This window comes from Gopherus evgoodei, unplaced genomic scaffold (assembly GCF_007399415.2).
Source record: "Gopherus evgoodei ecotype Sinaloan lineage unplaced genomic scaffold, rGopEvg1_v1.p scaffold_47_arrow_ctg1, whole genome shotgun sequence".
Taxonomy (NCBI): Eukaryota; Metazoa; Chordata; order Testudines; family Testudinidae; genus Gopherus; species Gopherus evgoodei.
This window is the reverse complement of record NW_022060068.1, coordinates 1626680-1693957: the sequence shown is the minus strand read 5'-3', so window position 1 is coordinate 1693957 and position 67278 is coordinate 1626680. Positions and strand designations below refer to the sequence as shown.

The 67278-nt window shown below is 60.1% G+C and overlaps 2 protein-coding genes and 1 pseudogene across 2 annotated transcripts; all 3 read left to right on the top strand.

Moving 5' to 3' along the window:
• Positions 1 to 9763: 9763 nt before the first annotated feature.
• LOC115642928 (transmembrane protein 176B-like) lies at positions 9764 to 31621 on the top strand. The gene is made up of 7 exons (XM_030546618.1): positions 9764 to 9781; positions 13519 to 13734; positions 15813 to 15923; positions 16472 to 16528; positions 28296 to 28493; positions 30206 to 30316; positions 31397 to 31621. Exons 2-7 carry the CDS (start codon positions 13531 to 13533, stop codon positions 31484 to 31486), a joined length of 771 nt encoding a protein of 256 aa, XP_030402478.1. The 5' UTR covers positions 9764 to 9781; positions 13519 to 13530; the 3' UTR covers positions 31487 to 31621.
• On the top strand, positions 31495 to 32672 carry LOC115642904 (annotated as a pseudogene).
• A 16174-nt stretch (positions 32673 to 48846) lies between these two features.
• LOC115642903 (zinc finger protein 773-like) lies at positions 48847 to 64843 on the top strand. Its single transcript, XM_030546554.1, has 7 exons — positions 48847 to 49209; positions 49934 to 50060; positions 51134 to 51232; positions 55250 to 55407; positions 55865 to 55985; positions 56952 to 57050; positions 62545 to 64843. Exons 1-7 carry the CDS (start codon positions 48847 to 48849, stop codon positions 63744 to 63746), a joined length of 2169 nt encoding a protein of 722 aa, XP_030402414.1. The 3' UTR covers positions 63747 to 64843.
• Positions 64844 to 67278: the final 2435 nt, after the last annotated feature.

Below are 67278 nucleotides of genomic sequence, written 5' to 3'. Positions count from 1 at the left end.
GCAATGTCCTTTCCCCCTTAGGGTCTTAAGTCCAATCACCCCAAAGTCCAACAACCCAAAGTCTCTGGTCAGTGCCACCCCAGAGTTCAAAAGTTTATCTACAGAGTTTTGCCCCCTCCCCAAGCCTGGGTGGAAATGAGGGGGGCACACGGGTGGTGGGGCCCACACAGAGTGTTCAGGGGCACCTTGCATGAGCCAAGGCCAACTGCTCCACCTCTCCGTGGAGTTCTGCTGCAGCCTTCACCACGACCAGCTCCACTTCACCAGCTGTGCTGCTCCTCCAGCCGACCCGTGAGCTGCTCCAGCCATCCCCGCAAACCGCTCCACTCCGCTCTGCTCACTGTTCCATGGGCTGCTCCAACATGCTGCAAACTGCTCCGCTCTGCCAGCCGCTTAGTGATAGGTCTTCAGGCTCCCTCACTAGCTAGCACAGCACTCAGTGCTCTCAGCTCAGTAATTCCAGCTCTTTAGTGATCTCAGCTCTTAGGGCTTGTCTACATCAGAAAGTTGCAGCGCTGGTGAGGGAGTTACAGCGCTGCAACTTTGAAGGTGTACACATCTGCAGGGCACCACCAGCGCTGCAACTCCCTGTTTGCAGCGCTGGCCGTACTCCCGTTTTGTCTCGGGTGTAGAGGATCCAGCGCTGGTGATCCAGCGCTGGTAATCCAATGTAGACAGTTACCAGCGCTTTTCTTGACCTCCGTGGAAGGAGGAAGCCTCTGGTAATCAAGCTGGTTTCCTTTCCCGGTTTGCTCTCTCGGTCCCGGAGCCAGCCAGCAAACCGCGGGGAAGGAGACCTGCTTGCTCGGGGTTCCGGGACCGAGAGAGCAAACCGGGAACGCCGCGGTTTGCTCTCTCGGTCCCGGAACCCCGAGCAAGCAGGTCTCCTTCCCCGCGGTTTGCTGGCTGGCTCCGGGACCGAGAGAGCAAACCGCGGCGTTCCCGGTTTGCTCTCTCGGTCCCGGAACCCCGAGCAAGCAGGTCTCCTTCCCCGCGGTTTGCTGGCTGGCTCCGGGACCGAGAGAGCAAACCGCGGCGTTCCCGGTTTGCTGTCTCGGTCCCGGAACCCCGAGCAAGCAGGTCTCCTTCCCCGCGGTTTGCTGGCTGGCTCCGGGACCGAGAGAGCAAACCGCGGCGTTCCCGGTTTGCTCTCTCGGTCCCGGAACCCCGAGCAAGCAGGTCTCCTTCCCTGCGGTTTGCTGGCTGGCTCCGGGACCGAGAGAGCAAACCGCGGCGAAGCTGGTTTCCTTTCCCGGTTTGCTCTCTCGGTCCCGGAACCCCCCTTGAAGCCGCCCAACAGCGCTGCAGTGTGGCCACATCTAACACCACTTGCAGCGCTGGTTGCTGTAAGTGTGGCCACTCTGCAGCGCTGGCCCTATACAGCTGTACTAATACAGCTGTAACAACCAGCGCTGCAAAATTTTAGATGTAGACATGGCCCTAGCAATTTCAGCTGAAAGTAGGGGAGCCCTGGTGCTGGTGCACCATTGGCCCAACATGAATTCAGCTCAGCAGCCTTTAGATGGACTCCTAATGGAATCAAAATTAGCTCTGCTCTTCAACAGCGGAGAGAGGAGGATGTGCAATTGGTGTTCCAGGCCCTCAAAAGGCACCCATGCCATCAGGTACACACACCAATCCCCAACCTCTCTCAATTCACTGGGTTTTGGAACCCATGTCCCTTGTCTAGCAAGTGTCACTTAATTTATATTGAGACTTCTCTGTCATAAAGCAGTCTCGTAGTTCCTCATTCACATAATCAGGTGGCAACACTTTGTTTATCCTGCCCCAATAACAAAGAAATTGGGGATCCCAGAGCTGTCAAAATAACCCTCCCAGGCTGCCTTGTGTGCCCATGTAAATATTTAAAATTCCTTTCCACACTCCTCATAATTCACCACCAGATGTCAGGGTAGGGCTCATCCTGACTCTGCTTACATTAAGAAAGGGATAAAGACAGAAAATATCATATTACCTCTATATAAATCCATGGTACGCCCACATCTTGAATACTGCGTGCAGCTGTGATCACCTCATCTCAAAAAAGACATACTGGACTTGGAAAAGGTTCAGAAAAGGGCAACAGAAATTATTAGGGGTCTGGAATGGCTTCCATATGAGGAGAGATTAGTAAAACTGGGACTTTTCAGCTTGGAAAAGAGATGACTAAGGGGGATACAATGGAGGTCTATAAAATCATGACTGGTGTAGAGAAAGTAGATAAGGACATGTTATTTACTCCTCATAACACATGAATTAGGGGCCACCAACTGAAATGAATAGGCAGCAGGTTTAAAACAAACAAAAGGAAGTATTTCTTTACCCAACGCATAGTCAACCTGTGGAACTCCTTGCCAGAAGATGTTGTGAAGGCCGAGACTATAACAGGGTTCAAGAAAGGACTAGATAAGTGTATGGAGGACACGTCCATCAATGGCTATTAGCCAGGATGGTCAGGGATGGTGTCCCTGGCCTCTGTTTGCCAGAAGCTGGGAATGGGCCACAGGGGATGGATCACTTGATGATTTCCTGTTCTGTTCATTCCCTCTGGGGCACCTGGCATTGGCCACTGTCAGAAGACAGGATACTGGGCTAGATGGACCTTTGGGCTGACCCAACCTGGCCACTCTTATGTATAGAAGTGTAAGACTGATCAGTAGTCAGAAGGGATAAGTATGTATTCCGTGTCTGTGTAAGTAGGGATGAAACACAAGGCCTGTAGTCTGAGGCCTGCAAGATTTTAGCTTAGCTATTTTAGGCCTTGGAACTAAGAAATGCCGACATAAGTAAGTGACCGAAGAAAAACCCAATGCCCTGAGGTTGTGGAAAAAGAGGAACCAAGTGGTGATATTGCGAAAAATTAGATTAATTTTAAATCACAAAAATGCTGTAGAGGCCCATCTGTCTCCACCATGTGCCTGACCCATGGGATACAGGTGGTGCGTCCATGCTAATGAGAATAAAGAGAACGTCCACAGCCTATAGAAATTGGCGTCCCTCAAGTCTCTAGGAGACACCAGACCAATAGGAAAAAAGAGAGTTGACACTGTTATGGCCATGTGCAGAATGTAGGTCTAGGCAGAATCTCATTATAGAAAGGGGGTGCCCAGAGCGGGAAAATTGGGCTTCCCATGGGAAAACCCCCACAGGAACCATCCCTCTACTGGTGATCAATCCATGAGAGACCCATCGGACCCTAAGTCTATCCAGGAGGATGCGAGTATAACTGTATTTGTAACTAGTGCATAGGTCTGTATCGAATTTCGATGTAGCCTGGGTAATCAGAACTTTCACTGCAAGTTTAATAACACTTGTCAAACAGACAGACACGTCCTCGTACTTGAGACTGTGCATGTGGTCACTGCCCAGAGACTGGAACTCAAAAGCAAGTAGCAGACATGACTTTGCCTCTGTTAAGCTTGAGATTAGCCACAATAGAGCTGGAGCCCCGGTGATGTAATACCAAAATCTGCACTTGACCCAGCCCCCTCCTGGCTGCCAAGTGCCCCCTCCCTGTTCCTGCCTTGCATGGGAGGCGATGGCTCTCACCCACAAGGAGCCGCTCTTTGCGAAGCCCCATTTCCCAGGCCCCCAAGGGATCAAGGAAGTGGCTTCCCTTCTTTGCAGGCCCCCCACTGCCAGCTGCCAGACCCAGGGGCTGATCAGACCAGGTGCCCCTCCCACCCCGCACTGTGTTCAGAGGTGGAGCAGGACCAGTGACACCACCAGCATCCCAACCTCGTCCACCTGCAGACGCCAGGGGCTGTTTGACTCAGAGCCCTGACGGCTTGGACTCCTCTTCCAGTTCTGGGGGTGATGCCCTGGGTAACATGCCGGCTGCATCTCCCCACAGCTGGCTGTGTGTGCAGCACAGACGGGCCAGGAGCTGGGGGGCGAGGGCAGGTGACAGGAGCAATGGGTTCTGGGTGCCAGGCACCAGCACAGAACGGGGCATCATCTCGCTGGCCACGGCTAGCAGCTGAGTGGGACAAGGTGGAGCCAGCTGCACCAGGAGCTGAAGTACCAAGGATGTTCCAACCCTCCTTCTTCCTTCTGCCTCTGGGGGATCCAGCATCACTCACCTGTGCTGGGGGCATCTCCCCCCACCAAGATCCCCGACATGTGGCCCTTCCCCTCGCTCCACCCTAGAGACAATCTCCACGTGGCTGCTCTGTAGCCTGGCACAGGACAGAGAATCACATGGAGCTGGCCCAAGATCTGCTCTCGGTTACAGCAGCTGGGGCCCCAGCCTTCTAGAGCAGCGGCTTTCCCCTTTCCAGACGACTGTCCCCACTTCAGGAGTCTGATTTGTCTGGCACACCCCCAAGTGTCACCTCACTTAAAATCTACCTGCTCACAAAATCAGACATAAAAGTACAAGAGTGTCACAGCCACACTGTTACGGAAACATTGCTGACTGTCTCCTTTTTATCATAGAATTATAAAATAAATCAATGGGAATATAAACATTGTACCTACATGTCAGCATATAGCACAGTATAAACAAGTCAGTGTGTGATATTTTAGTGTGTCCTGACTTTGCTGGTGGCCTGTTGTGTTGTAAAACTAGGCAAATCTCTAGCTGAGTTGATGTAGCCCCTGGAAGAGCCTTGCACACCCCCTGGTTGAAAGCCGCTGTTCTAAGCAATCCAATACAGGGGGTAAGAGAACAGAAGACCCCAGGAATACAGCCAGCACAAGGGTGTGTGAGATGCTGCTGCTAACGAAGGGTCGAAGGGCCGGGCAGAGATCCTCACCCAGCGAGGTGACCAGTGCATAATTCTCCTTCATCACGTCCCAGTGCAGCTCCCGCTGTCATTCTGCTAACGCCGCCCACTCCTCCGGGCAGAACCAGACCGCCACGTCCTCACGCCGCCCACTCCTCCGGGCAGAACCAGACCGCCACGTCCTCACGCCGCCCACTCCTCCGGGCCGAACCAGACCGCCACGTCCTCGCGCCGCCCACTCCTCCGGGCAGAAACAGACCGCCACGTCCTCGCGCCGCCCACTCCTCCGGGCCGAACCAGACCGCCACGTCCTCGCGCCGCCCACTCCTCCGGGCAGAAACAGACCGCCATGTCCTCACGCCGCCCACTCCTCCGGGCAGAACCAGACCGCCACGTCCTCGAAGGCCGCCTGCAACAACAAACGGCTCGGCTCAGCCTGCCTGACCTCTGCACCAGCCGTGGCCTGGGGTCCGCTCCGTGTTTGTGTGAACACACGGATCACATGGTAACAGTCACATTCCTGGGGGCCAGCTCTGAACCGGGGCAATCCACCTCCCCTTTCGCACGGAGCCCACAAGAGACCATCTCGAGATCTGCTTGTGGATGGAGTTGCATGTGAGCTCAGGGCGCACATGGCAATAGCTTGGCTGCTGGGTTAAAGAGCCCCTTGGTTCACAATGTTTCTTCGGGTACCTGGACGCCTAATCCAGTCACCTCTCAGTCTTCTCCTGGCACCACTAACCAGAGCAAGCTCTATGGGCCTCTCACAGCCAGGCACTGTCTCCAGCTCACCAACCCTCTTGTGGCTTTTCTCTGCCCCTCTGCAATAGAGCAGCCCCCTGTTTGCAGTGTGGTCACCAGAGCCGTGCACGTGTCGGCCTCACCAAGGCCCTGCACAGAGGGAAAATCCACTCCCTGCTCCTGGTCCCCGCTCGCCCATCCGTGGGGCAGATACTTCTCCTGCGCAAGCCCAGGGAGACTGGGGGCTGGAGACGTCTCCTCTGGTACTTGTCTGCACAGGGGCCTGCGCCTGGACTGTGCTGCCTGGCTCCCGCCCCAGAGCTGGCCAGTTGGGCTTTGGCCTGGGGGCAGGGGGCAATTCCTTGTCTGGTGCCAGCCTCCACCTCCCCTTTATTTCCTCCCATGTCCTCTGAAGTTGAGGCTTAGCCGGGGTTCCCCACCATCCCCTAGTGCTGCGGTGCGCCAGGGTCCCCTACCCCATCGGCTCTCACCTTCCCCTGGCTTTGCCCCACTCACCCCCACACTGCCAGGCCTGGGGAATCCAGACAGGCCTGCACCTTCCTGGGTTGCAAACCAGAGCAGCCTGTGCCAGGGATGGCCACGTCTGGCATGGGCCAGGGAGGCCCATGATCCCCAAGTGCACAGGGTAAGCCCCCCCCCCACCGCTGCACCCCCAGCTCCTCAACTCGCCTCTCTGCACCAGGCTCCCCACGCCCCGACCCAGGCGGCCCCCACAGCCCTGCCTGCCCTGCTGGGTACTCTCCAGGGAGGAAGCGAGCCCAGCCAGGCCTGGGCTGCGGGTTCCCTGTGGGGCTGTCTCTGGTCCGAGCCCCCCACACGGGAGGGAGAGCCTGGGCTCCCCGCTGCTCTGGCTGGATCAGGGCTGCCCGCTCGAGGGCCCCACAGCCTGGCACAGCCCTGGGACTCGCTCAGCTTCCAGCAGGGACCCCCAGGGCCACCCCAGGGCAAACCCCAGCAGAGAAGTGGAGCTTTGCACCGCCTCAAGCCCGCCCCCTGCAGTCTGGGAACGAGCCGCGGCGAGCTGGAGTGGGACAGGTGCAGTGTAGTAAACTGCTCCCCGTAGTAATGTGCAACCAGTAACAGTTATTGATATGTATAGATTGTAAGAAACTGCCATTGTGGTAAACTACTACCTGATATAGCAAATGCCTACAGGCAGCAGTTCCCTTCACCATAATCTATGTGAAATTGCTCCGCGTAGAATTGTGCCACTTGTAGCAGTGACTGACACGTATAGACTGTAAGAAACAGCTGTTGTGGAAAGATGCTACGTGATTTTTACATACTTGAAAACTGTTATGTTTAAATCTCCCCTCATAGGTCACGTTCTCTAGACCTTACATTCCCACCCCAGCCCTCGCCTTCTCTGGACTTTCTCCAGTTTGTCCACATCTTTCCTGAAACGTGACGCCCAGAACAGGACACAACACTCCCGTTGAGGCCGTAACAGCGCAGAGCAGAGCGGACATCCCAGAGTGATGTTCTTTTTTGGCAGCAGCAGCGTTACACTGTTCACTCATATTCAGCTCGTGGTCCACTAGGAGCCCCAGATCCCTTTCCGCAGTGCTCCTTCCTGGGCAGTCATTCACAAACTTTATAAGTGTACCCTCTATGCCATTAGCTCAATCATTGATTAAGATTTGGAATAGAAACTTATCCAGAACTGATCCCTAGAGAACCCCACTCGTTACGCCCTTTCAGCCTGTGAATAACCGATAACTACTGTCAGAACTGTTTTCCAACTAGTTTTGCACCCATCTTATTTTAGCTCCATCTAGATTGTATTTCCCTAGTTTGTTTATGAGAAAGTCATGCGAAACAATATCAAAAGCCTCACTAAAGGCAAGATAGACCATGTCAACCACTTCCCCCCATCCACAAGGCTCATTACACTGTTAAAGAATCATAGACTCATGGACCTTAAGGTCAGAAGAGACCATTATGATCATCTAGTCTGACCTCCTGCACAATGCAGGCCACAGAATCTCACCCACCCACTCATGTATCAAACCCCTGACCTATGTCTGAGTTATTGAAATCCTCAAATCATGGTTTAAAGACTTCAAGGTACAGAGAATCCTCCAGCAAGTGACTCATGCCCCACGCTGCAGAGGAAGGCGAAAACCCCCCAGGGCTTCTGCCAATCTGCCCTGGAGGAAAATTCCTTCCTGACCCCAAATATGGGGATCAGCTAAACCCTGAGCATGTGGGCAAGACTCACCAGCCAGCACCCAGGAAAGAATTCTCTGTAGTAACTCAGATCCCACCCCATCTAACATCCCATCACAAACCATTCGACATATTTACCTCTAGTAGTCAAAGACAAATTAATTGCCAAAATTAGGCTATCCCATCATACCATCCCCTCCATAAACTTATCAAGCTTAGTCTTAAAGCCAGATATGTCTTTTGCCTCCACTGCTCCCCTTGGAAGGCTGTTCCAGAATGTCACTCCTCTGATGATTAGAAATCTTCATCTAATTTCAAGTCTAAACTTCCTAGTGTCCGGTTTATACCCATTCGTTCTTGTGTCTACATTGGTACTACGCTTAAATAATTCCTCTCCCTCCCTGGTATTTATCCCTCTGATATATTTACAGAGAGCAATCATATCCCCCCATAACCTTCTTTTGGTTAGGCCAAGTTTTTTGAGTCTCTTTCCATTCCTCAGATCATCCTAGTAGCCCTTCTCTGTACCTATTCCAGTTTGAATTCATCCTTCTTAAACATGGGAGACCAGAACTACACACAGTATTCCAGATGAGGTGAGCCTTGTGTAACGGTACTAACACCTCCTTATCTCTCCTGGAAACACCTCGCCTGATATCCCAAGACCACATTAGCTTTTTTCATGGTCATATCTCATTGGCAGCTCATAGTCATCCTGTGATCAACCAAAGCTATCAGGTTGGTTTTACATGTGAGACTGCTTGAATTAGCTACATCAGATGGCCTTTTTTAGCAAAGAAGGACATGCCACTGATGCAGGTAGCATGATACTACAGAGAGCATTTTCACACACATGTGTGTAAGAAACCACAATCTGTAGGGATGTGATACTTGTTACACTACTATATATGGGATGAAGCAAATTCCTACAGGTACCAGTTTCTCACACCATAGGGATGTGAGATGCATCCTGTAGCAATTTGCAACTTGCAGCAGAGAGAGAGTGAATTCTTACCATTAGCAGTTCCTGAGAGCTGCGAAGGGCCGCACATGTGGACACTCAGGTTAACAGTGTCTCATGGCCATCTAGCGGCTTTCCCTTACAAGCCACAACGCAAGGTTGGAGAACCCCTGGCCTAGCACAATAAGCAAACCTACCCTGCTATTTTCATTAGGAGCAGAAGAAACTAATGCTGACTACTGCAGTGGGCACAATGTGATGTGAACAAGCACCACACGATCTCTCTCTGGTTAAAAGAGCTTTCTGTCTTTGCTGAATAATTGAGAGTCAAGCTGTACACAACAGCATGTGGAATAACACTAAGGGCTGGACTAAGAGGCGAAATAACAGTTGCAAAAATGCAATTCCCAGCGGTGGATGGCGCCAAACCAAGTTTTGACACTAGGCCAGAAAGTCAGTTGGAGTGGAAGTCAAGATGATCCAACAGAATAAACATTTGCTCTAAAAATGAGAATTAAAAATGAGAATTAGAATTTTAGGGAATCCCAGCAGCAGATAAAACAACTTGGAAACTGCTGGGAGACTCTGCGATCAGGTACAGTGAGAAGGGATTCCTTGTTTCTGAGGGGATCTGCGTCTCAGGGATTCTCTACGCAGGCAAGTTAACGTGCTCTAACCTGCTGGCTCAGGGGTGTGAAAAATCACCCCCACCGCCAGCACAGCAAGCGTGAGCGCTCCCAGGCTCGGAGCGAAGCCCCTGGTGAGGTGGGTTACTGGGCTGCTGGCACCGTGGCCGCGCTGTGAACTTTGTAGTGTGGACGGAGCCTCAGCCGGTGAGATCAGACGGGAGCGGCAGTGACCAGGCCGTGGGGTGCGGCCCTGGGAGGCCCACGCTGAGGCGCTGCCTGTGGGAGGGGAAATAAAAAAGCCCCTTTGCCCCCCACCATTTTTGCAATGGGGGGGTCTCAGTGCCCCTGCGGTAACTGCTGCCCCCTGTGCCCCGCCTGGGCCGGGCTCTGCCGCATCACCGTCTGCCAGCGCCGCCCCCCCAAGCTGAACCCCGGCTGCCCCCCTCCTGCCCCCGCCTCCCGCGGCCCCACCCGCCCCTTCGAGGGAAGGGCAGTAGCCTCAGCAGACGAGCTGCGCATGCTCAGTGCACACGGTACGTGGCACATTCCTGCAAGGCGGGGGCTGCGCAGCTCGGGGTGCGGCGGGTTCGGATTCAGCTGTTTGCTTTGGGGGATTCTGCTGGGGGGGGGCTGTGACCTGCCAGCGGCTCCCTGCCAGCGCCCCCCGGCTGCCCCTCATGTCTGACCCGCGGGGGGAGCTCCCCACAACCCCCCCGTGCCGCTCCCTGCCCCCCCGGCTGCCCCCACGTCTGATCCCGGGGGGGGACCTCCCCACAACCCCCCGTTCCGTTCCCTGCCCCCCCGGGCTGCCCCCATGTCTGACCCGCGGGGGGAGCTCCCCACAACCCCCCCGTGCCGCTCCCTGCCCCCACGTCTGATCCCCGGGGGCGGAGCTCCCCACAACCCCCCCGTGCTGCTCCCTGCCCCCCCGGCTGCCCCCACGTCTGATCCCGGGGGGGGGAGCTCCCCACACACACCCCTGTGCCGCTCCCTGCCCCCCCGGGCTGCCCCCATGTCTGTCCCACGGGGGGAGCTCCCCACAACCCCCCCATGCCGCTCCCTGCCCCCCGGGCTGCCCCCCCATGTCTGACCCCTGTGGGGGGAGCTCCCCACAACACCCCCATGTCGCTCCCTGCCCCCCAGGCTGCCCCCCATGTCTGACCCCCACGGGGGGAGCTCCCCACACACACCCCTGTGCCGCTCCCTGCCCCCCCCAGGCTGCCCCCATGTCTGTCCCACGGGGGGAGCTCCCCACAACCCCCCCATGCTGCTCCCTGCCCCCCGGGCTGCCCCCATGTCTGACGCCCACGGGTAGAGCTCCCCACAACCCTCCCCGTGCCGCTCCCTGCCCCCCCAGGCTGCCCCCATGTCTGACCCCCACGGGGGGAGCTCCCCACACACACCCCTGTGCCGCTCCCTGCCCCCCCCGGGCTGCCCCCATGTCTGACCCGCGGGGGGAGCTCCCCACAACCCCCCCGTGCCGCTCCCTGCCCCCACGTCTGATCCCCGGGGGGGGGAGCTCCCCACAACCCCCCCGTGCCGCTCCCTGCCTCCCCGGCTGCCCCCACGTCTGATCCCGGGGGGGGAGCTCCCCACACACCCCCCTGTGCCGCTCCCTGCCCCCCCCCGGGCTGCCCCCATGTCTGTCCCACGGGGGGAGCTTCCCACAACCCCCCCATGCCGCTCCCTGCCCCCCGGGCTGCCCCCCCATATCTGACTCCTGTGGGGGGAGCTCCCCACAACACCCCCATGTCACTCCCTGCCCCCCAGGCTGCCCCCCATGTCTGACCCCCACGGGGGGAGCTCCCCACACACACCCCTGTGCCGCTCCCTGCCCCCCCCGGGCTGCCCCCATGTCTGTCCCACGGGGGGAGCTCCCCACAACCCCCCCATGCTGCTCCCTGCCCCCCGGGCTGCCCCCCATGTCTGACCCCTGTGGGGGGAGCTCCCCACAACACCCCCATGTCGCTCCCTGCCCCCCAGGCTGCCCCCCATGTCTGACTCCCGTGGGGGGAGCTCCCCCCTGTGCCGCTCCGTGCCCCCCGGGCTGCCCCCATGTCTGACCCCCGCGGGGGGAGCTCCCCACAACCCCCCCGTGCCGCTCCCTGCCTCCCCGGGCTGCCCCCCATGTCTGACCCCTGTGGGGGAGCGCCCCCCTGTGCTACTCCCTGCCCCCCTGGGCTGCCCCCATGTCTGACGCCCACGGGTAGAGCTCCCCACAACCCTCCCCGTGCCGCTCCCTGCCCCCCCAGGCTGCCCCCATGTCTGACCCCCACAGGGGGAGCTCCCCACAACCCCCCCGTGCTGCTCCCTGCCCCCTAGGCTGCCCCCCATTTCTGACCCCCACGAGAGCTCCCCCCCGTGCTGCTTCCTCCCCCCAGGCTGCCCCCCATGCTGACCCGCCTGGGGGGAGTTCCCCACAACCCCACCTTGTGCGGGGTATTGCAGGAGGGAGGCACAGGACTGGGGCTGGAAGCTCGGGCGGGGATTGCAGGAGGGAGGAGTGGGACTGGAGAGAAGTGTGACAGCCGGACTGGGGGCCGGGGTTTGCAGGAGGGAGGCAAGGAACTGGGGAGAGTTGTGACAGCTGGGCTGGGGGCCGCGGTTTGCAGGAGGGAGGCACAGGACGGGGGAGAGTTGTGACAGCTGGGCTGGGGGCCGCGATTTGCAGGAGGGAGGCACAGGATGGGGGAGAGTTGTGACAGCCGGACTGGGGGCCGGGGTTTGCAGGAGGGAGGCAAGGAACTGGGGAGAGTTGTGACAGCTGGGCTGGGGGCCGCGGTTTGCAGGAGGGAGGCACAGGACGGGGGAGAGTTGTGACAGCAGGGCTGGGGGCCGGGGTTTGCAGGAGGGAGGCAAGGAACTGGGGAGAGTTGTGACAGCTGGGCTGGGGGCCGGGGTTTGCAGGAGGGAGGCAAGGGACTGGACAGGAAGCTGCAAGAGGCCTCAGGGGCTTTCCCACGCAGACCCCTGTTCCGCTCCCATCTCCTGCCCAGCACCCAAGCCCTGCTTGCCTGGAGGCTGGGCCATGCGAGCTGAGCAGTGTCCCGCTGAGGCTTTGGCTACACTGGCACTTTACAGCGCTGCAACTTTCTCGCTCAGGGGTGTGAAAAAAACACACCCCTGAGCGCTGCAAGACACAGCGCTGCAAAGCGCCAGTGTGAACAGTGCCCCAGCGCTACCAGCTAATCCCCGCTCCTGGGGAGGTGGAGTACCTGCAGCACTGGGAGAGCTCTCTCCCAGCGCTGGCGCTGCGACCACACTCACCCTGCGGCAGTGCTTTGAAGTTCCGAGTGTAGCCAAGCCCCGAGTGAGCAGACAGGTGGGTGGCTGCCGCACAGAAACAGGCACCCCAGGTTACAGGGCAGGGGACACAGCTACTCACTGGTCTGGACCTTGACCTGGCCATGGCACAGTTACATACTAGAGTTAGCAGTTCTGCAGCTTCCCTGGCTGCTCTGCTCACCGTTTCCTTGTGCTCCCCAGCTGGTTTTGTCTCTTGGCTTATACTTAGGTTATCAGCTCCTTGGGGCAGGGACCATTCCTTTGTTCAGTGTATGTACAGCATCTCACACACTGCGGTCCTGGCACATCAAGTGTCCACAGGATACATACCAAACCACTCCTAATAGCTTGGTCATTTTTAAGTGATTAGAAATTTGCTAGCACAATGGAAAGAAAATAAGGTAGAACTGGGAATGGGTGGATGAAAGGAAATTGTTTTTCACACCACGCGAGTTAACCTGTGGAACTCAATGCCACAGGATCTAACTGAGGCCGAACATAGCATGATTCAGAATAGACTGGCCGTATCTGTGGCTAATGAGAACATCAAGAGTCAGTGTGGTGAGGATTCGTGTGGGAAGGGCTATGAATCCGCCTGCTTCAGGGCATAAATTGACCCCTAACAATGGGGGAGAGGAAGGAGCTGACCCTGTAGGGAGATCCCATCTCAGGTTATCCCATCACTGCCCAGTGCAGGGGTTGCAGCCCCCTCCCTGCCACTGCTGGAGATGGGCCCTGGGCTGATCCCATCTCGCAAGCCGTATGGCATCCAGCAGCCGTTGAACCGTTCCCAGGCCTGTTTGAAAAGAGGTCTTAGAAACGGTCCCTTCCCAGGCGGCCAGGAGGTGTTGGCATCGCTGTGTTCAGTGGGCCAGAGTGGTCTGGGGCACCTCCTGTTCTAGTGGGCTTGTCTTCACGGGGCTGCGCAGGTCGGACCTGGGGGGCACACAGGTTGGGCTCTGCTCTCACTCCCTCCCCGTTTCAGAGCGAGGTCAGGATGCCGACCAGCGTGGTGAAGGTGAACAACATGGAGGTTTCCACTGAGGGCTCGGACAAGACCGTCATCAACATCAGCGTCACCCAGGAGTCATCGCTGGCCTTCCTGGTCAGGTCTGTGCAATGGGCAAGGGCCAGGCCTGGGGCACCCGCCAGCCAGGGCCTTGCCAAGGGCTGCTGCCGCGGGGAGCAGAAAATGCTGGGGGTAAGTACCGGTGTGGCAGGATGGGGCTGAGATCGTGATGCCGCAGGGACACAGAGGTGTTTAGCGGGGAGAGCCCAGTGAGCAGGAGTGTGGCTTACAATCCGTTTGTAAGCACCTAGAGGAAAATCGGATCTAAGGAATAGCCAGCATGGGTTTTCATAGACTCTAGGACTGGAAGGGAGTTCAAGAGGTCATCAAGTCCAGTCCCCTGCACTATGGCAAGACCAAATACTGTCTAGACCATCCCTGATAGACATTTATCTAACCTACTCTTAAATATCTCCAGAGATGGAGATTTCATAACCTCCCTAAGCCATTTATTCCAGTTTTTAACCAACCTGACAGTTAGGAACTTTTTCCTAATGTCCAACCTAAACCTCCCTGTGACGTTGTGGTTCTGGCGGGACCCAACTGAGAGTGCCAATTCAGGACCAATTGCTTAAACAGGGCAGTCACAGCCCTAGGCTGGGGTATTTTCACCTCTAAGGCACCAAACCAGCCAGACAAAAATGACTTCGGTTTCACTCCACTGGCTAACCACAAGTCACACAAGCAATTTCCTTAGACACTCCAGTCTCCCAGTATCACCACCAGTGCCACCCGTCCTGGGATGAATGGTTATGAAAACCAACACCCCAGTAAAAGAAAAAGGTTCTCTCGATCCCAAAGGACCAAGCCCCAGACCCAGGTCAATATACACATCAGATCTTACCCTCAAATCACGCTGTTGCCAATCCTTTAGAATCTAAAATCTAAAGGTTTATTCATAAAAGGAAAAAGATAGAGAGGAGAGCTAGAATTGGTTACATGGAATCAATTACATACAGTGATGGCAAAGTTCTTAGTTCAGGCTTGTAGCAGTGATGGAGTAAACTGCAGGTTCAAACAAGTCTCTGGAACATCCCCCGCTGGGATGGGTCATTCAGTCCTTTGTGTAGAACTTCAGTTTGTAGCAAAGTCCCTCCAGAGGTAGGAAGCAGGACTGAAGACAAAATGGAGATGAGGCCTCCGCCTTATATAGGCTTTTCCAGGTATAAGAACACTCCTTTGTTCCTGCTGTGGAAAGTTACAGCAAAATGGAGTTTGCAGTCACATGGGCCAGTTTCTGCACACCCTGCTGAGTCACAGGGCATAACTGCCTTCTCTCGATGGGACAGTTGTGTAGGTGATGGTCCTTAATGGGCTATCAAGCAGGCTAAACAGAGCTGACACCAACTTGTCTGGGATCTTTCCCAGTAACACAACACAAGTTTGAAATACAGACAGCATACAGCCAATATTCATAACTTTAACTACCAAAATGATACAGACATACAGACAGCATAATCATAACCAGTAATCCGTAACCTGGTCTTAGACACCTTATATGACCCCCTTTACATAGGATTTGGTGCCACTACAGGACCTTGGTTGCAAACCATGTTCTATATGGTCCCAGTCTATATCAATAATGTCACACTCCCTTGCTGCAGTTTAAGCCCATTGCTTCTTGTTCTATCATTGGAGGCTAAGGTGAACAAGTTTTCTCCCTCCTCCTGATGACACCCTTTTAGATACCTGAAAACTGCTATCATGTCCCCTCTCAGTCTTCTCTTTTCCAAACTAAACAAACCCAATTCCTTCAGCCTTCCTTCACAGGTCGTGTTCTCAAGACCCTGAATCATTCTTGTTGCTCTTCTCTGGACCCTCTCCAGTTTCTCCACATCTTTCTTGAAATGCGGTGCCCAGAACTGGACACAATACTCCAGTTGAGGCCTGACCAGTGCAGAGTAGAGTAGAAGAATGACTTCTCGTGTCTTGCTCACATGGATTTGTCATGGATAAATTATCCCAAATCAGTCAAATTTCCTCCTGCGACAGGGTCCCTGGGTGGGGGAAGCTGTAGACGTGATGGATCCTGATTTTGCAAGACTCTGACACTGTCTCACATGATGGTCTCATAGGCAAACTAGGGAGACTTGGTCCTGCCTCTGTGAGAACTGTTTCCAGCTGTGGGGAGGGAGAGGAGATGAGGAAGGGGGGCTGGGCAAGGCAGGCTGCATTGTCCATCTGCTGAGTCCTGTGGGCGGATCTTGCAGGCCTGCCAGGTGCTGCTCGGGATCGTGTGCGGGGCCATTGGCGTGATGCTCGGCTTCGCACCGGACACGGCGGAGTTCTGGTCGGGATCACCGTTCTGGACAGGTGCTCTAGTGAGTTGTGCACAGCCCTGTCCTGCCACTCGGAGCAGCAGCCACTGGCTCCCCTGCTCCAGACCCCACTCAGGGGCCTGTTCCTGACAAACGAAGAGCCCGTGGGGCGGGATTTCTGCAGCTGCTCCTTGGCCCAAAGCCAACCCTGTCTCCCCGGGCATGAGCTCTTGGGCTGGGATTTGGGGGTCTCTCTGTAATGCCCAAAGCAGTTTCGCAGCTACAGTTCTTGGGCTCCAGTGGCTGCTGGGGCTCGTTAGAGGAACATGGCTCATCAGTGAGTGACCGGTTTTCCAATCCCCTCTGGCATGGGCCAGTCCACGCTCTGTCCTGATCCCCACCACGATGTGCTCCCATGGGCCCCAGGGACTGTCAGCCGGCACGCACCTTCAGCCCTGGCCCAGGCGGGCCCAGAGGAAACCACAGGGCTAATGTCTGCACAGCAACCCCTGCACCTTTGCTGGGGACCTTGGGGTGGGTGCTGGGGGTGAGGACTCTCTCTTGGCAGCACCCCAGCCTGCATGGCGCTCACCCTGGTTTCCCTTCCACAGTTCATCATCTCGGGAGTCTCTTGCATTGTGAGCGAAAAGCGTGGCCCGGGCTGTGTGGTGAGTGAGTTCCTGGGGTGCCCGCCCCGGGCTGTAGGATGAGTGGGTGCCCGGGGTGCTGGGCCCCGGGGTTTGGGGTGAGTGAGTTCCCGGGGTGCTGGGCCCGGGCTGTAGGGTGAGTGGGTGCCCGGGGTGCCGGGCCCAGGCTGTAGGGTGAGTGGGTGTCCGGGGTGCTGGGCCCAGGCTGTGGGGTGAGTGGGTGCCCAGGGTGCCGGGCCCGGGCTGTGTGGTGAGTGAGTTCCCGGGGTGCCGGGCCCAGGCTGTAGGGTGAGTGGGTGCCCGGGGTGCCAGGCCCTGGGGTTTGGGGTGAGTGGGTGCCCAGGGTGCCGGGCCCAGGCTGTGTGGTGAGTGAGTTCTCGGGGTGCCGGGCCCAGGCTGTAGGGTGAGTGGGTGCCTGGGGTGCCGGGCCCTGGGGTTTGGGGTGAGTGGGTGCCCAGGGTGCGGGGCCCGGGCTGTGGGGTGAGTGGGTGCCCAGGGTGCCGGGCCCGGGCTGTGGGGTGAGTGAGTTCTCGGGGTGCTGGGCCCGGGCTGTGGGGTGAGTGGGTGCCCGGGGTGCTGGGCCCGGGCTGCTGTCTCCAGCGGTCTCTGCTTTGCACTGAAGGGAAGTGCCCTTGGGGTGGGCCCCAGTGACCGGCTACTCCCAGCCCAACCCCATTTGCCCGTGAGGGCAGCCATACTGCCTGGACCCCAGTGCCCAGGTGAGGGGAGCAGGCCTAACTAGCGCTGGCACTGCCAGAACGATGGTGACAAATGGGAAAGGGTCAGAAAGGAGCCACAGGGCTGAGCCGAGTGCTGGGAAACCTGCCTCCCGTGAGGGGCTGCCAGAGCTCGCTGGGTTAGTGTCCCCAGGGGAGGGGTCAGCGGTGCCGTGAGCGCGGCTGGGCAGGGGAGGGGTCGGCGGTGCCGTGAGCGCGGTCTGGGCAGGGGAGGAGTCAGCGGTGCCGTGAGCGCGGCTGGGCAGGGAAGGGATCGGCGGTGCCATGAGCGCGGTCTGGGCAGGGGAGGAGTCAGCGGTGCCGTGAGCATGGGCTGCAGGTGCCCAGAGCCCAGTCTGGGCAGGGGAGGGGTCAGCGGTGCCGTGAGCGTGGGCTGCAGGTGCCCGGTTTGTGCTTGGGAGGGGTCAGCGGTGCCGTGAGCATGGGCTGCAGGTGCCCAGAGCCCAGTCTGGGCAGGGGAGGGGTAAGCGGTGCTGTGAGCGCTGGCTGCACGTGCCCAGAGCCCAGTCTGGGCTGGGGAGGGGTCAGCGGTGTCGTGAGTGGGGGCTGCAGGTGCCCGGTTTGTGCTTGGGAGGAGTCAGCGGTGTCATGAGTGGGGACTGCAGGTGCCCAGAGCCCAGTCTGGGCAGGGGAGGGGTAAGCGGTGCTGTGAGCGCGGTCTGGGCAGGGGAGGAGTCAGCGGTGCCGTGAGCGTGGGCTGCAGGTGCCCGGAGCCCAGTCTGGGCAGGGGAGGGGTCAGCTGTGTCGTGAGTGGGGGCTGCAGGTGCCCGGTTTGTGCTTGGGTGGAGTCAGCGGTGCTATGAGCATGGGCTGCAGGTGCCCGGAGCCCAGTCTGGGCAGGGAAGGGGGCTCTGCAACAGATGGCCCTTGGCTCCGGCAGGCAGGGCCCGAATGAGAGCCCCTGGCTGGAGCTGAACCGGACCCATCCCAACTGGTAATGAGTCGATTTTCCCTGGGGCCGGTTGCCCCTGTAGGAACGGATGACGGGGAGGCTGGCGTGTGTGTCTCTGTCACGCAGGGTCAGTGACTCCGGGCCGGGCGTATCTCCCACAGCCGCACTGTAGCTCAGCTGGCTGGGCCGGATGCAGGAGTCCTGGGGGCAGGGCCCTGCAGGAGTCCAAGTGGGGTGGGCAGAACAGTAGCGTAGCTAGCGGGGTGCAGGGGAAGCAGCTGCTTCGCCTCAGCACATTTTCAAAAACCACACCTTAGGCGGGGTTACCATGGCGCCAGGAGCGAGGGCCATGCTCTGCTCTGAAGCTTGGCCTGCCTGGCATCCGCCAGCCTTTTGCATACCCCGCCCCTGCCCCCCCTCAGCTGTGTCTCCCAGCAGGAAGGAGACAGCTGATCGTGTGGCAGGGAGGGGAGGGGAAAAACTGAGCTCCAGCAAGCTGGGCTCCTGCAGGCAGGCTTTGCTGGCTTCCCCTAGTGTGCTGCATAAATCCTGCCCCCTCCCTGCCTCGCGGATTAGCTGTCTCCCAGCAGGGGGGAGACAGACAGCTAATCAGTGAGGGGAGGGGAGGGGGAAAGAACTGAGCTCCAGCAAGCCGGGCTCTTGGGGAGGAGGAGAGGCTGGGGCCTTGGGGAAGAAGGGGGTCGGTCTGTCTCTCTCACCAACAGAAGCTGGTCCAATAAAATATTCTACCTCACCCACCTTGATAGATCTTTACCCCCCAACCCATATTACCTCACCCAGCTTTCCAGGAGTGAGTTTTCATGATGACATGGGAAGTGCTCTGACTGGTCCTGACTTCTCTGTAGCAGCCCCTCTAGCTTGCACTGCAGCCCAGTACCTGGGGGCTGGGGGCCTGCAGTGCTGAGACTCTGGGATCAGGGACTCACTGACCCAGCTGGGAGGGGAAGGGCACCTCCCTCCTTGGCCTCTCCCTCTTGCTGCCTCCTTTTCCTGAGTGCCTCATGATGCACAGAGCCAGCGTGGCTAGGTGCTGCATTGGAGTCTCCCAGTGCAGCTCCCCACCCCCTCTCCCCCATGCGAACCCCCAACAGACCCTGCCCACCTCTGTCTGATTGTCTCTCTTATGCAGGGGACTGTGCCACCCCCCCCCCCGTTCCTGCGTGCTGCCTGCTTCCAAGGGCCACGGATTGCAGAGCAGCCCCCTCAGGAGAGATGAGAGGGGCTGTCCCACCAGGTGCGTGCGCAGCCCCCTGGAGCACTGCTTTGTCCTGTTACAGCTGAATTTGTGTTATATCGGGCTGCATTATATCGAGGTAAAGGTGTAATTTGATATGTCGGGTGACGCCTTTTTTTAATGTGTTCGCTCCCCCTGATGTTAGAACCTGGCTACACCACTGGGGCAGAACGGTCCTGGTGCCAGTGTTGGGTCTAAACTTTTGGTAAACTTTGGAGCCAAAAAAACACCCAGACTGGCCGTCTCTGCATAATCCTTTCTGAACCTTTTTTTTTGAACAAAGCACTGACCTGCAAACTACTCATGACACCCCCTTCCTCAAGTAGCCATTAGCCTTTATCTCTATGCATTTACTTGTTAAACTTGCTTTTCCTGTAAAATCTTGATTGATTATGCATGACCATTATCTTTTATTAATCACTTTGTTTACTTCTGTGTATAAATATTGATGCTCACCCCTAATAAAGGGGCCACACTTATTCTAAAGCTTTTGGGTTAGTGTGAGCCCGTTGATCAACGCATTTGTGTCTGGTCTCTGACAGAATTGTGTGCCCATAGCCTCCCGCACGAACTCGGGTGCTGGAGAGGTGAGTAAGGACTTGCTTTATTACCTAACAATTTGGGGGCTCGTCCGGGATACCTTCTGGTGCGGTACCTCTGTCCAGTGGTCAGACCACTCATATATGAATTGGCAAGGCGCCACAGGAGATTTCTCCCAGCCAATTCAATATTGAGGGGTCGTGTATTGGACAGCAGGGTAAATGCCAGTTGGAGGGCTCCTGTCAGACACCATGGGTCAAGGGACTAGCGTGCCTCTTGAGAGTCCGTTGGGGATTGTAAATAAGTTATGGAACGAAGGGAAACTCCCAGTACAGACAGGAATGTCTAGGAAGAAATTGTACACACTATGTGTAAGGAATTGGACTGGGTATACCGCGGTATTGGCCGACTCGGAGATGAGGTGGCCTTCGTATGGCTCTTTCGAACAGGCTACCTTAAGAGGAGTAAAGAGCCAGATCGAAAAAGACCATCCGGGACAGTTATGTTACTGGTTTTGTTGGGACACAGCAGCAGAGCTGTGGAAATCTTTAAAAATTATGGCAGTCAGGTACTCTCCCGAGAGTGAACCCCCTCCAGGTTATTTCGATGAAGGGTGTAGACCACGGCGTGTTTTGACTCGTCAGCTGGTCCCCTCTGCACCTGCCCCTATTCCTCCGCAGGGGGACTCTCTCCTTGTAGCAGAGGGGAATCTGCAGGATCCCAGATTGGAATTTGTGCAGAAGGATGAGGAGGAATTGGAGGGGCAAACCTCGGGAGGAGTAGTTACTAGGCTTATGTCCAAGCAGGTACGGCAGGGTGCATGCCCCCCCCCGAGGAAAGTATAGTTAGAGAGATGCCTTTACAGGTGCATGATCAACCTTATATGGGCAATGATGGACGGTTGCAACATGCTAGTATTGTGGAATATAAAGGATGGCTAGAATGGGACTTGAAAGAGTGGGGACAGTTGTCAGGGTCTTTTGGGGAAAATCCCCGAAAGATCATAGAACTTCTAGAAAGATTGTTTTTAAGTTATAATCCTACTTATACGGATGTGGATCAGTTGTTAAGTAGAGAGGAAAAGGAAGAATATAAGCTGATGGCTTTAGCTTTTCACGGCGGTGTTCGAGGCAAAGGCCGTGGCCGTGGCAGGGGATTCCAGGGTGCCCGAGGAAGAGGGTCCTGGCGACCCCAGCCATCAGGAAATTGTTTTCAGTGCGGACAGCCTGGTCACTTTAAACGAGAATGCCCCTGGGGACGCCCAGAGGGTCTGGTTGCATCCGCAGATGCTTATACAAGTGAGGAATACACCCCTGCACCACCAGCTCAGCCCATCCCCCAGGCCTGGATCAACTACGGGAAACAGCAGCAGCCGCAGCAAACTCAGCCTCCTCAATGACGGTACCCCGGGGGCGAAGGCAAACAATGTGATGGTCTTATTTCCTTAATGTCTTTAGCCGCTCCTTTCTCACTTTCTCCCCTCCCAGCAAAGAGCCTCGTTTAACCCTTTCAGTCCAGGGACTGCCTGTCTCTTTCCTCATTGATACTGGGGCTACTTTCTCTCTTTTAAATCATGCCCCCTCTCCCTGGCTATCCTCTAAGGTTAAAACTGCGACTGGGGTGGAGGGCAACCCACAGTCTCTGGAACTCACTTTGCCTTTGAATGTTATTTATGCTGATAAATGTTTTTCTCACCGTTTTCTTTTTTCCCCAGCTTGTCCGATCCCTTTGATGGGCCGGGATTTACTCTGTAAGCTTGAGGCTACTTTAACCTGCACTCCTGAAGGGGTAGGATTATTGATGACAGTGTTAGGAGATTCGGCCCCTACTCAGGGTAATTGGGAAACACCCCTCTCTCTCTCCCCTGACCTCACTGACTTGCCTTCAACCCTCTGGGGAATTTCTGACACTGATGTTGGCCTGCTCCTTTCGGCAGAACCCGTAAGGATTCAGGTGAAGCCTTCCTTAACCCCCCCGTCAGTCCCTCAATACCCCCTGTCGCTGGAAGCCCGGGAGGGCATCCGCCCCATTATCGAGGGATTCATTGCACAAAAGCTAGTCCGCCCTCAGCGCACTCCCTGTAACACCCCTATACTGCCTGTCAAAAAGCCTCCTAAAAAGGACGGAGACCCTATTCGTTGGCGCTTTGTACAGGATCTACGAGTTGTTAATCAGTATGTGGTCCCTCTTCATGCAGTAGTCCCTGACCCAGCTACTATCATCAGCCAAATCCCCTGGGATGCTGAGTGGTTCACTGTTATTGACTTAAAATCAGCTTTTTTCAGCATTCCTGTGCACCCAGACTCTCAGTATCTCTTTGGTTTCACCTGGGAGGGACAAAGTTATGTCTGGCAACGACTTCCTCAAGGCTACAGAGACAGCCCCATGATTTTCAGCCAGTGCCTCCGCCACGACTTGGAAGGTTTCACCAGTCCGCAGGGATCCACATTGGTCCTATACGTAGATGACATCCTATTAGGTAATCGCGAAGAAGCTGCCCTCCGCATCGATGGTAAGGCACTTTTATTATACCTACACACCAGAGGCCACAAGGTAGACCCTAAAAAGATTCAGTGGGTCTCACAGAAGGTCCGATATCTAGGCTTCCTGTTAACCCCAGAGGGAAAACAAATGGACCCAGCCCGCATAAAGACTATTCAAAACTGCCCTCTACCGAACACCAAGAAACAACTTCGAGGTTTCTTAGGATTAATTGGCTTCTGTCGCCCCTGGTTGCCATCCTGCGGGGAGTTAAGCAAACCGCTCCACCGACTCACTGCTAACCTTGCTCCTGACCCTTTGCAGTGATCCCCGGACACTATTAAAGCCTTTCAGTTACTCAAGGACAGTGTGGCCTCCTCCATGTCTCTCCGCCCCCCCAATTACAGCAAACCCTTTCACCTTTTTGTCCACGAGAGGGGCGGAATTGCTAGTGGTGTCCTTACCCAGCTGAGCGGGCCCCACCATTTCCCGCTTGCTTTTTACTCTCAGCAAATCGACCCTGTCGCTCAGGGAACCCCATCCTGCACCCGGACTCTGGCAGCAGCTGCCCTGCTGATCACAAAGGCAAAGAGCCTAACCCTGGGTCATTTTACCACGGTTTGGACCTCTCATGCCTTGTCAGCCCTTCTGCGTAGGGGCACAACCCAAGTCTTTTCGGCCCATCGTCAGCAACAGCTAGAGGCCAAACTCTTAGAAGACACTAACCTAATTTTTGAAAGGTGTGGACCCCTTAATCCAGCTACCTTGCTTCCTGACCTGCCAGTCCTCCAGGATCAGCACGACTGTGTGGAGGTAGTTTCCAGCATCTTACAGATAAGGGACAACCTGTTTAACGTGCCACTGGACAATCCCGATTGCATCCTCTTCTCGGACGAAAGCTCCTTCTATGTTAATGGCAAGCGTTTCACTGGTTATGCTGGACATTCAAGAGGCCGCCTCACTGCCAGGCAACTGGGAAGCCCAAGCCGCTGAACTCTATGCCCTGGCCCGAGCTTGCCAGTTGGCCGCTGGTAAGACCGTTACCATTTTTACTGATAGCAAATATGCTTTTGGAGTTGTGCATTGTCATATCCACCTCTGGAAGTTTCGAGGTTTCCAGACAGCTGCCGGTAAACCCATTCAGCACCTCCCCCTCATCCACAAGCTTTTGGACGCCCTCCAAAAACCCTCTGTCCTGGCTGTAGTTCACTGCCGGGCCCATACTAAAGATAGTAGCCCCGTTACCCGTGGGAATGCCCTGGCTGACGCCTCCGCCAAGAAGGCTGCCACCTTACCTTTAGCCATGCCCACATTGGCTATTGCAACCTCCTCCTTTACTCCACCGCACCCCGTACCAGTACCCGCTGCTGAACTACAATCGTGGGAGAGCCTCGGGGCCACTCTGGTCAAAGGGACCTGGCTTATGCCAGATGGCCGAGCCTGCCTCCCTCACTCCACATACCCCGTGGCAGTTCGCTGGCACCATGATAAAGGGGGTCACTACGGCACGCACGCCCTCGTGGACACTATCGCTCGCTTTTGGTATGCTCCAGGCATTCAACCCTATTGCCTATCAATAGTGAAAGCATGCAGCACATGTCAGCGTAATGGACCTGCTCCGCCTCTTAACAAAATTAAGGGTGGAAGACCTCCGCCTGCTGCTCCATTTCAACATCTTCAAATTGACTTTGCAGATATGCCAAAGGCTTTTGGGAAAAAGCACCTCCTTGTTTTGGTTTGCCCTCTGACTTCCTGGGTCGAAGCTTTTCCTACTGCTAATTGTACTGCTGCCACAGTGGCGAAGATTCTCCTTAGAGATATTGTACCCTGTTTTGGCATCCCTCTTGTGCTCGACTCAGATCGCGGACCTCACTTTACTGGTCATGTCCTTGGCCGTTTAGAACAAGGACTGGGCATTTCACACTCCTTCCATACACCCTACCACCCCCAGTCTAGCGGGAAAGTTGAGCGTATGAATAGGGAACTTAAGTTTACATTGGCTAAATACTGTCAGGAAACAGGATTAAAGTGGCCTCAGGTACTTCCCTTGGTCCTGTTTCACCTTCGTACTCGCCCAACCCGCGCATTGGGATTATCCCCCTTTGAACTGCTCTATGGACACCCCCCTTTCAAAGGCGGGGCGCTACCACGTGCTGATGTTTCACTATTGGGAGGGGATCATATGACCGCATGTCAGTTTCTCTCCCTACAGGCTCGCCTCCGTACCCTTTGGAAAGCCTCGCAGTTTTCCCAGACCATGCTGCTGGAGGAACAAATCCACCCGTTCCAACCAGGGGACTTCGTCTGGGCCAAAAAGTTCCTTCGTGACGACATCCTCCAGCCAAGGTTTACTGGACCCCACCAGGTTCTTTTGACAACCCAGACTGCAGTGTTCCTGAAAGGACGCAAATCTTGGATCCACCACTCCCACGTCAAGCCAGCCGTAGTGGACCACAGTGACGGACCAGCAGCTCTTGTCACCACTGAGGACACTGCCTTCGACCAGTGGACCAGCTTACCTCTCTCAGACATTAGACTTAAATTAACTCGGAAAAAATGAGAGGACCCTTTATTCTGACAACTGTATGTTTTTTATGCTTTTTTAGTTTATTTTCTGCTTATGAAGATAATGCTTTTATTAGATATTCCCACGAGGTTAAAACTCGTATTTTAGAAAATAGAAGTAATTGCTGGGTATGTACTCAATTTCCAGTAAATGCAGCACAGGGACTCCCCTTCACACCCATTCCCCTAACCACTGCTAATATGACTTGGATGCCACCGACTAGAATAAAAGATCCAGTCCAACCCAATCTTACATGGGACAAAACAGAAGTGCTAATTAACAAATATCTCAGGGTAACCAATCAAACAGGATCACTGTGTTTTGTTAAAAAAAAGGGTCAACTTTTGTGGAAACAAGTAAATGCAACATATATTTTAATGGCGCCGCCTTTAGTAAAAATCTTGGCTTCAAGCCTTGCGCATCCCACTTATCCCATATGTGGATCCCTCACCCCGATCCAACCTTTTCAACTTTTTCATGGAGGGGCAGGTTTTCAGAGTCAGTTTTTAAAAAGCCCTGCTCAGAGGGTGTCCAACTAATTGTTAAAGGATACACAATTGCCTTCTACAACTGCTCAAGCAGTACTACACTGCCCTTTGAGGACCACACTACCAAATTGTGCCTCTGCAGTTCACACAACGACCCCTCTGCGTTACCAGGGGAACAGTGGTACACCGGGTGGTGGGTTACCTCCTACTTTGAGAAATGGAATACCCAAAACGCATTATATGGAACATACTGGGTGTGCGGGCCCAAGGCTTATTATTTTCTCTCCCCTGATTGGGCAGGGTCATGTTATTTGGCATGGCTAGCACCGCCTTCTCGCATCTCCCTCACTCCCCCTCATTTTCCCCACGTTCGTAACATTCGTGAAACTGACAAAGATATTAATCTCCGTGATGGTTTGTCCTGGCAGCGGTGGGCTGGTCACACTAGCTTGAAGGGTGCTATCATCCGTCTACAGGGACTATTAGAATCTTTGACCAATGAAACTGCAACCCTATTTGAAAATCAGGCCGGGAAAATGTCCCAGCTGCGCCAGTTAGCTTTGCAAAACAGAATGGCTTTAGATATAATGTTAGCAGCCCAGGGAGGAACTTGCGCCCTCATAAATGAAAAATGCTGTGTTTTTGTAAATGACACCTACTCTGACACTTTTCAACGTACCAAACACCTAAGGGAAATGGCTAAAAACTACTCCTCTGGCCAGCCACCTTATAATTGGTGGGAAGCCTTATGGAATTGGCTGCCCGGATTTGGGTGGGTTAAAAACCTCTTGGTGGGTGTTGTTGGGGCCATAGTAGTCCTTATAATACTGTGTTGCTGTATTTAGTGTGTCCCCTCCCTCATAAACTTATGTAAGTCAGTTTATTCTTTTCCCACTTCAGCTAAAAGCCTTACTCTCTTCGAATTGGCCCAGGCTGAAATTGCCAAGCGGCCCTTGAGATCTTGAAATAGGGTGTAGCTTTTTGATTAATAGTTATCTCAAAGCTACAAATGGAGGAATGTTGGGTCTAAACTTTTGGTAAACTTTGGAGCCAAAAAAACACCCAGACTGGCCGTCTCTGCATAATCCTTTCTGAACCTTTTTTTTTGAACAAAGCACTGACCTGCAAACTACTCATGACACCCCCTTCCTCAAGTAGCCATTAGCCTTTATCTCTATGCATTTACTTGTTAAACTTGCTTTTCCTGTAAAATCTTGATTGATTATGCATGACCATTATCTTTTATTAATCACTTTGTTTACTTCTGTGTATAAATATTGATGCTCACCCCTAATAAAGGGGCCACACTTATTCTAAAGCTTTTGGGTTAGTGTGAGCCCGTTGATCAACGCATTTGTGTCTGGTCTCTGACAGAATTGTGTGCCCATAGCCTCCCGCACGAACTCGGGTGCTGGAGAGGTGAGTAAGGACTTGCTTTATTACCTAACACCAGGAATCTACAAAACCCCTTCTACTGGGTGTCGGGGTGGGGGGGAGTCTGACTGCCCTGATGCCCCTGTGACGGTGCTGCCCGTGTGAGCCAGCTGAGGTCACTCAATCAGGGTGAACTGCAAACAGAACAGGGCAGACAAATCCCAGATGCTGGTGGTTATTCCAATACTTGGATTTACCAACCAGCACAAAACAGCTTCTGTAGGACCTCACTGGTTACTTAAAATTTGAACCATGCAGTTCCCTTAAAGTGCCCAGCCTCAGGCCTCCGTCCAGACACACCTGTCAGATATGATGATGATTCCTGAAAATCTTACTTCATCATATAAAAGAAAAGGTTCTTCCAATCCCAAAGGATCAGCCACACACCCAGGTCCAATTACAGCTTAGATCTTACTCACAATACATGCTACAGCCAATTCTTATTAACTAAGCTAAAATTTATTTAAAAAGAAAAGAGAGAGAGAGTTGGTTAAAAGATCAGTACACATACAGACTTGAATTCAATTCTTTAGGTTCAGATACATAGTAGAGGTGAGCTTGTAGTTGCCAAAAGTCCTTTTAGAAATAGTCTATAGGTTATAGTCCAATGTCCATATTCAGAGTGGCTCCAGTCAATGACTGGGGATCTCAATCCTTATGGTTTAAGATTTCCTCCTCTTGAAACCCAAAGCAGATCTGAGATGAAGAAGGATCGTGTCCCAGGTTCTTATACATTTCCAGCAGCCTTTCGGCCTGAGAAAACAAGAGGCTTAACTCCTTCTCCCAAACATCCTGGCAGTTAGTACAGCGTAATTTATCCATTAAACAGTTCAGATACAGGTCACCACAACCTTCAAAGAGACACATAGACAATAATACTATTTCACTCAAGTATCATTCTAAATGCTAATATTCCTTTTTTGATCTTTGAATCAAAGCTATAGCAATAGACAAGACTTGTTTGCTTAGATCACAAGACCTGAGCAAACACCTCCCCTTCTACCTCTAACAATGCAGACTTGCATTTCAAAGCTCTGTTCATTTACATATCTTGCTAACCAGTCCTTAAGGTTCACCCATGGATCAGGTCAGTCGGTGAGGTGAGTTAATTAACTCTTTCCGGCCCCATCACCTTTCAATGAGATATTATATTATACTCATAACGTCACAGCCCCCACCCTCTTTTCACACTTCTGTACACCTACCCCCAGGGTGTCTGATGCCCCCCATGTGCCCTGCTCCCTCAGTAGCACCCCGTCTGCCAGTGGAAGGGGCTGGGCAGCCCCCCACCCTGCGGTGTCGCCTTCATCCTTGCAGCCTGGGGCTGGGCCATGGCCCTGTGTGGGGAGGAGAGGCGAGGCCTGTGCCTCACCCGGTGGGTCTCCTCCCCCTCAGGTCTGGCTCACCTTGTTGCTCACCCTGGCCAGCACTGTCTCGGCCACCGTGGCTGTGATCGTGGGGGTTCAGAACATGGCATGGAATTTCCCCCTCTCCAGCGGCCCCTACCTGTGTGACTCGGTCCCATCCCCGCCCTCGGACTCCGATGGCTCCTGGAGGCAGCGCAACTGCAGGAGAGAGTTCAGGCACTTTGAGGTGAGCAGCCTCCCCCGGCGCAGTCACCACAGCACCCCCGGCCCCTCACGCTGCAGCAACGGGACCCCTCTCCGCAGGTGCCAACAGGGGCTGGGCTGTCCCTCACCCCGGCCAGCTGAGGACAGAGGTGCACACCCAGTGCCCCACCCAGTGGGAGACACCCAGGGCAGGCTCCAGACCACAGTGCGCCAAGCGTGTGCTTGGGGCGGCATGCCGGGGGGGGCGCTCTGCCGGTCGCTGGGAGGGCGGCAGGCGGCTCCAGTGGACCTTCTGCAGGTGTCCCTGCGAAGGGTCCGCTGGTCCCGCGGCTCCGGTGGAGCATCTACAGACACGCCTGCGGCAGGTCCACCGGAACCACAGAACCAGCGGACCGTCCGCAGGAACGCCTGCGGGAGGTCCACTGGAGCAGGAGGTCCAATGCCAGGGACCGGCGAGCGGCAGAGCGCCCCCCGCGGCATGCCACCGTGCTTGGGGCGGCGAAATTGCTAGAGCCGGCCCTGGAGACATCCCCGCCCCCCCAGCAGCTCTGCATGGGACCCACGGGGCCTGGAGCCTCTGCAGGGGCTGTGACCTTCCAGCTGGCCAACGGTCACTTCCAGGGATGCTATTTCCTGCCCCAGAGACCCTGTGCAGAGGAGGGTCACCCCTCACCTCCCAGTGTCCCCAGGCCGAGGGGGCTCCCCGCCCCCAGTGTCCCTGTGCAGAGGAGGGTCACACACACCCCTATGGAGAGGCTCAGTCTGGCAGGATGTCCAGGTCATTGAGAGGCAGAGTTTAGCCAGTGGGACATGCGTCTCCTGCAGGAATGGGAGGCCGCTGTGCTATAGCAATCCGAGCCCCAAGACTCCTGGGTTCTATCCTGACTCTGCCACCAGCTGCCACGTGACCTTGGGGCTGGGTCCCTCCCCCTGATCGCGGTGGTGCCCTTGGGGCTGGGTCCCTCCCCCTGATTGCGGTGGTGCTGGGAGAGGCTTGGCTGGAAGGATCTGACGTACGGGCTCCATACTGTCCCTGGGGACAGCCCCCGAGATGGCCTCCGTGGGGATTGCCCCTCAGCAAGGAGCATGGGAATTAGAATGAGGCCCATGGGGCTGAAATGAGGGACCAGCCCCTGCAGCTCCCGAGCCCAGCCAGGCTCCCCGCCTGCTACTGCCGGTCTGGTAGCAGTCTCCAGCAGGGCCGGCTTTAGAAAATGTGGTGCCCAATTAGAACAGTTTTGATGAGACCCTGGCAAGGATGACTTTAAAATAAAACAAAAAAACACGTGGGGCTTGTACTCACCGGCCGGCACTCTGAGTCTTTGGTGGCATTTTGGCGGCAGGTCCTTCACTTGCTCCAGGTCTTCAGTGGCACTGAAGGACCTGCTGCCGAAGTGCCGCTGAAGACCCGGAGCTAGCGAAGTACCCACTGTCGAAGTGCCGCCGAAGACCCAGAGCGCTGCTGAATGGGTAAAAATTAAAAAGGCGCCTCTAGCCAGGGAAGGGATTCTCACTGGGTGCGGGGCCCTCTTAGGCACGGGGCCAGATTTGGGGGAATTGGTGGAACAGGCCTAAAGCCGGCCGTGGTCTCCAGGCAGAGTCCCCGCTGTGCACACTGCTCTGGCTGTTCCAGCCACTGTCTGAGCATGGAGCCCTCAGAGCTGGCTGGCTCCTGGCCCGGGCAGGGTGGGACCCCGTGACTGTGGTGCTGCTTGTCCCCTCCGCTGTTCCCAGAACCTGTTCCTGGGCGTGCGGCTGCTGCTGCTGCTGACCATGGCCACCGGCCTCTGCATCGCCTTCTACTCCTTCCTCTGCAGCTGCTGGGCCCTGTGCTGCAGGAAGCAGGTAACGGGGGAGCCAGATCGTCTCTAGGGGAGGCTGGCTGGGCCCCAGCTGATCTCCTAGCAGCTGGGGACCCTGGCCCAGGGGCTTCCCTCTGCCTCCCCAGGGCTGACATGAGGGTTGGTGGGTTAGTGATCTGGGGAGACGCACCCTAATGCTGTATGGGGGTGGCAGGGGAGGAGACGTCCCAGCAGGGCTCCTGAGTAGCTGAGATGACCCCTCCCTGGGCTGCTGTGGAGATCCAGGAGACTCCTCCCCCCCGGGAGTGCCCCCCCAGCATGGGGCATGAGTCGGGGAGCAGTGGGCCCGTTGCCCTGTCAGGCCTACTGAAAGCTGCGGTGTAACCTGACGTGCGGGCTCAGTACAAAATAGGTGGAGCAGAAGGCGCTGTCTGAATCGCTGGCAGCGCCTTCCCCCGCCCCTTTTAATGGGGAACTGGATAAATTCATGGAGGTTAAGTCCATAAATGGCTATTAGCCAGGCTGGGTAAGGAATGGTGCCCCCAGCCTCTGTTTGTCAGAGGGTGGAGATGGATGGCAGGAGAGAGATCACTTGATCATTGCCTGTTAGGTTCACTCCCTCTGGGGCACCTGGCACTGGCCACTGTCGGCAGACAGATACTGGGCTGGATGGACCTTTGGTCTGACGCGGTACGGCCGTTCTTATGTTTATGTGGGGTAGCCCCATCCCGTTAGCATCACAGGCTACTTGTGATAACAGAAGGGGGCAGGCAGTCCTGGGGAGCCCTTTCTGCTCCTCCCCCAGGCCCTGGGGCACGATCTGAGCCCCCAAGCTGGGAGACCCTCAGTGTCCCGGAGGGCTTGGGAGCGACAGAGCGAGAAGGGGTCAGGACCCGTCTGCTCACTGGCTTCTCCTCAGCAGAGGGGCTCAGGCCAGAGCAGGACTCTCCTCTCTGCCCGGGGGGGCCTGTGCCAGCCCGGGGGGGGGGGGGGCAGAAGCTTGCCCAGGTTGTGTGTGCTGTGGCAGTGCAGAGCTATGGGCACTGTTGGCCTCAGCTGGCTGTGCTATTCGGTGCTGGAGCCCTGAGCCCACTGAAGCCCTAATCCTCTGCCCTGCTTTCAGGAGGGGGCCGAGGCGGCAGGGAGCAAGGAGCCGCTATTGGCCTCTGACTCCATCGTCCCTCTGGATGAGGAGAAAAGCCAGGATATCTGAGCTCCCAGCCAGGCTCCAGCTTCACTCTGCCTGGTAACCACTCACCTCCACTCCATGTTTGTGAAGATGAGCTGGCTTGGCTAAACCCGGTAGAGCCAGATCATGCAATTCAGTGGGACACGTCAATGTGTGTTAGAAACAACGCTGGAGTGGAGATCAAACACATCATGGCTAAGGCTTTCAAGAGTCCTTTGTCCTCTCCCCAGCAAACACAACTTCTTGGAGAATTAGAAAAGGCCCCCAAGCTTGTTTACCACATTGGCCTCACTCCTGCCAAACTGTCTGACCTGGTGGAAAATAATCCTCTAGTTGCTATAGAAATGTTGCTTAAACTAATGCAGTCCAGTCAGATAACCGAGTATTTTTCTGTCCTGGTCAACATGGACATGTCCTTACAGTAAGTGGAAGTTCAGTTGATCACCCTCCTGAATTCATTCACCTTTATATCTCCAATTGCATCTCTCTCTACCTGTGAACAGATTAAGGATCAATACATGCAGAACCGCCTGGTACGTCTTGTTTGTGTCTTTCTCCAATCCTTGATCCGGAACAAAATTATTAATGTACAGGGCTTGTTTACAGAAGTGCAGGCATTTTGTACTGAGTTCAGTCGGACAGGAGAAGCAGCTGATTGCCCAAGACACTGGATACGGGGGAAAATCCATCAGAGGCAAAGGCTTCAAAATAAGACCCTTTCAAAATCTGGCGAAACAGCAGTCAGCTGAATGGTCTGTCGCATTACTTTTTTGTGTATAAATTTTAAACTTAAAAACAAAACAAACGCTCTTCACAGCCTGCCTCCCTCCCACACCACCCGCCTCCCTGTCCTGGCTCTGGAACTGGGGTTCCCCTGTGTTCCCCCTCGTGCACTAACTGTAGCCAGGTCCTAGATGTGCCGGAGCAGGGCGCGGGCGGATTTGACCTGGGAATGTTGCAGGGAGGTCACATTGGGGATGAGAAGGAAGCTCCCTGAGCTGTAACCCGAGCCAGGACGGGGGCTGGGAGAAGTGACACCTTCTGCAGTGAGACTGAACAAAGGGGAGGAGGAGCTGGGGGGAGCGGGGAGAGAGCTGCTGGAGGAATTTTTAGTTTCAGTTTGGGCTGGGGGGTGCAATGCAGGGATCCCCAGGCTGGGGTCTAAGCGCCCTGAACCCCCAGAAGGACTTGATTGAGCGGTCCTGGTTGTACCTACCCACTCCGCTTGGGGCTGTGTTCCTGTCCTCTAATAAACCTGTTTTACTGGCTGGCTGAGAGTCCCGGTGAATCTCAGGAAGAGGGGTGCAGGGCCTGACTCCCCCACACTCCGTGACACTAGGGCGAGAGTCTTCCCAGGCCCTGCTCTGAACAGGGCAGCCAGCTGCTTGGAAATAAACAGTCTGTCGTGAGTGTCTGTTTTCGCTGGTCCTGCGGGATCTCTGGCATATGCAGGGAGGAGCTGTGTGTGAACGGGAGCCCAGGACCCTGCACGCAGGCTGCACTGCACCTCCCGCCTTTGCAGCAGGGAGGAAACGAATGGCAAAAGGGCCATGCAGAGTGACTGATGGCGCTGCAAAGAGGAATAGAAACCAGGAGTCCTGTCTCCCAGTCCCCCCACTCCCCTGCTCTAACCACTAGACCCTACTCCCCTTCCAGAGCCAGAGAGAGAACACGGGAGTTCTGGCTCCCCTTCCCCACCAGCTCTAACCAGTGAGCCCTACTCCTGTCCCAGACCTCAGGAAAAATACACCCCTGATACGTGCTGCTGCCCAAAGCCTGATGCCACCACAGGGCCATCGCCAGCTGGGCTGAAGAGCAGAGAGGGGGAAGGGCTGTGAGCCAGGACTGACGGGGGTTGGAAGGAGTCCCCGGTGGGCAGCTGCTGTCAGCACCTGCCCAGAGCCGGGTTCCAGGCACTGTCCTGGGACGCAGTGCGAAGGATACAGGGAAAGCAAGATGGCCCTTGAGATCAGTCAGTGTGGCGAGTGCTCGAGAAGTGGCTTTGCTGGGGTGCAGTGAGTGTTCCCAAGGGGTCAGGTCCCTGTCCCTGCAAACCGCAGCAATGATTTCAGCTGAACCCCCGGAGCCAGGCCGGCTTGGGAGCGCGGCGCGAGGGGGCGTCTGAGCCATGTGGCCGCGGACCAGCACCGAGCAGCGCTGCTGACGGGGCACATGGGATATAAACGGGGTCAGGTCCCTGTCCCTGCAAACCGCAGCAATGATTTCAGCTGAACCCCCCGGGCCAGGCCGGCTTGGGAGCGCGGCGCGAGGGGGCGTCTGAGCCATGTGGCCGCGGACCGGCACCGAGCAGCGCTGCTGGCAGGGCACATGGGATATAAACGGGGTCAGGGCCCTGTCCCTGCAAACCGCAGCAATGATTTCAGCTGAACCCCCCGGGCCAGGCCGGCTTGGGAGCACGGCGCGAGGGGGCGTCTGAGCCATGTGGCCGCGGACCAGCACTGAGCAGCCCTGCTGGCAGGGCGCATGGGATATAAACGGGGTCAGGTCCCTGTCCCTGCAAACCGCAGCAATGATTTCAGCTGAACCCCCCGGGCCAGGCCGGCTTGGGAGCGCGGCGCGAGGGGGCGTCTGAGCCATGTGGCCGCGGACCGGCACCGAGCAGCCCTGCTGGCGGGGCACATGGGATATAAACGGGGTCAGGGCCCCGCTGACGGGCAGGAGCCGTGCTCTCTGCGACTCCCCTGGGCCATGGCCCTCGTGCCTGTGCTTTCTGGCAGCCCCGCGGTGCCGGCTGGGAACAGGGACTGCGCCGTGCTGCCTGTTTCAAGAACCTGTTTCGGGGACACTGGGCTTCCCGCAGGGGCCAGGCCAGCAGCCGTCCCACTAAGGAGCACTCTCCTAGTGCGAGCAGGCCGTGAGAGCCGGGCAGGGCTTGTGGAGCAGTCAGCAGCAAGGAGGTGCCCCCAGCCCTCATGGTCAGACACCACATGCTGTTACCCTGTTACTCCCCCTCCAGTGATGGTCCTGAAACAACCCTCCTTCCCCCCTGGCTACCACTGCTCAAACCGCGTGGGGAGCTGCCGGCTTGCCCCTGCCCTGGGCTGGCGATGCCATCAGCTCCTGCAGCAGGACCATGGCACCCAAACGCAGGGGCTGGCAGGTGGGGAACGGCGGCACCAGCTCTCTGTCCTCGGGCTGGCGGGCTGCAGCTGGGTAACGTGGTGCTGTGACCAGTGCCTGGGTGCTGGTGCCCCACAGAGGCCAGGCCAGGGCTTGTGCGTGCGGATCGCTGCTCGCGGAGCTGGTTATCATGGCACCCTGGCGGCCGTGGAACGTTCGGTCCTTGGGGGCTGGTGCCCCACAGAGGCCAGGCCAGGCCCTGTGCGTGCGGATCGCTGCTCGCGGAGCCGGTTATCATGGCACCCTGGAGGCCGTCGAACGTTCGGTCCTTGGGGGCTGGTGCCCCACAGAGGCCAGGCCAGGCCCTGTGCATGCGGATCGCTGCTCGCGGAGCCGGTTATCATGGCACCCTGGAGGCCGTCGAACGTTCGGTCCTTGGGGGCTGGTGCCCCACAGAGGCCAGGCCAGGCCCTGTGCATGCGGATCGCTGCTCGCGGAGCCGGTTATCATGGCACCCTGGCGGCCGTCGAACGTTCGGTCCCCAGGCGCTGGTGCCCCACAGAGGCCAGGCCAGGGCCTGTGCGTGCGGATCGCTGCTCGCGGAGCCGGTTATCATGGCACCCTGGCGGCCGTCGAATGTTCGGTCCTTGGGGGCTGGTGCCCCACAGAGGCCAGGCCAGGCCCTGTGCGTGCGGATCGCTGCTCGCAGAGCCGGTTATCATGGCACCCTGGAGGCCGTCGAACGTTCGGTCCCCGGGGGCTCATAGCCCCCAGCCCCCGCTGGGTGAATGGGCTCACAATGGCACAGGGATCCCGTGCTCATTAAATGTAGAGTGAGACCTGATAGATGGGGGAAAAGCAAGTCCCTGTCCACCTGGTGGGGTCCCGGTGAACCGGCTCACCCTGGGCAGGGCCTGGGAGTCCTTGCAGACAGCTCGACAGAGATCTCAGCTCCACATAACACCAGGGTTCAGAAATGCTCGTGATGTCAGGATTCAACAGGCCTGGGATGGACAGAGAATATTCGACTCCCTTCATATCGATCAGCAGTGCTGCCAACCCCTGGATCCAGTGTCAGCCGGGAGCTCCCCTCGCAGCCAGGATAGGGCAGAACCAGAGGGTTTCAGCCAAGGGCAGTGAGAGGGATCAAAGGACAAGCTCTCCTGCAAAGAGATTGAACTAACTCGGAGGATCACCGCAGTGAGCAGACACAGGAGAGGGGATGTGACAAAAGTCTATAAAATAATGACTGGTCTAGACAAGGGAGGTGGGGGGCTGCTGTCCCCTCGTCTCCTCACACAAGGATGATGGGACTTTGCATGAAATTAAAAGTTGAGACATTGAAAACCGCTGGAAATACTTTTTTACTGGTGACATACCCTAGCCTGTGGAACTCACTGACGCTTTTCTTGTAGAGCTGGAAGGGATCCTGAAAGGTCATTGAGTCCAGCCCCCTGCCTTCACTAATGGGACCAAGTACTGATTTTTGCCCCAGCTCCTTAAATGGTCCCTTCAAGGATTGAACCCACAACCCTGGGTTTAGTAGGCCAATGCTCAAACCACTGAACTATCCCTTCCACATAGGATGTCATTGAGGCTAAGAATTGAGCATGATTCAAAACGGGCTTGGTCGTTTCTCTGGATAACAATAGCCAGAGCGCTGAATGAAATAAAGGTGCGAACATTGGCAGCGACACTCAACCTCCAGCTTTCGGGCTCAAGCCAGGTTCTAGCTATTGGAGACAGGATCTGATTCATGTGCAGGGCAGATTAGCCCACTCCTGCTGCTGTGGGGTTTTGACGCCTTCCTCTGAAGCACCTAGTTCTGGCCCCTGCCAAAGATGGGACCGGCCTAGATGTACCTCAGGCTGATCCCGTCTGGCAGTGCCTATGTCGCAGTGAGTCCGAGGCGCAGTAACCCACCCCTGGCTGGACACGGATCACCATGGAGCCTTGGCTGATGGTTGCATAGTTAAATAGGGGGCCCACCATTTATGAAACAGAGTTTAGCAGCAGAAAGGGGCTCCTGGGTGAGCCTTGAAAACACCTTCCTAGTGTAATGCGGACAGAGCCCGGTGTGACGGTGCCGCCCGTGGGAGCCAGCTGAGGTCACTCGATCAGGGTGAACTGCAAACAGACCAGGGCAGACAAACCCCAAACGCTGGTGGATCTTCCAGTACTTAGATTTACCAACTAGCACAGAACAGCTCCTGTATTACCTCACTGGTTACTCAGAGTCCAAACAACACAGTTCCTTTAAAGTGCCCAGCCTCAGGCCTCCGTCCAGACACGCCTGTCAAACATATGCTGATGATTCCTGAAAATCTTATCACATCCTATAAAAGAAAAGGTTCTTCCAATCCCAAAGGGTCAGCCACATACTCGGGTCCAATTATAGCTTAGATCGTACCCAAAATACACGCTACAGCCCATTCTTGTTAACTAAACCAAAATGTATTAAAAAAGAAAAGAGAGAGAGTTGGTTAAAAGATCAATCTACAGACAGACTTGAATTCAATTCTTGAGGTTCAGATGCATAGCAGAGGTGAGCTTGTAGTTGCCAAAAGTCCTTATAGAAATAGTCCATAGGTTATAGTCCAATGTCCATATTCAGAGTGGCTCCAGTCAGTGACTGGGGATCTCAATCCTTGTGGCTTAAGGTTTCCCCCTCTTGAAACCCAAAGCAGATCTGAGATGAAGAAGGATCGTGTCCCAGGTTCTTATACATTTCCAGCAGCCTCTCGGCCTGAGAAAACAATAGGCTTAATTCCTTCTCCCAAACATCCTGGCAATTAGCACAGGGTAATCTACCCATTAAACAGTTCAGATACAGGTTACCACAACCTTCAAAGAGACACATAGACAATAATCCTATTTCCCTCAAGTATCTTTCTAAATGTTAATATTCCTTTTGTTGATCTTTGAATCAAAGCTATAGCAATAGACAAGACTTGTTTGCTAACATCCCAAGACCTGAGCAAACATCTACCCCTCTGCCTCTAACAATGCAGACTTACATTTTAAAGCTCTATTAATTTACAGATCTTCCTAGCCAGTCTCTAAAGTTCACCCATGGGTCAGGTCAGTCTGTGAGTTAATTAACTCTTTCTGGCCCTGTCACCTTCCAATGAAATATTGTATTATACTCATAATGTCACACCCTGTTGCCAAGGGGCAGGATTGAACCTGAGACCTCTGGTGCTAAATGTATGATCCAAGGAGTTGAAAGACCACATGGCCCTTAACTGAGGTGGTAGTAGACTTATGAATTGCTAAGTGGTCATGGTGCTATACACCACCCCCTGAAGGTGTGTGGGTTACACGTGGCGCATGCCTCAGGGACTATTGTCTGCCAGGCCACTGGGAGCCAGCAGGTGCATTTTGGACAGATGGCTGCTGTGGTGTTTCAGAGCTTTGATCACTGCAGAGGTTGGATTGCAGAAGGAAACAGAGAAATGGGTGTTTCACGCGGAGGTGGTTGACGGATGGGGGAAGCTCTGACACAAGGGCTTTTGTTCCTGGCACAGTCCTGTGATTTAACACGGGCAGTGTGCTAGGCACCAGGTCACTGGACTAGATTGGGGTCCTACATGACCCTCTTTTCCCAGCAGGACCCCCCCTCCTGTCTAGCTGCAGGGAAGGTCAGTGTGCTCGGACCCCTAATTAGGAACCCCTGAACTGGAGCCTTTTTAGCTTTGGCTTATTAACAAGGAAAGTTTCTACCTAACTTGCTACAGTAACAAACCCAACGATCTGGTATCTCTAAAAAGGGACTGCAGTGGCGGTGGGACTGCAGAACTCAGCAAGGCATTTTGGCACATCAAGAAGTTACTGACATCCACCACAGTGACCCCAAATTAGCAGGTGATGGGATAATCCTCAGAGCGGGGGAGGAGGGCAGTGAAATTGCTTCGATGGGACTGAGTGGCCGTTGATTTCACAAGTGATTAAGGTGATAGGAAGCCCGAAGGGAGACAGACACCCAGTGGAAATCAGAGGCAGCGTGTTTAACCCGCCCATAGGCAGTGTTATTAAGCAGTGGAACTCGCTGTCACAAGATGGGAAGTAGCATTTGGCGCCTATTTGGCACAGAAGTCAGTGACTGTGCCAGGCTCAAGACCCAGTGGGAATGAAGTCCAGGGGGTAGAAACCATTGGGGCTTGGAAGCCAGAACTTGGCTGTGTTGCCGACACAGAAGTGCCAGAGGCAAGCAACAGCGGTTCGTTGCCCAGAGTGCTTAGTGCCAATAAACACACCAGGGTGGAGAAGCAAACAGCCAAGTTTATTTGAGCTCAAATAAGGTGCAAGGGAGAAAATCTCAAATCCTGCACCCCTAAAACAAGCAGTTTCTTCCTTTTATATCCCGGTTGTTTACTACAAAACTTTCTTGCTGACTAGCTGATTTCTCACTCCCCCCTCCTTTCCCATCCAGCTGCAGTATCTTTTCTCATTCATAGACTCATAGACTCTAGGACTGGAAGGGACCTCGAGAGGTCATCGAGTCCAGTCCCCTGCCCTCATGGCAGGACCAAATACTGTCTAGACCATCCCTAATAGACATTTATCTAACCTACTCTTAAATATCTCCAGAGATGGAGATTCCACAACCTCCCTAGGCAATTTATTCCAGTGTTTAACTACCCTGACAGTTAGGAACTTTTTCCTAATGTCCAACCTAAATCTCCCTTGCTGCAGTTTAAGCCCATTGCTTCTTGTTCTATCATTGGAGGCTAAGGTGAAGAAGTTTTCTCCCTCCTCCTGATGACACCCTTTTAGATACTTGAAAACTGCTATCATGTCCCCTCTCAGTCTTCTCTTTTCCAAACTAAACAAACCCAATTCCTTCAGCCTTCCTTCATAGGTCATGTTCTCAAGACCTTTCATCATTCTTGTTGCTCTTCTCTGGACCCTCTCCAATTTCTCCACATCTTTCTTGAAATGCGGTGCCGAGAACTGGACACAATACTCCAGCTGAGGCCTGACCAGTGCAGAGTAAAGCGGAAGAATGACTTCTCGTGTCTTGTTCACAACACACCTGTTAATGCATCCCAGAATCACGTTTGCTTTTTTTGCAACAGTATCACACTCTTGACTCATATTAAGCTTGTGGTCCACTATGACCCCTAGATCTCTTTCTGCCATACTCCTTCCTAGACAGTCTCTTCCCATTCTGTATGTGTGAAACTGATTGTTCCTTCCTAAGTGGAGCACTTTGCATTTATCTTTATTGAACTTCATCCGGTTTACCTCAGACCATTTCTCCAATTTGTCCAGATCATTTTGAATTTTGACCCTGTCCTCCAAAGCAGTTGCAATCCCTCCCAGTTTGGTATCGTCCGCAAACTTAATAAGCTACTTTCTATGCCAACATCTAAATCGTTGATGAAGATATTGAACAGAACCGGTCCCAAAACAGACCCCTGCAGAACCCCACTTGTTATACCTTTCCAGCAGGATTGGGAGCCATTAACAACTACTCTCTGAGTACGGTTATCCAGCCAGTTATGCACCCACCTTTTAGTAGCCCCATCTAAATTGTACTTTCCTAGCTTATCTATAAGAATATCATGTGAGACTGTATCAAATGCCTTACTAAAGTCTAGGTATATCACATCCACCGCTTCTCCCTTATCCACAAGGCTCGTTATCCTATCAAAGAACGCTATCAGATTAGTTTGACACGATTTGTTCTTTACAAATCCATACTGGCTATTCCCTATCACCTTACCACCTTCCAAGTGTTTGCAGATGATTTCTTTGATTACCTGCTCCATTATCTTCCCTGGCACAGAAGTTAAACTAACTGGTCTGTAGTTTCCTGGGTTGTTTTTATTTCCCTTTTTATAGATGGGCACTATATTTGCCCCCTTCCAGTCTTCTGGAATCTCCCCCGTCCCCCATGATTTCCCAAAGATAATAGCTAGAGGCTCAGATACCTCTTCTATTAACTCCTTGAGTATTCTAGGATGCATTTCATCAGGCCCTGGTGACTTGCAGGCATCTAACTTTTCTAAGTGATTTTTTACTTGCTCTTTCCTTATTTTCTCTTCTAAACCTACCCTCTTCCCGTAAGCATTCACTATACTAGACATTCCTTCAGACTTCTCAGTGAAGACCGAAACAAAGAAGTCATTAAGCATCTCTGCCATTTCCAAGTCTCCCGTTACTGTTACCCCCTCCTCATTGAGCAGTGGGCCTACCCTGTCCTTGGTCTTCCTCTTGCTTCTAATGTATTGATAAAATCAGTCTTTTGTCTTCCCCCTTCCTCCCCCCTCTCCACTGCTGAGACATGTATACAGTATCTTAAAACCGCCTTGAGCATGCTTTAGCCTAGCTTCAATGTGTTACAGCAGAGAACTGGCTGTTACAACCCAAAACTAACTGCTAACACTACATTTTTGCAGCTATTAGTACATTAGGTTACACAAAGTGTTTAACATGGAGGAACAATGGTTCATTGAGGCCTGAGCAGGAGGGTTTCATCGACATTCGTGAACTTCTACCCTCCCGAGCTACCTAGATTTATGCCTAGTGACACCAACAGCTGGATCCTGGCCGTGGAGCCAGTTTCATGCTGGCAGCCCTGGGGAGCCTGAGCTGGCTGCAGGGCGTCAGACCAAGGCCGGGCACGGAGGCTGCTGGCTTTGTTTGGTACAATCATGTTTCCGATGAAAACCCAGCAGGAATTCCCACCGCACTGGGCACGTTTCCAGCCCCATTTCATGTGGGGTGAAAGTTTCTGATTTTTGTTTTAAATAAAAAACTGAAACCCGAACGTGTCGGCCCCATGTGCCGGTCTCTCACGTGCCATTCGCAGGCACAAATTCATGTTTTTCAACACTGATTTTTTTTTAACCAAAACAAACTTAAAAAAAAACAAAAACCTTGTAAGGAAAGAAACTGGTGGGCGGGGGCGGAGGTGATGGGGCGGGGGCAGCTTGTTTATCTGGTGTCGCTAAAAACCCAACATCTATTTCCATGAGAACTCGGGGGAGCGGGGGAGGGTTGTTCGGCTCCTTCCCACGACCCAGTCGGCGGGACCGGACCGGACTACAACTCCCGGCATGCGCCGAGCGCGAGCGGGGCCGCAGCCCACAGACCGGACCGGACCGGACTGCAGCTCCCGGCATGCACCGAGCGCGAGCGGGGATGCAGCCCACAGAGCGGACCGGACCGGACTACAACTCCCAGCATGCACCAAGCGCGAGCGGGGCCGCAGCCCCCGGACCAGACCGGACTGCAGCTCCTGGCATGCACCCAGGGCGAGCGGGGCTGCAGCCCACAGATCGGACTGGACCGGACTACAACTCCCAGCATGCACCGAGCGCGAGTGGGGCTGCAGCCCACGGACCGGACCGGACCGGACTGCAGCTCCCGGCAAGCACCGAGCACGAGCGGGGCTGCAACCCACGGACCGGACTGGACCGGACTGCAGCTCCCGGCATGCACCGAGCGTGAGCGGGGCCGCCCCCCACAGACCGGACCGGACTACAACTCCCGGCATGCACCGAGCGCGAGCGGGGGAGCAGCCCACAGACCGAACTAGACTGGACTGCAGCTCCCGGCATGCACCGAGCGCGAGCGGGGCGGCAACCCACAGACCGGACCGGACTGCAGCTCCCGGCATGCACCGAGCGCGAGCGGGGCTGCAACCCACAGACCGGAGCAGACTGCAGCTCCCGGCATGCACCGAGCGCGAGCGGGGCTGCAGCCCACGGACAGGACCGGACTGCAGCTCCCGGCATGCACCGAGCGCGAGCGGGGCTGCAGCCCACGGACCGGACCGGACCGGACTGCAGCTCCCTGCATGCACCGAGCGCGAGCGGGGCTGCAGCCCACAGACCGGACCGGACTACAGCCTCCGGCATGCACCGAGCGCGAGCGGGGCCGCAGCCGACGGACCGGACCGGACTAGACTGCAGCTCCTGGCATGCGCCGAGCGCGAGCGGGGCCGCAGCCCAAAGACCAGACCGGACTGCAACTCCCGGCATGCACCGAGCGCGAGCGGAGCTGCAGCCCACGGACTGGACCGGACCGGACTGCAGCTCCCAGCGTGCAGCGAGCGCGAGCGGGGCCGCAGCCCATAGACCGGACCGGACCGGACTGCAGGTCCCGGCATGCACCGAGCGCGAGCGGGGCTGCAGCCCACAGACCAGACCGGACCAGACTACAATCCCAGCATGCACCGAGCGCGAGCGGGGCTGCAACCCACGGACCGGACCGGACTGCAGCTCCTGGCATGCACCGAGCGCGAGCGGGGCTGAAACCCACAGACCAGACCGGAACGGACTGCAGCTCCCGACATGCACCGAGCGCGAGCGGGGCCGCAGCCCACAGACCGGACCGGACTACAACTCCCAGCATGCACCGAGTGCGAGCGGGGCCGCAGCCACAGACTGGACCGGGCCGGACTGCGCCTCCCGGCATGCACCCAGCGCGAGCGGGGCCGCAGCCCACGGACCAGACCAGACCGGACTGCAGCTCCCGGCATGCACCGAGCGCGAGTGGGGTGCAGCCCACGGACCGGACCGGGCCGGACTGCAGCTCCCGGCATGCACCGAGCGCGAGCGGGGCCACAACCCACAGACCAGACCGGACCGGAGTGCAGCTCCCGGCATGCACCGAGCGCGAGCGGGGCTGCAACCCACAGACCGGACCGGACTGCAGCTCCCGGCATGCACCGAGCGCGAGCGGGGCTGCAACCCACAGACCAGACCGGACCGGACTGCAGCTCCCGGCACGCACTGAGTGCGAGCGGGGCTGCAACCCACAGACCGGACCGGACCGGACTGCAGCTCCCGGCAAGCACCGAGCGCGAGCGGGGCCGCAGCCACAGACTGGACCGGGCCGGACTACAACGCCCGGCAGGCACCGAGCGCGAGCGGGGCCGCAGCCCACGGACCGGACCGGACTACAACTCCCGGCATGCACCGAGCGCGAGCGGGGCCGCAGCCCACAGACCGGACCGGACCGGACCGGACCGGACTACAACTCCCGGCATGCACCGAGCGCGAGCGGGGCCGCAGCCCACAGACCGGACCGGACCGGACCGGACTACAACTCCCGGCATGCACCGAGCGCGAGCGGGGCCGCAGCCCACAGACCGGACGGGACTACAGCTCCCGGCATGCACCGAGCGCGAGCGGGGCCACAGCCCACAGACCGGACTACAACTCCCGTCATGCACCGAGCGCGAGCGGGGCCGCAGCCCACGGACCGGACCGGACCGGACTGCAACTCCCGGCATGCACCGAGCGCGAGCGGAGCTGCAGCCCACGGACTGGACCGGACCGGACTGCAGCTCCCAGCGTGCAGCGAGCGCGAGCTGGGCCGCAGCCCATAGACCGGACCGGACCAGACTACAATCCCAGCATGCACCGAGCGCGAGCGGGGCTGCAACCCACGGACCGGACCGGACTGCAGCTCCTGGCATGCACCGAGCGCGAGCGGGGCTGAAACCCACAGACCAGACCGGACCGGACTACAACTCCCAGCATGCACCGAGTGCGAGCGGGGCCGCAGCCACAGACTGGACCGGGCCGGACTGCACCTCCCGGCATGCACCCAGCGCGAGCGGGGCCGCAGCCCACGGACCAGACCAGACCGGACTGCAGCTCCCGGCATGCACCGAGCGCGAGTGGGGTGCAGCCCACGGACCGGACCGGGCCGGACTGCAGCTCCCGGCATGCACCGAGCGCGAGCGGGGCCACAACCCACAGGCCAGACCGGACCGGAGTGCAGCTCCCGGCATGCACCGAGCGCGAGCGGGGCTGCAACCCACAGACCGGACCGGACTGCAGCTCCCGGCATGCACCGAGCGCGAGCGGGGCTGCAACCCACAGACCAGACCGGACCGGACTGCAGCTCCCGGCACGCACCGAGTGCGAGTGGGGCTGCAACCCACAGACCGGACCGGACCGGACTGCAGCTCCCGGCAAGCACCGAGCGCGAGCGGGGCCGCAGCCACAGACTGGACCGGGCCGGACTACAACGCCCGGCAGGCACCGAGCGCGAGCGGGGCCGCAGCCCACGGACTGGACCAGACCGGACCGCAGCTCTCGACATGCACCGAGCGTGAGCGGGGCCGCAGCCCACAGACCGGACCGGACTGCAGCTCCCGACATGCACCGAGCACGAGCGGGGCTGCAACCCACAGACCGGACCGGACTGCAGCTCCCGACATGCACCGAGCGCGAGCGGGGCTACAGCCCACGGACCGGACCGGACCGGACCGGACCGGACCGCAGCTCCCGGCATGCACCGAGCGTGAGCGGGGCCGCAGCCGACAGACCGGACTGGACTAGACTGCAGCTCCCGGCATGCGCCGAGCGCGAGCGGGGCCGCAGCCCAAAGACCGGACCGGACCGGACTGCAACTCCCGGCATGCACTGAGCGCGAGCGGAGCTGCAGCCCACGGACTGGACCGGACCGGACTGCAGCTCCCAGCGTGCAGCGAGCGCGAGCAGGGCCGCAGCCCACAGACCGGACTGGACCGGACTGCAGGTCCCGGCATGCACCGAGCGCGAGCGGGGCCGCAACCCACAGACCGGACCGGACTGCAGCTCCCGACATGCACCGAGCGCGAGCGGGGCTGCAGCCCACAGACCGGACCGGACTGCAGCTCCCGGCATGCACCGAGCGCGAGCGGGGCCGCAACCCACAGACCAGACCGGACCGGACTGCAGCTCCCGGCAAGCACTGAGCGCGAGCGGGGCTGCAGCCACAGACTGGACTGGGCCGGACTACAACGCCCGGCAGGCACCGAGCGCGAGCGGGGCCGCAGCCCACGGACCAGACCAGACCGGACTGCAGCTCCCGGCATGCACCGAGCGCGAGTGGGGTGCAGCCCACAGACCAGACTGGACCGGACTACAATCCCAGCATGCACCAAGCGCGAGCAGGGCCGCAACCCACGGACCGGACCGGACTACAACTCCCGTCATGCACCGAGCGCGGGGGGGCCGCAGCCCCTGGACCGGACCGGACCGGACTGCAGCTCCCGGCATGCACCGAGCGCGAACGGGGCCGCAGCCCACAGACCGGACGGGACTACAACTTCCGGCATGCACCGAGCGGGAGCGGGGCCGCAGCCCACAGACCGGACGGGACTACAACTCCCGGCATGCACCGAGCGCGAGCGGGGCTGCAGCCTACGGACCGGACCGGACTGCAGCTCCTGGCATACACCGAGCGCGAGCGGGGCTGCAGCCCACAGACCGGACCGGAGTGCAGCTCCCGGCATGCACCGAGCGCGAGCGGGGCCGCAGCCCACAGACCGGACGGGACTACAGCTCCCGGCATGCACCGAGCGCGAGCGGGGCCGCAGCCCACAGACCGGACTACAACTCCCGTCATGCACCGAGCGCGAGCGGGGCCGCAGCCCACGGACCGGACCGGACCGGACTGCAACTCCCGGCATGCACCGAGCGCGAGCGGAGCTGCAGCCCACGGACTGGACCGGACCGGACTGCAGCTCCCAGCGTGCAGCGAGCGCGAGCTGGGCCGCAGCCCATAGACCGGACCGGACCGGACTGCAGGTCCCGGCATGCACCGAGCGCGAGTGGGGCTGCAGCCCACAGACCAGACCGGACCAGACTACAATCCCAGCATGCACCGAGCGCGAGCGGGGCTGCAACCCACGGACCGGACCGGACTGCAGCTCCTGGCATGCACCGAGCGCGAGCGGGGCTGAAACCCACAGACCAGACCGGAACGGACTGCAGCTCCCGACATGCACCGAGCGCGAGCGGGGCCGCAGCCCACAGACCGGACCGGACTACAACTCCCAGCATGCACCGAGTGCGAGCGGGGCCACAGCCACAGACTGGACCGGGCCGGACTGCACCTCCCGGCATGCACCCAGCGCGAGCGGGGCCGCAGCCCACGGACCAGACCAGACCGGACTGCAGCTCCCGGCATGCACCGAGCGCGAGTGGGGTGCAGCCCACGGACCGGACCGGGCCGGACTGCAGCTCCCGGCATGCACCGAGCGCGAGCGGGGCCACAACCCACAGACCAGACCGGACCGGACTGCAGCTCCCGGCATGCACCGAGCGCGAGCGGGGCTGCAACCCACAGACCAGACCGGACTGCAGCTCCCGGCATGCACCGAGCGCGAGCGGGGCTGCAACCCACAGACCAGACCGGACCGGACTGCAGCTCCCAGCATGCACCGAGTGCGAGCGGGGCTGCAACCCACAGACCGGACCGGACCGGACTGCAGCTCCCGGCAAGCACCGAGCGCGAGCGGGGCCGCAGCCACAGACTGGACCGGGCCGGACTACAACGCCCGGCAGGCACCGAGCGCGAGCGGGGCCGCAGCCCACGGACTGGACCAGACCGGACCGCAGCTCCCGACATGCACCGAGCGTGAGCGGGGACGCAGCCCACAGACCGGACCGGACTGCAGCTCCCGACATGCACCGAGCGCGAGCGGGGCTGCAACCCACAGACCGGACCGGACTGCAGCTCCCGACATGCACCGAGCGCGAGCGGGGCTGCAGCCCACGGACCGGACCGGACCGGACCGGACCGCAGCTCCCGGCATGCACCGAGCGCGAGCGGGGCCGCAGCCGGCAGACCGGACCGGACTAGACTGCAGCTCCCGGCATGCGCCGAGCGCGAGCGGGGCCGCAGCCCAAAGACCGGACCGGACCGGACTGCAACTACCGGCATGCACTGAGCGCGAGCGGAGCTGCAGCCCACGGACTGGACCGGACCGGACTGCAGCTCCCAGCGTGCAGCGAGCGCGAGCGGGGCCGCAGCCCACAGACCGGACTGGACCGGACTGCAGGTCCCGGCATGCACCGAGCGCGAGCGGGGCCGCAACCCACAGACCGGACCGGACTGCAGCTCCCGACATGCACCAAGCGTGAGCGGGGCCGCAGCCCACAGACCGGACCGGACTGCAGCTCCCGACATGCACCGAGCGCGAGCGGGGCTGCAGCCCACAGACCGGACCGGACTGCAGCTCCCAGCATGCACCGAGCGCGAGCGGGGCCGCAACCCACAGACCAGACCGGACCGGACTGCAGCTCCCGGCAAGCACTGAGCGCGAGCGGGGCTGCAGCCACAGACTGGACTGGGCCGGACTACAACGCCCGGCAGGCACCGAGCGCGAGCGGGGCCGCAGCCCACGGACCGGACCAGACCGGACTGCAGCTCCCGGCATGCACCGAGCGCGAGTGGGGTGCAGCCCACAGACCAGACTGGACCGGACTACAATCCCAGCATGCACCAAGCGCGAGCGGGGCCGCAACCCACGGACCGGACCGGACCGCAGCTCCCGGCATGCACCGAGCGCGAGCGGGGCCGCAGCCCACGGACCGGACCGGACCGGACCGGACTGCAGCTCCCGGCATGCACCGAGCGCGAGCAGGATCGCAACCCACGGACCGGACCGGACCGGACCGGACCGGACCGGACTGCAGCTTCCGGCATGCACCGAGCGCGAGCGGGGCCGCAGCCCACGGACCGGACCGGGCCGGACTGCAGCTCCCGGCATGCACCAAGCGCGAGCGGGGACGCAGCCACAGACTGGACCGGGCCGGACTACAACGCCCGGCAGGCACCGAGCGCGAGCGGGGCCGCAGCCCACGGACCGGACCGGGCCAGACTGCAGCTCCCGGCATGCACCGAGCGCGAGCGGGGCTGCAGCCTACGGACCGGACCGGACTGCAGCTCCCGGCATGCACCGAGCGCGAGCGGGGCTGCAGCCCACAGACCGGACCGGACTGCAGCTCCCGGCATGCACCGAGCGCGAGCGGGGCTGCAGCCCACAGACCGGACCGGACTACAACTCCCGGCATGCACCGAGCGCGAGCGGGGCCGCAGCCCACAGACCGGACCGGACCGGACCGGACTACAACTCCCGGCATGCACCGAGCGCGAGCGGGGCCGCAGCCCACAGACCGGACGGGACTACAGCTCCCGGCATGCACCGAGCGCGAGCGGGGCCGCAGCCCACAGACCGGACTACAACTCCCGTCATGCACCGAGCGCGAGCGGGGCCGCAGCCCACGGACCGGACCGGACCGGACTACAACTCCCGGCATGCACCGAGCACGAGCGGGGCTGCAGCCCACAGACCGGACCGGACGGGACTACAACTCCCGGCATGCACCGAGCGCGAGCGGGGCCGCAGCCCACAGACCGGACTACAACTCCCGGCATGCACCGAGCACGAGCGGGGCTGGAACCCACAGACCAGACCGGACCGGACCGGACTACAACTCCCGTCATGCACCGAGCGCGAGCGGGGCCGCAGCCCACGGACCGGACCGGACCGGACTACAACTCCCGGCATGCACCGAGCACGAGCGGGGCCGCAGCCCACAGACCGGACTACAACTCCCGGCATGCACCGAGCACGAGCGGGGCTGGAACCCACAGACCAGACCGGACCGGACCGGACTACAACTCCCGTCATGCACCGAGCACGAGCGGGGCCGCAGCCCACGGACCGGACCGGACCGGACTACAACTCCCGGCATGCACCGAGCGCGAGCGGGGCTGCTCCGCCCTGTTCTCGGGGCGCCCCGGACCCTGCGCTGCGCTCCCGGGCGGCTCCGTCCCCAGCTCGCCGCGCACCGTCCCGCACGGGGCCGCCGGAGCCAGCCGCGTCCCAGCGCCCGGCCGGGGCTATGGCTGCGGGGCTCCGCGCCCGGGTAGGACGCTGGCGCCTGGGGGGAATCTGGCTCCTCGGAGCAGCCGCAGCCCGGGGAGGGACCCGCCGCGCCCCCGCAGATCCGCTCCCGGGCCGGGAGCTGCTGGGCAGCCCGAGCCCGAGCAGAGCCGCTTCGCGGGATCCCCCCCCCGGGTGCTGCGTGTCCCGGGCTGTGCGGGGATCGGGGCCCCCCGGGGCCGGGCCTTCCCCCGAGAGCTCGGTACAGATGTACCTTGAGCCCCAAGGTGCGGGGTGCGCGAAGGCAGCCGGGCCCGGCAGTGTCGGGGGCCGGGCCGGGCTGGGCTGTACCGGGGGCTGCGCAGTGCCAGGGGCCCGGGCCGGGCAGTGTCGGGGGCCGGGCTGCGCAGGACTGGGCTGTACCGGGGGCTGCGCAGTGCACCAGCCCTTCCCCTCCCGCAGCTCCTCTCTGGCCACCTCTCCCAGGCCCTGCCCAGCCCCGTGGAGCCTGGGGGGCGTGAGTGGGGAATGGGGTAAGAGCTTTTTCCTCTCTAGGGAGCAGCTGGCCCCAGGGTGGGGGGAATGGCTGGCTCCGGGGTGCAGGGGATGGGGCCTTTTCCCCCTAATGGTCCTGGGTCCCGGGGGCCTCCGTGGCTAGAGACCACAAATCGCTGCTGTCTGATGAGTGGAGTCAGTACTCTCAGTCCCTCAGAGATTTAGATCCCGTTGGAGCCGGCGGTGCTGAACGAGGCCGCGTGTTGTTGCAGGTGCCGGTGGCGTTCGAGGACATCGCAGTCTATTTCTCCCCGGACGAGTGGGCGGCCTTAGCGGAATGGCAGAGGAACCTGTACTGGGACGTGATGAAGGAGAATTACGCGCTGGTGGCCTCGCTGGGTGAGGATCCCTCTCTTTGCAGCTGCACACATGAAAATACCTGACTCGAAGAGACCAGCCCCAACGTCACAGAGCCCAGCAGCGACGCCGTTCCCCTGGGATCCCCGGTGATGCTGTCCCTGCCAGGCCAGGGCGAGGAGCACTGAGGGAGGGGTTTTCCGTGGACGCTTAGGGGGTGTCCTCCCTGAGAGAGGCAATCATGGGGGCTAGTCAGCGGGGAAGCTGTTCTCTAGGCTGGTGCAGGACTGGCCCGGGCCTTGTCCTGGCAGAGCCCAGATTGGGGGCCATGGGGACAGTGCTAACCCAGCCAAGCCGTGTGCTGGGGTAATGGGGTTCCGCCGGGGCATGGTCCAGAATCGCCAGCGCCAGGAATTCCGAAACCACCAGGCAGACCCCAGAAATCATGAGATTGGCCTGAAAATGGGGAGATTTTTGTCAAAGCTCCGTGCAGGGTGGGTTTGTCCTAACCCATGATGTTTTCAGCTCCTCTCCTCTGCCAAGCGTGCAGGAGAACGTCGGGTTTCACGCTAAGGTCATGTGTTGACAGCGCTGGGCGGCTGGGCCTGGTAATCTCCCAAACAGGCCTCGGAGCCCCATGTTTGTTCCTGTGCCGTAGGGCTGAGGGCCTAGGAGCTGCTTTTGGCAGCATGCTAAGTGAGCCAGGGTAGTTCTGGCTGAGCAGGGGCCAGTTCTCCTCCCTGAACAAGCAGGGCGAGGTCCCAGCTCTGCTGCTGCTGTCGGGCAGAGCTGGTGTGCAGTGCCCGGGCAGGCTCAGCCTGGGGCACAGGGCAAGGTGCCAGGGAGATACGGGAACAAGCACACAAGAAGGGGTTCCCAGGGCAGGAGAGAGCAAGGCTGCCGTGAATGGCCCCAGGGCTTGCGGAGCAAGAGAAATGGTGCCCCGCTGTTGTCACAGAGATCCTTGGAGCCTCACAGGGCCGGTCTGGGGCTGCCAGGCAGCCTGTTCCGTAGGATGGAAGGGGACGCTTGTCATACCATGTCCCCGTGTGGTCCACGTCCCAGCACTCGGTGGCCACAGGAGACCCAGCTTGTGATTCTCTTCCCCCAAACAGGCTCTGCGGGCGCCACAGTGGAGATCACCTGGAAGGCGGATAAAGTCGGGGCTCCCCAGGGGAAGAGTGGGGGAGGAACCCCCCAGCCCTCCAGCCTGGGTGAGTGATACCGAACTCCCCCCTGAGTTGCTCTGCTGTGGAGTGGGGAGGCCTGCAGCGCAAACCCCGCTGATAGCTCCCCGGTGTGTCAGGCTCTGTGCTGGCGAGGAGTCGGGCACTCGAGCCGCTCGGATGCTCTGTGTGAGCCGGGTCGCTGGGAGTTCGCAGACACCGCCCCAGCCCTGCCCCTGCGGGGTCTCGGGGAACGTGTGCTCTAGGTCAGGTGTTCTGTGTGCACTGCAAACATGCTAGGTTCAGTGCCCTGTTCATCTGGGCCAGCCCGCCGGGGCTGAGGCTAGAGTGGGGAGGGCACCTCCCAGGGGAGATGGGTGTGTGCCATTCGGTCACAGCCTGGCTGTCCCGGGGGACCCAGCCAGGCCTGAAGCGCTGTTCCCAGCTCCCCAGGCCGCTCCCCTCGGCCAGGGCCACCGGCCCAGATCTCTGCATTCTCAGGGCCAGCTACAGCAAAGCTGCCTGTGATCCCTCCATGGGACGTCAGTAGTGGTGCAGGCTGAGGAGACAAAGCCCTGGGACCCTGTGGTCTGCGCTGGCTGGGCACCCCTAGGAGCTGCCTGGTCGGGGACCTGGTGAGCTCAGAGGTGCGTGTTCTCTGGCTGGGCAGAGGTTCACGCCGATGTCCCCGGCTCACCAGCAGCTGGATTTCAGCCCAGCAGGAGAGTTTCACTCGGGGGCCCTCCAGCGGCTTCTGGTTTGTCTCTGCTCAGCGGGCGAGACGTTACTGGCGTGGCCGGCCTGTCGGGTGACTGCACGTGGGCTGGGAGCTAAGCCCACCCCCCCTTACAGGACCTCGCCTTGTCCAAGGCTGGGTCACTGCTGCTCTGTGGGAGGAGTGAGTCCTGGCAGCTAAGCGAGCAGCCCTGCAACGGCTGCGGGTTTGCCTCACCTCAGTTCCCTGTGACAGCCGCTTGGTTAGGTCTGGCCCTTGTGTGACCTGTGGATTAACATACTAGCCAGGCCTGGATCAGCACACAGCTCCTCCAGCGCCCCTCACTCCCGACCTGCAGGCCCCTGATATCCCAGCCCTGGGCTCCCTCCTCCCCCCACAGCTCCTCCAGCGCCCCTCACTCCCGACCTGCAGGCCCCTGATATCCCAGCCCTGGGCTCCGTCCTCCTCCCACAGCTCCTCCAGCGCCCCTCACTCCCGACCTGCAGGCCCCTGATATCCCAGCCCTGGGCTTCGTCCTCCCCCCACAGCTCCTCCAGCGCCCCTCACTCCCGACCTGCCGGCCCCTGATATCCCAGCCCTGGGCTCCCTCCTCCCCCCACAGCTCCTCCAGCGCCCCTCACTCCCGACCTGCAGGCCCCTGATATCCCAGCCCTGGGCTCCCTCTTCCCTCACAGCTCCACCAGCGCCCCTCACTCCCGACCTGCAGGCCCCTGATATCCCAGCCCTGGGCTTCGTCCTCCCCCCACAGCTCCTCCAGCGCCCCTCACTCCCGACCTGCAGGCCCCTGATATCCCAGCCCTGGGCTCCCTCCTCGCTCACAGCTCCACCAGCGCCCCTCACTCCCGACCTGCAGGCCCCTGATATCCCAGCCCTGGGCTCCCTCCTCCCCCCACAGCTCCACCAGCGCCCCTCACTCCCGACCTGCAGGCCCCTGATATCCCAGCCCTGGGCTCCCTCCTCCCCCCACAGCTCCACCAGCGCCCCTCACTCCCGACCTGCAGGCCCCTGATATCCCAGCCCTGGGCTTCGTCCTCCCCCCACAGCTCCTCCAGCGCCCCTCACTCCCGACCTGCAGGCCCCTGATATCCCAGCCCTGGGCTCCCTCCTCCCCCCACAGCTCCACCAGCGCCCCTCACTCCCGACCTGCAGGCCCCTGATATCCCAGCCCTGGGCTTCGTCCTCCCCCCACAGCTCCTCCAGCGCCCCTCACTCCCGACCTGCAGGCCCCTGATATCCCAGCCCTGGGCTTCGTCCTCCCCCCACAGCTCCTCCAGCGCCCCTCACTCCCGACCTGCTGGTCCCTGATATCCCAGCCCTGGACTCCCTCCTCCCCCCACAGCTCCACCAGCGCCCCTCACTCCCGACCTGCAGGCCCCTGATATCCCAGCCCTGGGCTCCCTCCTCCCCCACAGCTCCTCCAGCGCCCCTCACTCCCGACCTGCAGGCCCCTGATATCCCAGCCCTGGGCTCCCTCCTCCCCCACAGCTCCACCAGCGCCCCTCACTCCCGACCTGCAGGCCCCTGATATCCCAGCCCTGGGCTTCGTCCTCCCCCCACAGCTCCACCAGCGCCCCTCACTCCCGACCTGCAGGCCCCTGATATCCCAGCCCTGGGCTCCCTCCTCCCCCCACAGCTCCTCCAGCGCCCCTCACTCCCGACCTGCAGGCCCCTGATATCCCAGCCCTGGGCTCCCTCCTCCCCCCACAGCTCCTCCAGCGCCCCTCACTCCCGACCTGCAGGCCCCTGATATCCCAGCCCTGGGCTCCCTCCTCCCCCACAGCTCCACCAGCGCCCCTCACTCCCGACCTGCAGGCCCCTGATATCCCAGCCCTGGGCTCCCTCCTCCCCCCACAGCTCCACCAGCGCCCCTCACTCCCGACCTGCAGGTCCCTGATATCCCAGCCCTGGGCTCCCTCCTCCCCCACAGCTCCACCAGCGCCCCTCACTCCCGACCTGCTGGTCCCTGATATCCCAGCCCTGGGCTCCCTCCTCCCCCCACAGCTCCTCCAGCGCCCCTCACTCCCGACCTGCAGGCCCCTGATATCCCAGCCCTGGGCTCCCTCCTCCCCCCACAACTCCACCAGCGCCCCTCACTCCCGACCTGCAGGTCCCTGATATCCCAGCCCTGGGCTCCCTCCTCCCCCACAGCTCCTCCAGCGCCCCTCACTCCCGACCTGCTGGTCCCTGATATCCCAGCCCTGGGCTCCCTCCTCCCCCCACAGCTCCTCCAGCGCCCCTCACTCCCGACCTGCAGGCCCCTGATATCCCAGCCCTGGGCTCCCTCCTCCCCCCACAGCTCCACCAGCGCCCATCACTCCCGACCTGCAGGCCCCTGATATCCCAGCCCTGGGCTCCCTCCTCCCCCCACAGCTCCTCCAGCGCCCCTCACTCCCGACCTGCAGGTCCCTGATATCCCAGCCCTGGGCTTCGTCCTCCCCCCCACAGCTCCACCAGCGCCCCTCACTCCCGACCTTCAGGCCCCTGATATCCCAGCCCTGGGCTCCCTCCTCCCCCAACAGCTCCTCCAGCGCCCCTCACTCCCGACCTGCAGGTCCCTGATATCCCAGCCCTGGGCTCCCTCCTCCCCCCACAACTCCACCAGCGCCCCTCACTCCCGACCTGCTGGTCCCTGATATCCCAGCCCTGGGCTCCCTCCTCCCCCCACAGCTCCACCAGCGCCCCTCACTCCCGACCTGCAGGCCCCTGATATCCCAGCCCTGGGCTCCCTCCTCCCCCCACAGCTCCTCCAGCGCCCCTCACTCCCGACCTGCAGGCCCCTGATATCCCAGCCCTGGGCTCCCTCCTCCCCCCACAGCTCCTCCAGCGCCCCTCACTCCCGACCTGCAGGTCCCTGATATCCCAGCCCTGGGCTCCCTCCTCCCTCACAGCTCTGCCGACACCTCCCAATCCTCATCCACAGCCCCCTTCTAGCCCAGCCCTGGGCTCCCCCCCAGCTCTGCTGGTGCCTCTGACCCACAGCCCCCTTCTAGCCCAGCCCTGGGCTTCCCCCAAGCTCTGCAGACACCCCTCTCTCCCGACCCCAGCCCCTATTCCAGGCTTGGTATCCCTCAGCCCCGGCCTGGGGTTCCCTGTTCGGTTGCTGGCTGTGGGAGGGCTTTTCGCACCCTTCAGCAATGGGACAGTTGTTCACCTGGGGAGCCCAGACTCTGCAGCCCGTTACCATGTGGCATGAGGTGGGCTGGGTGCCCCTGGCCCTTCCCCATCCTCTGCGAGTGGTGTCACCACGCAGAGAGCTCGCGCCTTCGCTCCATCGAGGTGGCCTCTCCCGCATGCTCAGATAACGCGGTGCCATTCTCTGCCCCATGCAGACTCCACCGCCGCCCGGTCGGATGGTTGGGTTGCAGCGAGTCACCGAGCTGGGCCGTGCACCTGGGATGGTCGGTTTGTCTGGGCTCCTCCGTTCTCCAGGGTCCTCCTGCACCAGGGACAGGTGTGCGAGACACAGAGCTACCTGCAGCCGGCACAGGTAGGGAGCAGGGGGTGGGGGCCTGGGACAGATGTACCAGGACTGGACGGTGCTTCCGGCAGTGCCCTGGGCTGATGGCTCCTAGGGCTCCCCCACCCTATCGCCTTGGAAACGCAGGCAGAGCCAAGTTCCAGGCTGCTGTCTGGCTGCCTCGGTTCCCCATCCCAGCAGCTGGCTCATTCTGCCATGCAGGGCAGCCAGTCGCAATACTCGGCCTTCCCTGGCCAGGGGACCTGCTGTCGGCTTGAGTGCTGGGGAGGAAGAGGCCAGTGCCATGAAACCGTCTGGCTCCAGCGCCCCTGCACTGCTCCCATGGCTGCCCTCCTTCCCGGGGCCACCTCCAAGATGGGAGATGGGGAACGGAGCCGGGCCCTCCTGGCTGCCTCCCTCGGTGGGTGGTGACTGTTGAGGGCCTGGGTGCGGCTATTCAGGACTGTGGGGGCGGTTTGTGCTGCAGGTGGCGTTCGAGGACGTGGTGGTCCGATTCTCCCCAGCGGAGTGGGCAGCATTAGCCGAATGGCAGAGGGAGCTGTACTGGGCCGTGATGAGGGAGAATTTCGAGCTGGTGGCCTCGCTGGGTGAGGCTCCCTGTCCATCTCTTCAGCAGTAGCACAAATACTCAGTTAACCCCTGTCCTGCCCCCAACCCCAAACTCCTGGCAGGGGGCCCGTGACTGAGCAAAGGGCCCTGCTGCCCACCGCTGGGACAGCCAGTCCTGCCCTCCCACCCCATGCAGGGCACCACTCCAAGCCCCCCCGGCCAGCGCCTCATCTCTGGCTGGGTCTGGCCACCTGCAGCGCTCCCTCATGGAGTCCGGCTCACCTGGCCTGGCCTCCCCGCTTGGCGACCAGCGCCGTCCATAGGCCCCAGGATCCATGACCAGGTTGTAAGGTTCTGCCCTGACAGAGACAGAGACAGCAACCTCCTCCCCTGCGTTTCTTGGGCGTTCCCCACTGGAAGTGACCAACCTATGGGCCAGGCATGTCTTGTCACGGTTCCCGGGGGGGGCCCAGGGAACTCCTGTGCCCGGTTGCTAAATGCCAGGTAATGCCTGTTCCACCCTCCGTAGTGGCCTGAGTGTGGGGACGGAGCCGGGACCTTGGTTCACCAGCTCTGTCGTTCCGGTGCCTCTGGGGGTTATGTTGGTGCCCATCGGTTTGCTCCTGGGTGTTAGCTGCACCGGGGTGGGCTGGCCTGGGAGCAGCCCTAGAGAAACGTACGCTCCGTGAGCTAGGGCTCCAAGCAGCTCGGGGGGCTGCGGGGGTCGATGCCCGGGTCCCAGACTGCACCTCTAGCCAAACCCCCAGCTGTCCATGGGCCCTGTGTCCTCAGAGCCCCAGGACCTCGGCTCCCAGAGAGACCCAGGCACTGGCTCTGCTGCCCCGGGGTAGCTGGGGGCTGTAGTGAGCCCTGCAGGTGTGATCCTGCCCTGGCTCCATCTTGCCAGTACACGGGCTGAGAGGCCGTTTCCGAATGTCCTGCTCTGCGTGTCTGAGCATGACAAGTCTCGACGCCCCTCATGCCTGTGACTCCTCCACGCGCAGGCTCTGCAGCCCCCAAGCCAGAGAGCAGCTGTGAAATGGAGCGAGACGAAGAGCCCCAGCTGGGGCAGGAGAGAGCCATTCCTGAGGCCCCCAGCATGGGTGAGTGATGCCAGGGGCTCGGCTCAGGGGAGGCTGGGAGGGGCTGGGGGTGGACGTGGGGTACGAGAATGGTCCTGTTTCTCGGTAGGGTGGGCTTTGAGCTCCCAGGCCTGCTCCTGGCACGTGTCGTCCTGTCCTCCGCTGACTGTATTTCCTCTGTGCGGCTGCCTTCCGTCTCGTGGTGGCTGCAGCTCCGTCCTGCCAGGGCACGGGCTGCCTCTGGGGGCCCCCCCTTGCCAGATTCTGTCCCTTCTCCCCCCTGAGGTCCATAAATTCACCCCTTACACGGAGCCACAGCCCAGCCCTGGCTGCTTCCTCCGCCCCCGCCCGCCCGCCCCTGTGCCCTGCCGGTATCCCTCGTGACCCTGCCCTGGTTCTTGTGCAGAACATTTGAACCTCCATCTTCAGTAATTCCCCCCTGCCCTGCCCCACTCCCTCAGTGCCGCCCCCCGCCCTCATCCCCTGCCCTCCCGTCCCGCCCCCTCAGCGCCGCCCCACTGCCCTCCTGTCCCGCTCCCACCCCCCTCTCAGCGCCACCCCCCTGCCCTGCCCCTTCAGCGCTGCCTCCCTGCCCTCCCACCCCACTCCTTAGCGCCACCCCCTGTCCTCCCGTCCTGCTGTCCTCCCACGCCACCCCTCTGCCCTGCTCCTTCCCTGCCCCCTCAGCACCACCCCTCTGCCCTGCTCCCTCAGCGTCGCCCCCGTCCCCTCCCTCAGCGCCGCCCCACTGCCCTCCTGTCCCGCTCCCATCCCCCTCTCAGCGCCGCCCCCCTGCCCTGCTCCCTCAGCACTGCCTCCCTGCCCTCCCACCCCACTCCTTAGCGCCACCCCCCAGTCCTCCCGCCCTGCTGCCCTCCCACGCCACCCCTCTGCCCTGCTCCTTCCCCGCCCCCTCAGCGCCATCCCCCCGCCTGCTCCCTCAGCGCTGCCTTCCTGCCCTCTCGTCCCGCTCCCTCAGCGCCGCCCCACTGCCCTCCTGTCCTGCTCCCACCCCCCCTCAGCGCCACCCCCCCTGCCCTGCTCCCTCAGCGCTGCCTCCCTGCCCTCCCACCCCACTCCTTAGCGCCACCCCCTGTCCTCCCGTCCTGCTGTCCTCCCACGCCACCCCTCTGCCCTGCTCCTTCCCTGCCCCCTCAGCACCACCCCTCTGCCCTGCTCCCTCAGCGTCGCCCCCCTGTCCTCTCCCTCAGCGCCGCCCCACTGCCCTCCTGTCCCGCTCCCATCCCCTCTCAGTGCCACCCCCCTGCCCTGCTCCCTCAGCACTGCCTCCCTGCCCTCCCACCCCACTCCTTAGCACCGCCCCCTGTCCTCCCATCCTGCTGCCCTCCCACTGCACTCCTGCCCCCCACCCTCAGCGCCACCCCCTGCCCTGCTCCCTGCCCTCCTGTCCCACTCCCTCAGTGCTGCCCCACTGCCCTCCTGTCCTGCTCCCACCCCCCTCCCTCAGCACTACCCCCTGCCCTCCCACCCCGCTCCCTCAGCGCCGCCCCTCATCCTGCTCCCTCTCCACCCCCTCAGCACCGCCCAGTGCTCCCATCCCCTGCCCTCCTGCCCTGCTCCCTCCCTGCCCCCTCAGCGCTGCCCCTCTGTCCTCATCCCCTGCCCTGCTCCCACCCCGCTCCCTCAGCGCCGCCCCGCATCCTGCTCCCACCCCGTTCCCTCAGCACCGCCCCTCATCCTGCTCCCTCCCCACCCCCTCAGCGCCGCCCACTGCCCTCATCCCCTGCCCTCCCACCCCGCTCCCTCAGCACCGCCCCTCATCCTGCTCCCTCCCTGCCCCCTCAGTGCCGCCCTCTGCCCTCATCCCCTGCCCTGCTCCCTCCCCACCCCCTCAGCGCCGCCCACTGCCCTCATCCCCTGCCCTCCCACCCCGCTCCCTCAGCGCCGCCCCGCATCCTGCTCCCTCCCCGCCCCCTCAACGCCGCCCAGTGCTCCCATCCCCTGCCCTCCTGCCCTGCTCCCTCCCTGCCCCCTCAGTGCCGCCCACTGCCCTCATCCCCTGCCCTCCCACCCCGCTCCCTCAGCGCCGCCCCGCATCCTGCTCCCTCCCCGCCCCCTCAACGCCGCCCACTGCTCCCATCCCCTGCCCTCCTGCCCTGCTCCCTCAGCGCCGCCCCTCATCCTGCTCCCTCCCTGCCCCCTCAGCACCGCCCCCCTGCCCTGCCCCTTCAGCGCTGCCTCCCTGCCCTCCCACCCCACTCCTTAGCGCCACCCCGTCCTCCCGTCCTGTTGTCCTCCCACGCCACCCCCCTGCCCTGCTCCTTCCCTGCCCCCTCAGCACCACCCCTCTGCCCTGCTCCCTCAGCGTCGCCCCCCTGTCCTCTCCCTCAGCGCCGCCCCACTGCCCTCCTGTCCCGCTCCCATCCCCCTCTCAGCGCCGCCCCCCTGCCCTGCTCCCTCAGCGCTGCCTCCCTGCCCTCCCACCCCACTCCTTAGTGCCGCCCCCCAGTCCTCCCGTCCTGCTGCCCTCCCACGCCACCCCCCTGCCCTGCGCCTTCCCCGCCCCCTCAGCACCACCCCTCTGCCCTGCTCCCTCAGCGTCGCCCCCCTGTCCTCTCCCTCAGCGCCATCCCCCCGCCCTGCTCCCTCAGCGCCGCCCCCTGCCCTCATCCCCTGCCCTCCCACCCCGCTCCCTCAGCGCTGCCCTTCATCCTGCTCCCTCCCTGCCCCCTCAGCGCCGCCCCCTGCCCTCATCCCCTGCCCTCCCACCCCGCTCCCTCCCTGCCCCCTCAGCGCCGCCCCCTGCCCTCATCCTCTGCCCTCCTGCCCTGCTCCCTCCCTGCCCCCTCAGCGCTGCCTCCCTGCCCTCCCATCCCACTCCTTAGCGCCGCCCCCCAATCCTCCCATCCTGCTGCCCTCCCACTGCACTCCTGCCCCCCTCCCTCAGCGCCACCCCCTGTCCTGCTCCCTGCCCTCATCCCCTGCCCTCCTGTCCCGCTCCCACCCCCCTCCCTCAGCACTACCCCCTGCCCTCCCACCCCGCTCCCTCAGCACTGCCCCTCATCCTGCTCCCTCCCCACCCCCTCAGTGCCGCCCTCTGCCCTCATCCCCTGCCCTCCCACCCCACTCCTTAGCGCCGCCCCCCAGTCCTCCCGTCCTGCTGCCCTCCCACTGCACTCCTGCCCCCCACCCTCAGCGCCACCCCCTGCCCTGCCCTCCTGTCCCACTCCCTCAGTGCTGCCCCACTGCCCTCCTGTCCCGCTCCCACCCCCCTCCCTCAGCACTACCCCCTGCCCTCCCACCCCGCTCCCTCAGCACCGCCCCTCATCCTGCTCCCTCCCCGCCCCCTCAACGCCGCCCACTGCCCTCATCCCCTGCCCTCCCACCCCGCTCCCTCAGCGCCGCCCCGCATCCTGCTCCCTCCCCGCCCCCTCAACACCGCCCACTGCTCCCATCCCCTGCCCTCCTGCCCTGCTCCCTCCCTGCCCCCTCAGCGCCGCCCACTGCCCTCATCCCCTGCCCTCCCACCCCGCTCCCTCAGCGCCGCCCCGCATCCTGCTCCCTCCCCACCCCCTCAACGCCGCCCACTGCTCCCATCCTCTGCCCTCCTGCCCTGCTCCCTCAGCGCCGCCCCTCATTCTGCTCCCTCCCCGCCCCCTCAACGCCGCCCACTACCCTCATCCCCTGCCCTCCCACCCCGCTCCCTCAGCGCCGCCCCGCATCCTGCTCCCTCCCCACCCCCTCAACGCCGCCCAGTGCTCCCATCCCCTGCCCTCCTGCCCTGCTCCCTCCCTGTCCCCTCAGCGCCGCCCACTGCTCCCATCCCCTGCCCTCCTGCCCTGCTCCCTCAGCGCCGCCCCTCATCCTGCTCCCTCCCTGCCCCCTCAGTGCCGCCCACTGCCCTCCCACTGCGCTCCTGCCTCCCTCTCTCAGCGCCACCCCCCCGCCCTGCTCCCTCAGCGCCGCCCCACTGCCCTCCTGTCCCGCTCCCACCCCCCCTCTCAGCGCCACCCCCCTGCCCTGGTCCCTCAGCACTGCCTCCCTGCCCTCCCACCCCACTCCTTAGCGCCACCCCCCAGTCCTCCCGCCCTGCTGCCCTCCCACGCCACCCCTCTGCCCTGCTCCTTCCCCGCCCCCTCAGCACCACCCCTCTGCCCTGCTCCCTCAGCGTCGCCCCCGTCCCCTCCCTCAGCGCCGCCCCACTGCCCTCCTGTCCCGCTCCCATCCCCCTCTCAGCGCCGCCCCCCTGCCCTGCTCCCTCAGCGCTGCCTCCCTGCCCTCCCACCCCACTCCTTAGCGCCACCCCCCAGTCCTCCCGCCCTGCTGCCCTCCCACGCCACCCCTCTGCCCTGCTCCTTCCCCGCCCCCTCAGCGCCATCCCCCCGCCTGCTCCCTCAGCGCTGCCTTCCTGCCCTCTCGTCCCGCTCCCTCAGCGCCGCCCCACTGCCCTCCTGTCCTGCTCCCACCCCCCCTCAGCGCCACCCCCCTGCCCTGCTCCCTCAGCGCCGCCCCCTTCCCTGCTCCCTGCCCTCATGTCCTGCTCCCTCAGCGCTGTCCTGCTGCCCTCCCACCCAGCTCTCTCCTCAGCGCCAACCCCCTGCCCTGCTCCCTGCCCTCCTGTCCCACTCCCTCAGTGCTGCCCCACTGCTCTCCTGTCCCGCTCCCACCCCCCTCCCTCAGCACTACCCCCTGCCCTCCCACCCCGCTCCCTCAGCACCGCCCCTCATCCTGCTCCCTCCCCACCCCCTCAGCGCCGCCCCCTGCCCTCATCCTCTGCCCTCCCACCCCGCTCCCTCAGCACCGCCCCTCATCCTGCCCCCTCAGCGCCGCCCCTCTGTCCTCCCACCGCACTCATCCCCTGCCCTCCCGTCCCGCTCCCTCAGCGTCGCCCCACTGCCCTCCTGTCCCGCTCCCACCCCCCTCTCAGTGCCACCCCCCTGCCCTGCTCCCTCAGCGCTGCCTCCCTGCCCTCCCACCCCACTCCTTAGCGCCGCCCCCCAGTCCTCCCGTCCTGCTGCCCTCCCACTGCACTCCTGCCCCCCACCCTCAGCGCCACCCCCTGCCCTGCTCCCTGCCCTCCTGTCCCACTCCCTCAGTGCTGCCCCACTGCCCTCCTGTCCCGCTCCCACTCCCCTCCCTCAGCACTACCCCCTGCCCTCCCACCCCGCTCCCTCAGCACCGCCCCTTATCCTGCTCCCTCCCCACCCCCTCATCCCCTGCCCTGCTCCCTCCCTGCCCCCTCAGCGCCGCCCCCTGCCCTCCCGCCCCACTCCCTCTCGTACTAGACTCTCTCCTTGGCTGTCCCGTTCCCTGAGACAGCGTCTGGGGCTGGGCTCGTTTCCCTGCGATACGGAGCTCCCCACGGCGGCCGCAGAGCGCACCTCATCGCTGCTGGCTGCACCGCTATGGCTGCTCTCTCTGACATCCCAGAGGGGAAATCTCTTCTGCCCTTTCTCCTCCAAGCTAAATTCCCCTTGATAAACTGCTGTGGATCCAGGCTCCTTCCCTCTCGGGGCGCTGGCGGTAATGGCTCGTCTCTCTTTTTGCCCAGCAGGTGATGGAATCTGGGCTGGAGCTGAGGAGAAGCTGTGGGGAGCCCAGAAATCCCTGGGAGGAGCAGCAGCCATCCCAGCACCCCAGGGGAAGGCGCCAAATACCTGCAAAGACTGCGGGCAAAGCTTCTCGGAGCGGGGCCTCCTTATCGTGCACGTGCTGAGGACCCATCTCAGGGAGCAAAACCTGCCCTGTGGGGAGTGCGGGAAGATGGTATCCGGCCGGGCCAGGCTGGCGGCACACCAGAGGGCCCACCTGCGGGAGCGGACGTTCACTTGCGTGGCCTGCATGTGCAACGTCGTCTACAGCAAGCACATGGTGGACCAGGTGCGCATGGAGCTGAGCGGAGGGAAGCCCTTCAAATGCACCAAATGCAGCGACAGGATCATCCTGATGGTGGAGCCACCGGCAAAGCGCGAGAGGGGCTCCTTCCCCTGCCCCTACTGCCCCGAGGTCTTCCCCTACGTCTACCTCCTGCAGCGCCACCAGCCGATGCATGCCAGGGAGGCGTTCTTCCTCTGCTGCAAGTGCGGCACGAGTCTGCAGCGGCGGAACACACTCGGCAAGTGGCGCCGCTCGGCCGTGAAGCCCACCTCCTGCGCCGAGTGCACCCGGAAGGAGCGTCGCAAGATCCCCGCGCCGGAGCAGCTATTCCCCTGCGCGCAGTGTGGGCGGCACTTCACCCGGCGCAGGTCCCTGGCCACCCACCGCCAGGTCCATGCCCGCCCGCTGCTGCACCCTTGTGCCCAGTGCAGCCAGCGCTTCGGCAGCATACGGGCACTGCTGGCGCACCAGCGGGCCCACGCGCCAGACAGGCCTTGCCGGGAGTGCGGCCAGGCCTTTGACTCCAGGGAGGCCTGGGACGCTCACCGGCTGGAGCACGAGCGGCAGAAGCCGTTCACGTGCACTGAGTGCGGGAAGGGCTTCACGCGCAAGGACAGATACACGATGCACCAGTGGTTGCATGCGGGCCCTGCGCCCCTCACCTGCCCCCAGTGTGGCCAGCACTTCCGCCTGCCGCGGCAGCTGGAACGGCACCAGCGTGTCCACCGGATGCCAAGAGAGGCCAGGCTCAGGACGAATGCACAGGCCTGCCCAGCCGGAGAGCTGAGCCCCACAGCTGGCCCTGCCGCCCCTTCCGCATGCGATCCTGGGCCAGGCGCCTCGCCGGCCTGGGCCATGGTGTCCCCACCTGAGAAGTAGGGGAAACGAGGCCACTCCCCGGTGGAAAGGACACGAGGCCTGGGCGGTGTCTGTGGCACTGTGTGTAGACGAGCATTAGAGAGTGGGGCGCTCACTGTGGAAGGGGCTCTGGGCAGCCTGCGTGAGTGGGCTCAGACGGCTTCCATGGCCTGGACGACGGGATGGGTCCCTCGACTGCCCTGTTCTGCCCATTCCCTCTGGGGAACCCAGCAGTGACCGCTGTCGGAAGCCAGGACCCTGAGCTGGCTGGACCGTTGGTCTGACCCCGTGTGGCTGTTTTAGTCTCAAATGAGCCCCTGGCGCCCAGCTCTGCCGTGCGGCCCGGGGACATGGTGAGAGCCCAGACAGCAGGGAAATAGCAATACCAGGCCGTTCTCCCTCCACCCTGTAGTAAACTCCCATCCGGCTGACTGATCTGCAAGGACTGGGCTGTGACAAGCGCTCGCAGAATGGGGCTCTGGGTCAGGCTCCGCAGCGTCTCGCTGGGGATCGCCAGCCACTAGGCTTCCGGGGCCATGTGCGGGCATCAAACCCCTCCTGGCGTCACAGGCCATGCCAGGGCGCGGGGAGCAGAACCTGCCTTGGGTGCTGGTGTGGGGAGAAGAGGCGGAAGCTGGGGCTCCTTAAGAAGCAGCATTGGGAGCAGGGGGCTGAACTCGCCATAGGTGCTGGGGAGCTGCGGGAGCAGGCCTGGCTGCTGGGGCACAGTGCTGCTGGTGAGGGCCCTACTCCAGTTCCCTGACCCTGCGGCCAAGGGACTTGCCATGGCCCACAGGGGGAGGGATCTGGATTCTCACCCTGAACCCAGCCCTGTGCTGCCTTAGCCCGGCTTCTCCCCACCAGCCCCGACGTGTCGCCCGCTGGCCTTGGGGCCGCAACTCCACCCCCTTCGCCCCATGCGGGCGTAGATGGGAAACCAGGGCTAAGGGGTGCCCGCAGCACCACTGGATGAGAAACAGTGGGAGCCTCTTGGCTCTTGTGGGTTGGGTGCCTATGGGGGTCTGTAGGGGTGTGTGACACTATTGATATAATCTGGGACCATACAGAACATGGTTGCAAGCAAGGTCCTGTAGTGACACCAAATCTTGTGTAAAGGGGGTCATATAAGGGGTCTAAGACCAGGTTCTGGGTTGCTGGTTATGATTATGCTCTCTGGGTGCATGTGTCATTTTGTAGTTGAAGTTATAAGTATTGGCTGTACCCTGTCTGTATTTCAAACTTATGCTGTGCTTCTGGGATACATCCCAGACAAGTTGGTGTTAGCTCTGTCTAGCTTGCGTGATGGCCCATTAAGGACCATCAGCTACACAATTGACCCAGGGAGAGAAGGCAGATACGCCGTGTAACTCAGCAAAGTATGCAGGGACTTGCCCATGTGACTCCAGACTCCATGTTGCTGTAATTTTCCACAGTAAGAACAAAGATGTGTTCTTACACCTGGAAGAGCCTATATAAGGCGGATGCCTCATCTCCATCTGGTCTTCAATCCTGCTTCTTACCTCTGGAGGGACTTTGATACAAACTGAAGCTCTGAACAAAGGACTGATGACCCATCCAAGTTGTGGATGTACTCCAGATATTTGATTTGAACCTGCAGTTTACTCCATCACTGCTACAAACCTGGACTAAGAACTTTGCCATTACTGTATGTAATTGATTTCATGTAACCAATTCTAGCTCTCATCTCTATCTTTTTACTTTTATGAATAAACTTTTAGATTCTAAAGGATTGGCAACAGCGTGATTTGTGGGTAAGATCTGATGTGTATATTGACCTGGGTCTGGGGCTTGGTCCTTTGGGATCGAGAGAACCTTTTTCTTTTACTGGGGTGTTGGTTTTCGTAACCATTCATCCCCAGGATGAGTGGCACTGGTGGTGATATTGGGAGACTGGAGCGTGTAAGGGAATTACTTGTGTGACTTTTGGTTAGCCAGTGGGGTGGGACCAAAGTCCTTTTTGTCTGGCTGGTTTGGTTTGCCTTAGAGGTGGAGAAACCCCTGCCCTGGGCTGTGGCTGCCCTGTTTAAGCGATTGGTCCTGAATTGGCACTCTCAGTTGGGTCCCGCCAGACCGCATCGTCATGGGGTTGTCACATTTACAAGCTCTCCTCAGATGTGTGGAGCGGAAAGGTTGGTTTTGAATGAAAGCTGAGATGACTCTGAGAGCACCTCAAGGGGCTGCACTCCAGTCACTGTCAAACCAAGTTCACATCCTTTTCTGCCCGGACCACAAGGCTGGGGGGAGGTGACAGGGCTCGGCTTTAATACGGTTTGTGACGCTGTCTCCCATGACCTCATAAGTGCACTAGAGAGAGAGGCGGCAGGAGCCTACGGGTGCATGACTGGTTGGAGACCCACTCCCAGAGTGTAGGTACCAGTGGTTCACAGTCACGCTGGAATCGCAGAGTGAGGGGGGTCCCACAGGGATCTCCCCTGGGTCCAGTTCTAGTCAATATGGTCACAAATGATTTGGCTACTGACAGAGAATGCTGTCACGGAGTCCCCGGGCGATGCTCTGGAACTGCTCCCCACCAAGCCAGGCAGGACTTTGGGGAGCCTCCTCTCCCTTGGAGCAGACTTGTTCAGGGCAAGAAGCTCACACGGCTTCACCTCCTGGGTCTCTCCTTGGAGCATTCAGCATCCTCTGCCCCTCCATGTGCTTCCCACAGCGAGTCCACCCCAGCGGGGTCCTGGGGAAGCCACGGGTTCTGCACCCCCACTTTGCAGTCAGACATGACTCTCAGCCAGCCAGTAAAACAGAGGTTTATTTGATGACAGGAACAGGGTCTAAAACAGAGCTTGTAGGTACAGAGAACTGGACCCCTCGGCCGGATCCATTCTGGGGGGCAGTGAGCCAGACCCCCAAGTCTGCCCTCCACCCTTGACCCCAACCAGCTCCAGACTAACAACCCCTCCCAGCCCCTCCTCTCTGTTCAGCCCCTTTCCCGGGCCAGGAGGTCACCTGATCCCTTTGTTTCCAACACCTTCAGCTGGCACCTTTGCAGAGGAGGGGCCCAGGCCATCAGCTGCTAGGAGACAGAGTGCCAGGCATTTAGGTGCACTGGCCCTTTGCTCTGCCAGATACTTAAGAACTGCCATGGGGACACTGAGGCACCAACACAGTATTCAGAGAAAACATTAAGAACTTTCCCAGTTCGTCACATCTCTCCCCCCTTCGAGACCGAACTGAGCGAGGTCACTTCAGCCAGTGACCTGGGGAAGTTCGAACCCACCAAGCTTCCCATGGATGCCCCAGCGTCTCTCCCATTCCTCGGTGTGAGTTACACCAGGACAGTCCAGTCTCACGCCCCCCCTTAGGTCGGGTGTGCTTGATGGCACTCGCAGGCCGCATGTGGGAAGGTTTATGCGGCTTGAATCCTTTTGCTATCCCCAGTACCCCTGGGGTTCAAACTGGGACGGGGTCTTCTCCCAGCACTCTGGTCTGTGATTCGGGCTCCCTTGGTTAAGAGCCCCCATCTTGGCCAGCTCTGGGCTTGGGCAGCCGCTTCCCAAGGGCAGTAAAATGGCTGGAT

Coding starts and splice junctions, on each gene's coding strand:
- LOC115642928 (XM_030546618.1), top strand. CDS start 13,531: ATGCCGACCAGCGTGGTGAAGGTGAACAACATGGAGGTTTCCACTGAG. Junction 28,494..30,205: donor GAGAGTTCAGGCACTTTGAG/GTGAGCAGCCTC, acceptor CGCTGTTCCCAG/AACCTGTTCCTGGGCGTGCG. Junction 30,317..31,396: donor CCCTGTGCTGCAGGAAGCAG/GTAACGGGGGAG, acceptor CCCTGCTTTCAG/GAGGGGGCCGAGGCGGCAGG.
- LOC115642903 (XM_030546554.1), top strand. CDS start 48,847: ATGCACCGAGCACGAGCGGGGCCGCAGCCCACAGACCGGACTACAACT. Junction 55,986..56,951: donor CGAGCTGGTGGCCTCGCTGG/GTGAGGCTCCCT, acceptor CTCCACGCGCAG/GCTCTGCAGCCCCCAAGCCA. Junction 57,051..62,544: donor TCCTGAGGCCCCCAGCATGG/GTGAGTGATGCC, acceptor TTTGCCCAGCAG/GTGATGGAATCTGGGCTGGA.